The sequence below is a fragment of the Acanthaster planci genome, unplaced genomic scaffold (genome assembly GCF_054643075.1).
Source record: "Acanthaster planci isolate LZ-2023a unplaced genomic scaffold, COTS_SCS Contig74, whole genome shotgun sequence".
Lineage (NCBI taxonomy): Eukaryota > Metazoa > Echinodermata > Asteroidea > Valvatida > Acanthasteridae > Acanthaster > Acanthaster planci.
The window spans coordinates 1-66508 of NW_028257696.1; the positions used below are offsets into that span (position 1 = coordinate 1).

The window sequence follows — 66508 nt, forward strand, 5'->3', positions numbered from 1 at the left end:
GGTTTAAAAATGTCTTGGAATCCTTTCACTTTTCTGAGTGAATATTTGGATTTCTGTGCTGGTAGTAAGTAAATGAGGGCAGCTGAAGATAGCCTGTAGTAGTGTCATTAGAAAACTTTACTTTTAAACATCCAACATCCCCCAAATTGGTCAATCCTAAAAAGGCAGTGCTCTACAATTTGTAACTGGCCAAACAGAGATTTGTTTGTGGTGTACAATGAACGTCTGTCTGGCTGTCTGGACAGACATTCTTCAGCTAATGAGCAATCACTGGGTCTTTCCTGAAGTATATAATAAGTAGCCAGATGACGTAACAAGTCCAAAATATCTGAATTCAAAAATATGGCCCCCCTCCCCCAAATTTTGGCCATCATTTTAAAAAGCAATAAAACCAATGACAAGCAAAGACTATTGACCAATTGCCAATCAACAATTAGCGGAATTGATTTTCCTGTATGCAGAACTGGGCAAAGTTAGACCACTAGTAGTGGCCTCAGGCTCAAAGTGTCCTTATCCGCTCCGAGCAGGGATTAAAGAGGGCGTATTTTGAAATATAACTGACAGTTATTTGGTACGCACTTACTACATAGGCGCACAAGTTTATGTGCGTTTGACGCGTCGCATGCTGAGTACGCGCCACCAATTTAGTCTGAAATTTATTGTCTTCGCATGCAAGCCAAACGGGCGCAAGAACCCAGTTGGAAAATATAGTACCATCGGTCTTTCTTTCACCGGTGAGGGTGCACTTCAGCTCAGGGCAGATAGGACAAGTACCATGCATAATTGTACATACTCAGATGCAAGCCAGACACAATCAGCTACTGATGACATGACGCCTACCAGGGCTGCACAAGTCTGCTGACTACTTGCCATTTGAATGGCACAGTCTAGAATCTCCCGAATCTGTGAAGCATACAACAGCCAGATTAGAAAACTGTCCCTGACAGACCGTCTTTGATTTCAAATAGTTTTCGAAGACTTTCTACTAACATGGAGTATGCGACCACAGGTACAATTAAAGCAAATGAGGGCACATCCCCCCCACCATTTGTTGGTTGTTTCCCCCGCCCCCAATTTTGGAATGCCTACTGCAGAGACGCATCATCGGGTGACAACCTCATCTCTCCAGAAGTGCATACATGAGATTCTGGGGAAAAGTGTGATCATTTATATGTGCACAGAACTTCTTGCATACCTTTTCCGCAATGAGCCAAGTCGTTGTGTCAAAAGAGCAGTGTCATTTGAGAAAAAAGCACACAATGTCACGGCAGCTTGAACATGTTTGGTGAGTGTCAGTCGGCTTATAGTCCCCCCAACAGGGCCAACCACATGAGCATGCATTGATGTTTCTGAATGACCTACACAATTCTAAACTTGTTCATTAAAAGAATACAAACTACTGAGTTACAATAAGTTTAGAAAAAAACTTAGTAAGAGCCTTTTTTTAACTAGGCAGCCATTTCTTCCCTCTTGCTACATACAGTCAACTCCCGTTATTACGGGCTCGGTCATAATGATAACCCAGATGCAACAAGCATATTCTCCCAGTCCCGAACAATTTGTGTTCATTGCTGTGGAGAAATATTTGGTCATTACGTGCGTGAACATTGTGAGACTCCGCCTACGACGATTTGTGCCGACCCCATGTGAGCAAAAGTATTGTTCTCAACCCATTTACAGCGACTTTTTCCCAAAACCGTATTATCTGAAGCTGTTAACGACAAACCTTTTGTCCCGATTCGGGCATCATACATTTCCCAAGTCTGTCAATGCCTTATCAATGCACCTTTGTAAGAACTTCAACGTAATGTTGTTTCATCTCGCCGATCAATGACATTGCGCCCCCGGACATACTGGTAATAGTGGCGCCCTCTTCTGACTGGTTTTAGCCAATTCATGACGAAAGCAAAACGTACACTCAGGACGTGTGACGTACTTACCAGCACGGACTTGAATATTTCTTCTCACTTGGCTATTCTCGGTTTCTTCTGATCCAGGTTGTCAAATATTTGACTTTTCATTCATTTTATTCATCAACATTAGATAAAAATTCAGCATCAATAAGAGACACATAACACTGTCTTTTCATGTGTTTGGCGTGCGGTATCGGTGTACCTGTACATGATTCCAACAGACATGTACATGGCTATAAACTTGTGCAAAATGAGTGTGAAAAATTGCGCTCCGGTTTTAACGACGCTCTGGCTATAACAACAGAATTCTGAAAATCCGCCGGCCCTCGTAATAACGGGAGTCGACTGTACATCCCTGTGTACACTTCCTGCTGTGGCAAGTAAGGACTGTTTTTGCATGAACGTGACAAGTGGGGTCGCAAAATCTACCTGACTGACCTGTAAAAGCACTCCATGAATGTGGTTGTGGTGGGCCGGTTGGTCTGGCGTCCTGGGCAGTAATCCGAGGAGATCTTTCAGCATGTCCAGCTGGCGACTGGCCGGGACCAGAGGTACCAGGGCCCTGGCTGCGATGGCCCGTGTCTTGTAGACAGCACTGCTTGCACAACTGAGAAGTGAAGAGTTCAACACAGTAGGAGGGAAATCTGAACAATAACATTCATGTCTTGTCATTAAATAAATGCCCCTGATGGCCACTTTCAAGTAAGATGTTGTTCAAGGATGCAGTTATTACAGAAAAGAAATACTGCTTCTCAGTTGCTTCTTAGCAGGTTGAAAGTGGGAAGATTGTATTCCAGATTAAGAGACAGGTGGCAGGAATGACAATGGATCAACTAGTTGGAATTTTGAGTACACTGAGATTGAGCAGTTTTATGCCAGGCTTTTGAAAAACTTACAAAATGCATTCTTTTCTCTGATTCCACATCCCTTCTAAAGCAGTAGGCGTGAAAACGACCACCCATGGACATTTTTTGAAGTTTATCAAAGTGTTTATAGGCTATCAATACCTCCCCTCCAAGCCTACATTTTTGTGCACTTGTGAAAAGGACGAAAGAGCAAATGGAAGAACAGGTTTAGCCAAAATCACAGACAAATCTAACATTCTTTGGTTAAACAAAACAAAGCAGAGCTGGGACAAAACGTTCCTAGGGTAGAGACACAGGAGTTCAAAGCCTGTACCTAAACCTTCAAAATATACCTTCCAAACTATTCACAATGAATTGGAATAAAAGGACCAAATCATTAAATAACAAAATCTTGTTATTCAGACCGCAGCTACGATGTGTGGAGCTCAAATTGTACCTGAGCACATGGGGTACAAAGTGGTCCATGCTGAGCCTGGTGCGAGCCCCGTCCATGGGCGATGGGTACAGCCTGGACAGCAGCAGGAGAACCGGGAACAGGCTAGGGTGCAGGCGCGCTGTGCCAGACCTTGAGACCAGAAATATTACAAGAGATTATTGCAAAATTGAAATAGATACAAAAGTCTAAAATTACATCCCATCCCATCCAAAAGACTCCATTGCCTGGAGATTCGCCAAGGTTCTGGACCCAGGATTCAATTTGGTTCAAAGGTCAACAGATCTTCCACTTGGGTACCAGTCCATCTGGTCACATGACCAAAGGCCAACTTGTTTATGCAACAGCCTAGATCAGAAACACCACCCAGTTCAAAGACTCAGTTGTCGTATCAAAAGCGCTCTATAGTGAACTTTCTTTTTAGCCCTAACGATTAGTTTATTTCTCATTCCAACAACTAAATGTTAACTAGGTCAAAAGAAACTGGGTCAATTTTTTTTCACAGCAAAACAACGCTAGTGAACCATTCCAGAACAGTGCATGAGTGAATATCAATGAATATTTTGGCAAGTACTTACTGGCAAACTTTATGGTATACAGGAAACGTGCAAATAAAGTGACTCAACTAAAATTGGTCTTAAGCTCCGTCAAGGTAAGTTATGGATATTCACAATTCAGCCCATAGATCAGCCTCCATGCAATTCCATTCTAAAAAAATTGCCTCTACTGTCTACCTCATATGCACACTGGTTGCCTCCTTCAACTGCTGTAGTAGGAATGGGTGGAGGGATGGGAACCGGGCAAAGAACTCCTTCCCAGTCATGCTGAAAAAACAACATTTAAGTTTCTATAATCGAAACAGCTTTAATTCCTGTATTTGCACTAATTGAGAGCACACTAGGAACACAAAATGTCTCTAAAAAGAAACCACTTAGCAGTAAAATTTATATATCCACAGAAAAGCAGACATTGTAAATGAAAAGCCAATATTTCTACCTCGTGGTCCATATCCTTGAGGTTTAATGTAAATGACGTAGCATGTTGTTGGTTTTATAAATTGGAACGGCAAGTCTTGCCTCAAACTGTATGCTTTGCACACTGGAATACTGAGGTACCATCGGACTTTAATGGACTAGATGACAACTGATATGATTGGAAATGATTCCATAGATTCACAGATATACGTGAAATAATTGGCGTGTTATGTAACTTATTCCTGTACAAAGCCTCACCAATTCCTCCTGTCATGAGCCTGTTTCGCCCTCTGCACACCAAAGATTCTTGTCACTAGAGCACTGAATAGGAGAGTGGATGAATTCCTCACCTGCCATTACAAAAAAGCAGCAGTGAATAACATGGTTTGATCCTTCCAAAATAAGGTCAAAACAGGTCACACTGAATTGGGCCCAAAATCAGCCACTCCTTTTGGAAAACAGTTCACCAACATCAGTGAGGAAACTGTGGTGTTCTGCTACTTGGCTCAACCATCAAACTTGAGAAGCGGAGATTTGGGCTGCAGTACAATGGCCAATGAGCCTTTGCCAAACACTCTGCCTGAGGAGTGTCAAAATAACTGGATTAGTGTGCTGAATACCAGAATGACTTACTGCCCAGAGCTGAGCAGCAAAGCCTAGAATGGCTGCCCTGACGCCATCAGCTATGTACGGAATCACATCCTCGCCAAGACGGGCATCTTTGAACAGGACTCGCAAAATGTTCAAGGCATGTATCTGCAAAGGAGAGAAAGGCAAAGAATGTATGTCACAGAACTACACTTCTGAACTAACCAATTTTTTTTCAGTACTCCACAGCATCATATCCAGCTTTGTGCTCAACATAAAGTGAATTCAATACTTAATTTAAACATCCTTGGAATGAAAAACTAACAAAACTCTTGAAAAGGTTACAAGATACATCAACTTGATTATACTAAATTTAATTTGCAAGAAGTGTGTCTATTTTCAAAGATTCCTTTGTGTAACTACTATCAGAACTAAGGAAACAAAACAATAAAACCTATCTGACACAATGAAGAAGAGACACGATAAACTGTTGTATAACTGAATTCAAAATGCAACATCGTTAATTAACAACAGGCACATACTTAAATATAATACTTAAAAATAAATAATTCTAAACCACTATTGATACGTTCTTCCCCCAAACTAAAGGTGGGAATATAAGTTTAATTTGAAAAACGTTTGGAAAACTTGTCCATACCATTTAAATGTCCCACCCTACCTACGGTGTCATTGAAAACTTTAAACACTAAAAATTGTATACAATGTAAATATTTGACACAAAGCTCCGCAGATGAATTCATGGTATTCCTTTGACATGACCGAGCAATAAAGTGTTCTGAAAATCAGATTACATTTTACAGGCATTTACGATGAAAACGAATGCCAATTTGCGTTCAAACATTTGGGAAAATTTGTAAATGGATTTCAAAATTTTTTCGTTTGAAAAAATCGTGCAAACGTCCCACCCTTATCCCAAACCTAGTTATTTCCCGGTACCTGTGAGGTGATGGAATCGCTTCCCGCAGACTTGGGGAAAGCCAGACTGAGCAGGGTATCCATGGCTTGCTTGAAGCAACTCTTACCCTGGGAGCTAGGCTCCGAACCGACCAGGGCCTGGCAGGAATCAAATGCAGAGTAAAACACAGGTTTAATAAGCCCTGCATCTGTAACACCCAAGTTAACAAAAGACAACCGATAACTCACACCCTAAACATGGCTTTCAACTGGATACAACTGGACGAACTGCCCAAGTACCTGAATGGCAAAAGGTATCCCGGCACTGCGTCGTGTAGCGCACAGCATTGACTGGCTAGCTGTAATGTCTGACAAAAGGCCCTCTAACCACTGTTTGGGTAGCTGGTGCAAGGTTACTGACTCGTTCCTGTAGAATCAAATGAAAATACGCAATAAACAAGTGGCATGCCTATGCATGATCAATATGTACATGTATTTGTGGTCATGGCAACCCATAATCAAAATTTTCAAAGATTTAAAACTTACAGATTACAAAGTCTATATCTGCAACAACATGATGGCCGATTTCTGTGTACTCAATTAAAAACTTATAATTATTTGGTTTAAATGCTATCAAACTATCACAAATCAATACAGCAGAAAGAAAACCCATAAAATGCCATATAGATTCCAGCAAGTACAGACAAATTTTTTGTTTCAAAAATCTACAGAACAACACACATTAATAAGCCCAGTTGCAAAACGTACAGAGGTTTACATTCAAATTTCAGCAACCCATAATAGATAACACAAAGACATGGTCACATCTGAACTCTAGCTTGGCCAATGGTTAACGCATGGTGATGCTTTGAATTCACATTACGTAGTGCTGTATCCAAAGAAAACCTCATAAAAGAAAGAAAATTCAGTAGTCACTTCACATTTTGATGTGAGGTAAATTGCAATAACATACCAAAGTAAATTTGGAAAAACCTCCTTCTTTGAAGCAGTTAGCTACGAGATGAATCAGATGTTAGACTAGAAGAATGCTTACTTCCACAGCCTTGTTGTCAGCATGATGAAGCCTGCATAAGCCAGCTCAAAGGCTCCTCTATGCTTGGATTCCTTCAGCAGCCGCAAGAAGAAATGGCCGATGTCTTCCAGCTGACGAGAGGCATAAAGAAAGCAAAACCTGATCAGTCACTTTCAGGATGGCTGTGCACACTGACCGACTGGAACAGTTTACAGAGTGACATTTCAAAAGACTGACAGGTAACGGAAAGGATTTGACTTATCAGACATAGATGTCCAATATATTTTGCCCAATATTGCCTGGTTTTACACTCTAAAGAACAACGGGCAATAAATAAGTTCTTTTCACTTCCTAGCCAAAAATTGTGTATTCCGGTAATCTTCCATTCTTGGAAAAAATTGTTGCCTGCTAAAACACATTTGTTCAACAAAATTTCTTTGAAACAATGACCTCTTTACTGTGTAAGAATGAATCTCCAACATCTTACCAACTCTTTCGTACGAAACACCAAAAAATCCCTCATGTACCCAACTTTAAAAAAATCCATGAAAATTTCAACTGAAATATCTTGCAGCCTCCCTCTGGGACCCCAACTGTGGAGAACCTTGGCCTGTCCTCACCTGACAATGTGAGATCAGACCAGGGCAGGTGTCGTCCCCAGCCAGCGGTGCTGAGAGAGCCAGGTGTCCCATCAGCAGGGAGACCTCCTTCATGCTACGCCAGCAGCATACTAGCACCATCTGTGGGGTGACTCTCTTCAGGGCCTTGCTGGCCAAGACTGCTGGGGGTGAGTTGGAGGGGGGACACCCCTCTTCTGATGCTGGTTCAGGCTGGTCAAAAGCTGGAAGCAACCCGGTGGGGGAGGGGAGTTAACTGTGCTTGAAAAACATCTTCACAACACTGTTTTCTGCCACTGTAAATACGCTATAGCTTTTATATATACTCCGTACACCGCTAACTATGATGTACTACAATATACTTTGGGTTCAGTGTTGCCTTATATGTGTCGAAATTCTTCTTTCCATGTGATTTTATGGTTAACCACTTCCTGCCGGGGATTCCGGATCCGGACACGTATGCTTTATATGCATGGCTGGGGTCTCCAAACTCGGACAAAGGGAACAGGGCCTTGTAACAAAAGACCGTACTCGGAACAAAAAACCAGGCTGCTGGGAATTATCGACATTTTTCACTCTCAAAATAATCCAGCCTGGTGATAATCCAGCCTTGTTTAGAAACCATATACCGGGGTTTGGGGCATTGAGAGCGAGCGAATTACCACTGGGGACAAAAGCGCTCCACCACCGCAGCGATGAGCCACACAGCACTGCTGCATGCTAATCTGACCCCTATTGAAAAGAGGTCAGCAGCGCCCTGAGCCAGGTTCGTGAACAAATGAAAGTTATATATCACCGCACAATCTGGGCTCTTTTTACAAGGCTGCAGGCCTGGCTGAAATACTCAGGCGTCAATAAATTTAGTCTGTCAGGCTAGAGGGGCCACCAGACAGTCCTTCACGTGTTTGTAAGTGTCTAGTAAACGAAGATGGGAATTTTTAAAGAATTTTGAAAATAGAATATTGATGATGCTGGGGCTGGATAATTATCATTTTTTTTCTGTTTCCAAAATTATTTAAAAATTCCTATCTTCATTTACTGGACACCTACACCCACACAAAGGACTATCTGGTCCCTACTTTAATCTGACAGACAACATCTATTGACCCTGGAGTATTTCAGCCAGGCCTGCCACCTTGTAAAAAGAGCCCAGATATTGCGGTGTTAGTAATTTTCTTTTGTTCACAAAACTGGCACAGTGTGCTGCTGATCTCTTTTCAATAGGGGCCAGATTAGCATGCAGCGGGGCTGTGTGGCTCATCGCTGCGGTGGTGGAGAGCTTTTGTCCCCGGTGGTAATCCGCTTGCTCTAAATGCCCCAAACCCTGGTATACGGTTTCAAAATAACGCTGGATTATCACCACTTTTGAGAGTGAAAAATGCCGGTAATGCCCAGCAGCCTGGTCTTTTGTTCGGAGTACGGTCTTTTGTTACAGGGCCCTGTTTCCTTTGTCCGAGGTCGGAGACCCCGGCCACACATATAAACCATACGCTCCGATTTCGGAGTCCCCGGCTGGTAGTGGTTAAAGAGGGCGCTCTTGGTGTGATGCTTTGGTTTCAGCTTATTTGCTTATGGCGATATGAGAGATATGCCCCAGTTTACACAAGCACTCAAACTTGAGTTTGTACCACTCTTTGGCAAAAATGAACTCGTCAGCATGTTTCAGTGTATAGCACTGCCAGCATCTCCAAAGAAATGCTGACAGCCCCACAGTTGGACAGGTCAATCGCCCATTTTGATATTGTAATTAGGTCTAGTGGTCAAACACATTGTGCATCCCATAGAGCATACACACAGGCTCACAATATGAGTGAAACAAACAGTATGGAAAAGACTGGTAAAAGTATGGCACATGTACGTGACAGGACAAAACAAGGTTTACCACTGTCAGATTCCTCAGGTACGTAGCCCTCAGGGGAGGAGTTACACACGACCACGCAGGCAACCTCAGCCACTTCCAAGCATAGCTGGATCAGCTGAGACACCATGACATTCCAGCCATCCGAATGGGACATAGTCCTACAATGACAAGAGAGATGCAAATTAATTTTCCATTTTTGCACTGCCCGACGCATATTTAACACTGTATGCTCGGTGTATGCCCCCGATAGTTGAAAAACCCACAAGCGTACTCGGGTGGGACTAGAACCCATGACCTCCTGGTTACTAGTGCAGACGTCTTAATCACTTGACCACCGAGCTTGCCGGTGTCGGCTGGCAGGTTCGAATCGGATGTAGCAGCGGGTACCGCAAACAACTATTTCAAAGATGGGTTTGAAGAGAGATGCAACTAGACGAAACATGTAGTTCCTTCATGACACCATTGAACAGCCAATACACAATGTAATCGTTTAGTGGAGTGGGGTTGAATCAGTAGTACTGTCCTTACCCTCCAACTCTTTGACCTGGGCTTAACAACTTCAACAAGTGGACTGGGGTTCTCTGACAGAATATCTACCTGGATATTCCTCCTATCTCTACAGCTGAACATTTCTTTTTTGTCTTTCTTAACAGCTTACTTCACAAGTGGAAACTTGGTTTAACTGCAAGTAATTAATGGCGCTGTCTTCAAGTACGGCCGACTATCAATACAACAAGATCCCCTACAGCATTCAGTGATGTATATCAAGAAGAAATTGACAACCCAAGGACATGTCAGTTACAATTAAACATTTGAAATAATACCACTCGTAATCATAGCACTCTACAGTATTAACATAACCATATATAAGAATCCAACAAAAAGTACACCTCACTCAAATTTGTTTTTTCTCTTTTAAAATTCATCTTAGTACCTGTCACCATGGAAAATGCTTTGATCAGTAAAAAGACAAGTGAATTGAAACTTCATTGTACCTCAGGTTTACATCTCCAAGCAGTTCTCTGATGCAATGCAGAATTCCATACATGGGCCCCTGCACAGCCGCCTCCAATAAGCTGTCCTTAGCCACGCCCACCTCCTCGGTCAAATTCTTGCACAGATCAGTGAGAATCCCCAGGATGCTCTTAGGTATGTCGGTAACACCTCTTTCCAATAGAGGGGTTGGCTGTAGAGCTACGAAACGAAGCACGAACGAAGCCGTTTCACAGTTGTGGGGTTTGTTGCTGGAGGCAAGTTGCAAGGCCTCCAGGTAGATTTGATGGAGACAACTGCCATCCTACAAGAACAAACGCATAAATTTCAAACCTTCCCAAATTCTTACAATGTACCATCCAGAAACCAATGAAATAATGAATCACTGTGTCAGATCTTTCTTCTGGAAAAAGTATAAAGCAGGATGCTGACCAGTAGCACACACGTACATTTTTAAAAGTGCAAACCTTTCCTTGGTTATAAATCTCTTAAAATGCAGCTTAATCTACCACACAATGTGATGCAATACATTTCAGTACTGAAAACGTTGCTTCAGCGGAAAGTAATTCTATGTACTCACTGTATCAGAGAGAACGGGCAGTGTTATCAACTCTACCTAACCCCAGTTTGAGTACCACAACACAATTGGAAGATCTCAGTGGAACCGACAAGCAATGTAAAATTAGAGACTGTACAGAAAAGTAATAAACATTGATCCAAACCATTTGAAGCATCTCAACCTGCAGTCATTAGTATATGGGAACACAGTGTGATGTAAGACTATTAATGTATATTGAAATACAAATAACAATATCAGGAACACATTAACATGGCAACTCAATTTTAAATAATTTTCAACATGATTATTTCATAATTTGTATCACATTTTGGGATTCAAGAAACTAACTCGAACAAAAGCACTCAAAAATTTAACACAAGAACCTACTCTTAATCCCAGTGTCTCTTGTGAAAGACCTCGTAGAAGGTCAAAGGCCATGACCTTGTTACTCTCATAAGGGTCAGTCAGCCTGTGCAACAAAAGCTGGATGTTGCCTGGAGTCCAGATTTCATTCAGGTCAAAGAGTGTTGATATGCTACCTGCAAGAGTAACGATAGTAAGGCCAAATCTGTAGTCTACAGATAGGTCTAGGTCCTTGCCTATGGGTAATATACGGGACATGATGACAATAGCCTTGGAAATAGCTTTGGCATTAAAATGGCTTTTAATCTAAAGATATCACAATGCTCTTTTAATACATATGAAGCTTATGGTATTCTAAGTCTCTGTTGTGAGCTCCATAAAGTCCTAAAACACTCTTCTTTGGTGTGGGCTTCCTCCTCAAAATGTGAACCTCCAAGGGCTAAAAGTTCCCTTCATCTCTCCACGCAAACGCTCACTCCGATGATATCATGAAGTACCATCCAATTCCATACAAGACCTACTCCTCCTTACAGTAAGATATCTGTGTGTATCACTACTATCACTGAAACTATCCAGCGCAAAGCATCAACTTCAACTCACCCTGGGGTTTGTAGCCGTAAATTGGAGCCATCGTCTTGAGAGTGTGCAGCGCTACTGCCCTCCTTGGGTAAGAGCTGCCTGGTTTCAGGGCTTCAAACAGAAAGCAGGTCAGCCAAGACAGGAAATCCTGTAAACAGAAAGGGAGATGTGGACAAATGCTGCAACAAAGTCGTTTCCTTCAGCATGAGGGGAAAAAGTTCACATGGAAGGGAAAAGAGGGAGGTTGAAAAGATTTCCATTTTATCTAGTGTTATCATAATGCTCCAATGTACAATGTGGTACATTTTCTCTAATGTACCAGCTCTTTTAGCCACTTGTTGAATCCAGTTTCCAATTTTAAGAAAAGTGGGTGTATTAAGCTTAAACCTCACAGGGGAGTTACCAAACAAGTTTGTTGTTCATCACCTGACAATGTTCTTACATCGCTGATAGGAAACCTGACGTAGATGTGCAACATTTTAAAGTGCTCAGATTGGAATGGTACCTGCTTTTCCAATGGCTATGGGTGAATGATTTGAAATTGAATCACAGAACAGCCCATGAAGTATTTCCAGATAACAATTTGAAAACACACTGATAACCAGCTTCTTATCGATTTGTTAAATAATGCATGAAATGAATATAAGGGAAGGCTGCGATATAAATCCTACCTTGTAAGTCTGGATCTGGTCTTCTGAGGAGGAACATGGTAGGCTGTCTGGTTGTCCGTGCTTCTGCTGCCTGGCCATCTGTTTCAAACATACCCCTGCCACTTTCCTCGAATTCTTACGAAGAGCTGATGGGCAGAAAGAAAGAAAATCTTTGTTTAAAAGAGTCATCCATATTGCACCATGCAAAGTATCACTTCAGTCAGGTCAAGTATAGATTACTGCTCACCAAATGGGTTTTATCCCTAAATCCAGAAAAAGCCCTTTTGTGTTTAAAAACGCAAACAAGTCTAAGTTGCACATAAATGAGTGTTAACTGCCAGGCTGATTGGTCCGAGTTAGATCAGCTGATCTTGAATATTCATTATAAATCGAATCACCAACCTCCTGCATGCAAGTAGAAATGTTATTGATTCAACTGCCCAAGTGTCCAGTACAGCCTTTCGTATGTTTGCCTCAGGATATTCATGGGCATTCAGCGAGAGCCAAACAATGGTTACAGGGCATTATCCTTGCCCACAGCTGAAAAAAGGTGGCATCTTATGCCAACTGAAATACCAATTAAATGACAGACAATATTGTTCTAAACATTCCACCCTGTTTAAAAACCCTGTTTTTCATTAATAAAAACTAGCAACTGTGAGGATTTGGGAGCATTGAAATGGATAAAACTTTTCTTTGGGGAAGACTGTTTTTTATTCCCCCCTTTCTAACCTTGGTTAAGACCGGCTACATACCTTGCATAAAAGCAAACACAGGTGTCCATAAATGCCACTTTTTGACATCATAATGCATTTGTTGTGAAGTAGGCTAAAGTTGAAATCCTGAGTTTGTACCCCTTGTGTAATTTACAGTGGAAAATTTGTGGCAACATCACAGACTGGGTGATTGTTTTCTAATTTGACCCGGCCAAACAATGTTTGTAAAATCATTAGCAGTCTGTAAACCTGCCAAAGAAACGCTTGCACCTTCTTGAGGTGAGCTCCCATCATCTGTCTGAAAGATGGTGATGGGCTGTTGATGTTCAGCACCAGGAAAAACCGTAGCAAAGCCAGCTCCTCGGGCAAGACAGCCTCAGTCGTCTTGTTGCAGTCGCACAGAAGACCCAGGCCATCAATTCTGACCTACCCAGAAACCATTACACTGTTCGTCAACATTCACAAGGAGATTTCAAATGGAATTTATTGCACTTTAAAGGACATCCACTGTTGTCGAGTCGATCACAAGTCCCTGCAAGTTCATTGCAAGTCAGTCACAAGCCTTCAAGTCTTAAGTCAAGTCACAAGCTATTCAAATGAACAGTCACAAAAGCAATCCATCAACACTGTTCACCCTATTACTAATGACTGTTCTTATGAGTGGACTAGTTACAGGACTCATGATGGATTTGACTACAGCACTGTTTTGTCTGTATTCAAGCAATACAACAGATACAGCGCTACGGAACTAGCCAGGTACCTGGCTCTCTCTGTGACACAGGGCCTCCCTCAGTTTTCTATAAGGTACCAGACCCCTCCATAGGCAAGCCTGTGATGAGTGGATGCCATAGTTGTCATCAGTCTTCCCAGCATGCTCAATCAGACCCATGGACCGGGCTGTCTTGAGGCAGGTGACAAGGGCCCCCAATAGGCCAGACTTGTCCATAGATGAAGACGAGCTGCCATTGGCCTGGTGGAGGTGTGTCACAATGAATCCTAGGGCTTCAGGACTGCATTTCAGGAGCCTTGGAACACAATACTGCAGGGGGAAAAGTGAAAATTCAATCACACAATCACACCAATCACACGCAAAAGTGTGGAGTTCATTTTTTTCCCCGCATTTTTTACGACTTTTTTTTCACAAAAATGATCTGCATCAAAATATTAACCATGTAACTGCTGCGTGTGTGCTCTGTTAAATTTTAAGATTTAGGACACAGCATGGGAAATCAAAATGAAATGTAGAAAAAAATTGAACTGGTTCTGTATAGCATGTTTAAAAGCGAATAAACTCTGTAAAGTGTGGTCTGCAGTAAAAAAGATATTAAGAGCATTTTGTAGATTTATCGTGCATTTTTGTCCTTTTGAGTGATTCTCATCTCCTGAAAATGCTTTAAAAACTTTCCCACAGCAACTGAAGGCCATTTGCTGGTATATTTTGACAAACGTAATGAACACACTGAAAAGTTTAGTAAAATACAGATCAAAACAATTACAATTGTGCTCGGCAATCGTTGCTCTCTGTGTGACTGCACGTCGGAAAGTACTGAATAATGATCTCAATTTCATGAATACAAGGAGATATATTTCAACAAAATTCAGCCAGATGATTTGGTCCGTTCGTTAATTCATATTACTCTGTTTTAATACAATATGCTCTTATTAAATACACAGACTTGTGTGTGAGCAAGGCACACAGATCCTGGTAAAAAGGTTCCAAATTTTAGCACCAAGCCACCAAATGTTCCAAATTTTAGCACCAAGCCACCAAATGTTCCAAATTTTAGCACCAAGCCACCAACCTCAATCAGGTAGGTCTTCTGGTCTTTTGTTGTTGCTGGATTGCACAGACATTCTAACACTGGCACTATCCACATCTTCTGCCAGCGTCCAATGCCATCCGCTCCGGGCCTGCACTGTGCCAGCCAAGCCTTGTGATGGGTGAATAATCTTTCAAGAAGGTCACAAGCCTGCAAGCAAATGGCAATTTCCCAGAGTTCACAGCACAAACAGATGAAAGCAGTCCCCTGATTTGAGCATTCCGACGATTGCCCAAAGACCGCCTGTTACAAATGCATATGGACTCAACTGGCCAAGAATCTCATGAATGTTTTATAAGTAACAACACTGTAGAGATTTTGTCCATTTTGACTAGACTTACAAATCAAGTACAGTATGGATCTTCTCTACTTTTTTCACCCAATTTAGTAGTTGACAAAACTCACTAAGTGCGCTTCACTTCCTGCCAAGTTCACACAAAACACAACCTGATGAGAAAGCCACCTTGGCCTAGCCATTGGTTCTCTTGCAGGCCATTTACTCAAACGTAAATGCACACGTACTAAAGGTGTCGCAAATCAAGCTGCCGATGATGTCATGTAATTTTAAAGAGTGAGACTAGAGTGAGTGAGAGAGTGAGATAGATCCAAGTGCTGGTCCGAATTCAATTTTTGGTAAATCAGCCCAACCCATTCATAGCTGCTGTTAAAAACTGGTCCCAAAAAATGTCCACTGAAAGACGTTTCAACTCACATAGGGTGCCAGCGTCTGATCCCCAAAGACAAGGAGAAGCTCCTGAGGCATTGTGGGATACGATGCCAAGATCTTCTCAGCTCCCACATGGATTACCAGGCAACCCAACGGCATGTACTTGCCCCTGACGTGCCAGTTCACTGCCACCAGCGAGTCCAGCAGATCAAGTAAAAACTGATCCTCAGTGGGCTTGTAATCTGGCTCAACAATATATCAAAACAGATTTAACGCACATGCAAAAGTGTGAAGACGAATCTAATATCTGAATACTTTGGGAGAATCCTATCGTGAGTGGGTTCACCACTGCAACAGCAAATGCCAAAAATGTATATTATGTAAATATATTTATTAAGAGGGTAAAGCACCAATTTAATGAAACATTTTAGCTGTGCTTCAGGATAAAGAGGCACAGTGGCCAATCATAAATTCTTTCCAAATAACTTCGCTTGGCTCCCTCCTGAATCCAAAAGACACCATTCAAGTGAAACCTGAAGCCTGCGGAACAAATAGGATCTCTCGACTCGAGCAACAGATCTGTTGCTCCTGCCAGGATCTGTAGAATATTTTAATCAATAGAATGTTTCAATGCACACTGACTGCTGAACAAGCCTTGTGGCTGTTATAATTTTAAAATAACCCAGTCAGTGCATTCACCTGATTTCTGTTGAGCAATGACATGTAGCTGCAGGACGTTCTCAAAGATGCTTTTTGTCTGATATCGTATCCCCTGAAAAAGGAAATAAATTGTACACCTGGCTGATTGATCAAATATGCATGCATCAAAGATGTCACTGCTTATGAATTTGTAACATTACTTTTGATAAAATAATGTTACGAATAAAACCAATGGCAATGCCATATTGCTTTTATTTAAGAAAAAAAAATTCTAACGAACCATCTGGGACCTTTTTTTCTTACATCAATTGGATGGTCCCAGTTTGTCCACACATAGTGGATCAGTTTCTGTGGGATTGCAGCTGAACCAAAGAGGCAGGCCTCACTGTTGTCATGGGAACCTGACGTCATGGCAACTACAGCTGTGGAGGTCCAAAGTGTGAGTGTTCGGGCTGCTGCCAAGGCAGAGCTAGGCTCTGTCAACCTGTGGAGAAATCACAATTGGTCAATTGCTACGTTTAAAAGTAACATATCTCCATGAAGATTCTAAACCAACGATGCATGCTTAAAAACCTCACAAATATCCAAGTTATATGTTTTTTCATTCAAGTTAATCAGTGGCCTGAATGTTTGGAAATAAGTTCCAGGATTATGATAAAAAAAATTCCACATACCTAGAGAAATCAAGGTACCTGTTGTTTTTCTACTTGCAAACTAAAAGATCCGTTCAATCCGTTTTCAATCCAGTTTTTGCCCTGCAAACCCAACCCTACACATAAACCACTTCATCAGGACACAAAGTGCTATAACCAATATTGAAGGAGTCGAAAAATATTGAAACTGAAAACCTTTCTGTCAGTCCCAGTATCTCAGGAAACAGGACATCAAATAGAAGGCAGTGGCCATCCACTGGAAGCCCCTGGTCCATCAGGTCCTTGGAGTCCAGCATGGCCAACACTCCATGGCAGACAAAGAGGTAGGATTGGGCAGGGAGGCTGGCAGTATCAAACCTGGGGGGCTGGTATTGAACGGATGGCAGCGGTAGCAGGCACGTAGATGTAGAAAGGTGACCAAAGAGGGCTGTGTATATCTGAAAATGGAATGATGTTTGGTCCTGAAGTAAAACTTGTGCATCCTATTTCTTAGATTGGTAACTTCGGGCCATTAAAAAATGAATATCCATTTTTGTTGCAGAAAAATGATATCAATTTGTACCATATACATCTCATTTGATACATAACAATTACAAACTTTCCACAGTCGAAAACAAAAACAATTTTGCAAAACATCATCTGACAACCTACACAGTAAAAGGCTAAATTACATGTTAGCCCTTCCCCATTATAATGGCATAATGAATGGAGCGAGTGCAGAAAGGACTTTTACATGATGAATGGCAAAGGATGTAAACTTTTCCATTATCCGTGAATCAGTACCAGATTTTTCGTCAAAGCAATGCTCAATGAGCACAAGCTTCTGTATGCATTAACCCTAACTACCCCAAGTCCGTTAAATACCAACTTTACGTTTTGTCAAGTTTTGACTGATTCAGTATCACATATCATGAATTTGTTCGTCAGCTTGATTGGATTGGGGGACAAGCCCTAGGGTAACAGTGTTGGAGTTTAATTGAGTGGGGACACACAGCGGTTGCTCCGTGGAGTGACTGGCTAGTGGTACCCTGTGTTGGACTGTGTTCAATCTCGCCAGGCTTGGTACTACCACTCTGCGAGTCACCCACACACTGCAGATAGCTATCCATACCAAATGACTCAAACTTCAACACTGTCAACCTGCTGGAGTTTGACAGACTCTCTCCAGTCATGTGCCGATAATTACAGTGACCTCCCTGTAGATACAAATTACATCTGCTGAACTTTTTTAGGTTCAATGCTATTTCTAGAACAAAAGCTCAGTGGGTTAGAGTTGAGCAGCAAAGGAAGGTATCTTCCCCATCCACTTCAAGAGTCCCACCACCTACAATGCATTTTTGATAAATAGCTTTTGGTGAATGTGGCAGATAAAGTGACTTGGTTGGCACCATTTAAAATGGTACATAAAAACCATCGAGCATTTGCCTGTAAGCAATCATCAGAAAAAGTGTTTATATGCAACTGCATGGTTACATGACTCACCACATTACAAAGCTGGTGCTCATCACCAGAAACCAGTGAACGCTGAAGGAGAACCAAAGCCATGCCAGCAGCACTCCGACAGTCAGCAAGATAGGAGTCTGTCAAAAAACCCAATGGACATGTCTTCACATTGATTTTAAAAAAAAAAGTGTTGATATGGGACTGAAAAACGATCCATCAGAAATAATTCCAAACACATCCACTCCAAGGTGTGTCCTGAACAGATTGTAAGTATTTCACAACACTTATGTACACGGAGAACTGGAAAAAGATGCAAGCCACAAATACAAGGTTTTGGAGGACTTCCAAGGGTTAAGGAAAGCAGCATCCAGCCAATGCTACTTTCCATGGGCTTGAAGCCCCTTAAAAGCTGGGGTACAAACAACATGTGATGGATTTCCTGCACTGAAGGAGGATTCACAAAGGTTCCGAGCTAACTGATCCTGAGGGTTTGGCTTGATATACCACCCTTTAAATTTCTTGTCTGTTGACTCTTACCATCAGATAAAATATCCCACATCATCTGCAGCATTGTTTCCATTGTTCCAGATGTATTTCTTGCATCATCCAGTTGGCTTTCCTGTTGGTAACATCTCTGTATGACCGAAATAACGGCCTTGACAGCTGCCATGCAGTTGCACATTGCTTCATTTTGACCAATGGTGTCCTTCACACATCTGAAACATATGAAAAGTAATGTCAGATCTGACTACTGCACAATGAGCCCCCTTGGGGTTGCAGTAAATTTTGAATTTTCTAATTTACAGTCTACTTTTATTCTGAAATTCTAAAGAGAGGATCACTATTTCACCATTCATTCCATCTTTAACCATGGAATCGTCTAAACGCCAAGTTGTTCAATTTAGTTCTTGTCACTAAACATTTTGTCAGCTAGAGGCAGACACTGTTCACTGTGGTCTTCCGCATACAAAATTTGGTCATGCACACTACTGAGTTGGTCATGCAGGCAGGTGTGTATTTTAAGGCTTGAACTGCTCCATACATGTAGGTTCTCTTCGTGCCACGAAACTATTCTTACTCGGCCTTTGCAGGAGAACCGTTCAACCCTCAGTTTACCAACGTACACTGACAAGACTTAACTCCAAATAAAGCCAGGTTTAAACACTGCGGGCATCAGTCAACAGAAGCTTCACAGTAACTTTCACAGACATATTTCTTGAATTGTGTAAATTTCAAACCCTAAGCTCATGTTTTTCTACAAAATAATTTTGAAGCATAAAACTTACTTTGCAGATCTCATAAAAATTTGGAGGACCTCTCCAAGAAATGTGACAACTGCAATCAAACAATATTGACAGCAAGAACAAAAATTAAACTAAAGAAAATAAATTTAAAGTAACTGAATCACTTTCGCAGTCTCTCACCTGAATTGTCCGAGGTTCTGAGCTTAACCAAAACTGAGGGAGCAAGTGTTAAGATATTCCCTCACGACAAAAAGACAAAAAACTCCAAAACAGTCGAAGAACAGAAAGTAACGACCAAAAAATATAACTGAATGTATGCTCATGGAAATGTGGAATCAGTTTCATACTTCAGGTAAATGCAAAAGCAAAGCAAATATTGACACCACGGCATGCTTGCAATGAAGTTCCCTTTTCTTAAAATGTGTTCAATTGAATGAATATTGAATATTTGATGTGACATCACCAAATCGCATTCACGCTTACTTATCGGCAAACTATGAACGGGCCTTGGCACAGACTCAAATAGCCAGCAGGATATATAGCACAGAGAGAAAAGTCTAATGAAACCCTTGCATGAACGACAGAGGGCTCTTTTTCACCTCACGACAGCCTCCCACTGGGCAGACACACTGCACATGTCACGTTTTGCTTAACCACACAGGAAACAACATAAAAGGAACAAATAATGTTTCCCCGTCCTCAATTGTCAGTCTTTTGTCCTAAGTGGTAAGTACCTGGACTTACAGAGTAGTAATAGTGTCAAGAACAAAAGGAACACAGTGCCCTCTCTCCAGTGACAACAGTTTGCACTTGTTTGCTTGTATTTAGTGGAAGGTATTTGAATGAATAAAACTCATAGGGTCTTCAAGTGTACGCCAGAAGCTCACTAACAAACGTGTTCAAATGTCCCCCCCCCCATTCTGTCTCTTCATCAATGTTCAGGGAGTGCTCTCTATTCTTTTTTACAGGGGAGATCAGCTTGATCAGTTTCAATTTTCTCCTGTTTTTACCTTGATGAAACATCAATGATAAACTCTTCTCTCCCAGAAGGAAGTTTTCTAGGAGTCCACACACCACATCCACACACTTCCGACACTCTCTAGCATCCATCTTGGAACATAAAAGTAGTTGATTACTGACGACAGTGCTGAGTTTTCTACACACAAGCTCGTGATCTTTGTCAGGGAAACCTTGGAGAATGCTGAAGCATTTTATGGAAGGGAAAAAAACAGACAATAAATTCCAACTCCTCAGGTTAATTTGCTACGAAGTTCCTTCTCCCAAATCTTCCAAAAGCACTGTGCAGGAACCTAATGGCAGATTCTCAATTTTTTTTACTGTCAACATGCATCGTGCCACATTTTAAGAAATAACCACTGGGCTCTACATCCCAATCACCCTCCAAAGTTCTCAAAAGAACTCCAGGTGAATTTTGAAGGATCTGTTTGACAGCGAGGGTCCCAAAATATTTGAGAAGGCCAATGATGCAAATTCATCCAAATAAAACTCTTGAGTGAAAAATCGAGAGAAATCTAATCCACAGACACACACAAAAGTCTGCAATGAGACTACTGTATAATGATATCCCTTATACTGCATGAATGGACTCTATTTGTGAATGAACGATGCCCCCCTTTTTTAACCTTCAAGTTATTCAAAAGAGCTCGTTACTGCAATTTAACACTCTGCAAAACTAAAGTACCATACCTTGCAATGCCCCGATGCAATGCTGCCTTAGGATCGACAGCTACAAAAAGCTGTGTCAGTACATCACTGCACAGATCCATCTCTGTGGCTGAGATGGACTCATGGGCCTGCTTCTTCAATACTGCTCCAAACTTTTCAAAAGACAGAAAATTCAACTATTATTTAAGAAATTTACTTTATGGAATGAACAAACAACATACAAAATGATTTATCTAGGGTTGATACATAAAGACAAAGTTCTAGCTCTAATCTGCCAATGACATCCATATTTGGATTGTTTCAACAGTCAAGTCACAATTTAATATGACCCAAATGGTACAACATTTCTCTGTTATGAGCGATGTCAACATTTTCCACATTATTAAAATGATCACAGATCAGATATTCCGTACTAATCTCCACCAATGTCTCAAAACAACACATCACATTATCAAACAATCATGTGAACAATGCAAACTCCACAGCTTGGATTCCCATAACCACCAAACCCTTTAAACCCATATCTCACTGGACTGTGACAGCTGGAAGCAAATTGCAAACAGTATTCCCGAAAGAGTTTCAAAAATGTTTTTGAAATGTTGGCGGGGGTTCTCATTTTTCCTTCTTGAGTCGCAGGGTCTCGCTATTGTGTCGTGGGAATTTTGAACATGTTAAAAAAATTTGTGCGACAAATTTTCTCTCAAAGTAGTTACAGAGTTGTCGCAGGTGTCTCAAAGCCATCTTGAACCCTTCTCAAATTAGTTTCTGTGAGGAGGAAAGTGCAAGAAATATAACACAATTTTGTGAGGGGTTGGTGACCTACGAAATAAAACTGTGACTGGTTGAAGAAAAAAATGAGAATCTGACATTCCAGGCATGAGACAGGCATGAATGTCATGCAACAGTCGCAAGAAATGTATGTGAGCTCCAGGCAAATTCTGGCTGAAATTTTGCTGGAGTTCGTGCGACATTTCATGCAATATTCGTGCGACGTATGCAAATGTGTCGAAAGTACCAAATCAGTGTGAGTCCAAGAAAAACTTGTTGCTAAATTCACAGATTTTCTCATAATTTGTCTCTCCAACTAGTTGCGAGCTGTCGCAACCCAGTGAGATACGGACTTTCGCACACAAATGTTTTACTCTGGATCGCTGTTGAGTGTGAAATTCACAAAGGGAGAAAGGAATTGTCAAACATCAAAATGACCCACTTCAGCCTGGATTGGGAATGGTGAGTCACACTCAATGAGTTATCGAGGAACCGCATGATATAATACTGGGAAGGCAATTGTTTCTCGCACAAACCTTTTTCAAGGATGTTACTTGTTGTGGATCATGGCATCCATGAAGACATTCGTTCAGATAATCCCAAGGTAGGCATGATGTTTCACCACTGCTCAAAAAGCCTATTGATATAAATTAGGTGTTTATATTTCACTAAGTAGAAATTTAACCTCGTCGACTCCCCCTCAAAAAATTTAAGCCGAAAATAAAAGCTACTCTATATATTATTGACCTGGGCTTTCCCAACTATGGTACATGTAATCCCTATCAAGGCTGTAGACCAGTAAATTCTCTACCGAGAGAGTATCTACAAACTGCAGCATTGGTAAAAAGGATTGAATGCTTTAATCAGATCCTGATCTTGTACTTCAGTGAAATTAGACAAGATGTTAGCAGCCCTCGCAGTGGCTCTGTTTTTCCGTGGAGTGAAGGCATTTTATTTCACAATAACAAGTTTTAGGGGTTGATGATGATCATGTTTGGAAGGATATTTCTGGAAAAAGTTATGAGTTCATCCACCAAAAATGAACAAAAACTACAGGATGAGTTACTAAGCATTTTAAATTGACGTGTTTCTCAAACACTTTGCAGTTCATGTTTTGCTCAGCTCAGAGCTGATGTTCTTAAAATCATTTCCTACTCCACTGTTGGTACATGCATATCCCATATCCCAGGACCATTGGTGTTGCCACAGTTGGGATGTAACTAACTGGACAATGTCAGGTTAGGGTCATGTTATTTAGCGTCAATAAGCGTTAAAGGGCGTTAACAAAGCGTAAACAAGTTATTCAAGTATATTTTTGCAAAACGTTTGTATTTATAATATTAATTAGGCTCCTTAATATCATATTCAATGTATCACATCTATCTAAAATTATATTTTGTGTGGAAATTTAAGCGACAAAGTCGGGCCTGGGCCCATCATCCTGGGTGCAGACATTTGAATCCATATGCGTGCTTATAGAACATTCAACATCAGATAAAAATGGATATCGAATGATGAATTCTCAATGCAATGCGTAAGTACAACATACACAAACATCAGTACGTCTTTTTTGAATAAGATTCACACGTACAGAGCAATAACACATGTTTGTTTACATCAATATTCCATAGCTGATTAGTTTAAAATGAATGTTTCCCTAACATTTGAGCAAGCTTAGGTCGTCCGATTTCATATGTCTATCTTTCGATGGCTGTCTTTCGATAAGCAAGTTCAGCTAAATTAAAAAGTCTTTTCCTTAATTCAGTCATTGTTAAGCGACTTGACGGCTCTGGAGCAGCAGCTGCCATGCTCATCGGGTACCGATAAAACCCAATTAAACAAAAGTCAAGGCAAAATTCATGTGCAATTCATGTGGGTTTTTTGGCGCAGAGTTAAATGAAATGCTCATTTACTGATTGTGCATTCAGGTTGTTTATGTATCGCCTTTGCTAATGTATCATTTCAGAATACAGACGCAGATATACAAGTGGCCATACAAAAGATGTACAAAATGTCCAGTTTTCCATAGGTTTGTGCAAAACATGGATGTGCCCAGCAGGGCTGTACACGAGTCAGCGCTCTAGTTTTTATATATAGCTCTATGGAACCAACATGGTGCAGCAATATCATACCCATGGAAATGAGGCTGATGAAACACATTGTAGCCTACCTGCAAATCATTTCAAGGATGTTGGATGCGCTGTCTTTAGAGCTAGAGATAGGCATAGGCCTAAATTTGGAATGATTCTAGCCATTATTCTACATGAACTAGACTACCGGTTGGAGGCTGCCATGGTGCCCAAATGGTAGGGCCTACAAGGGAAAAACTTTTTTGATTTTTGTATTTCATGTGAAATGGGAAGGGGCCCCTTCTTTGCTTTTTATGCTAGCTCCTAGCTCTACTGAGTGGAGTGTTAGTATTCCTCTTTTTCGATTTTGGACAGGATCGTCATACTAACATGACTAATGATCCCGTCCAAATTCAAAAAAGAGCAATATTAACACTCCATTCAGTAGAGGCCTATTCATAAATAATGCCCATGGGTTACATGACTGGTGACCCCCCCCGCCCCGCCGGCTGCCCAAACCTTAACCATGGAGGTTTTCCTACCTCCATTAACTATTACCACTCAACGGTATTGTCCGAAAATTGGGCAGGTGTAATGTACATACATGTACTGATGTAGGTGGGCCCAACGTTATCCCTTAGTTTTTGGCAGCATGAGATGTGCTGCAAAAATCATAAGTACACTGAATGCAAATGAACACTTTACATTTTATCTTCCTTTCAAACACTTCTTCCATAGCCCCTATTCGTCTTCGGATGACTTCTTCGACTGCAGCTCTGTCTCATCAATCATATTCATCGTGCACTGCACGTTCACGTGTGGATATGCATGTTGACAAAATCGGTAGCTATTTACTGTTTTGTCTAGTAAACAAATCTTACCATGATTCCACAAAACAGCCGTCGGGCTTGACGTTTCGCTGAGCAGCAATATTCCCGCCTCCTCCATGGTTTCATAAAAATGTATTTTGAGGGGAAGGTATTCACTGATATTTATAATACAAAAAGGTTCATACGAAAACAATAAGACTGCCCATGGGCAGTGATTACAAGAAGGAAGAAATCAGAACTGATTTTGTGTGTTTGTGTGTTTTTTTTGGGGGGGGACAATTGAAAGAATAAAAACCATGCAGACTTTTATGGCCTAGGGCTGAGGCTACATCTGGGGCCTTTTTACACAATTTTGAGGGGAAGGGAAATAAAAACAGACCACACAAAATAATTTACCTTTCTTTCATTGTTTCTCAAAAAATAGGGGGATCCTTATTTTGGGGAAATTAATAGCCCCCGCTGCCCCCTCCCCCCATCTGCCTTTGGCCCGCTGAGCAATAACCAGTGTGTCTTGTCTTTCAATGGCTGGACAGGTGGTACATGGTGAGCTAGATGGGATTGAACCAGAGTTAATGTGTAGATGCTTAACTTGATGCACCCCTGTGTGGTGACCTCTTGTCCAATCTGCAATATTCATGGTCACGGTGACCAGAGCAGAGGGTGGCCAATGGTAGTCTTCGCGTACCCTGTATATAATTCTTTCATACAGCACAGTCTACCTACCAGTTTATCATTTTTCTACTGGGGGGAGCGGGGAGGGGCCCCCTGGATCCATCAATTGGGGAGGGGAAGGTAACAACACACCGAACAAAATGTTTGATGTAACCCTTATTTCCATTTTAACATAGTGCAAACTCAAAAGAACAGTTGACCAGTCCACGTACCAGCACTGTCCAACTGCCTAAAAACTCAAGTCGCAAATCATTCAGTCACAAGTCATGAGCTACTCAACTGAACTACGTCTTTGTTCATTCCAACACTTGCAACTTGGCCCAACCTCAACATGTTGAGAGTGATAAGTTATTTAGTTCTAAATTTATTTCCGAGGGGAGGGGAGAGGTAGACTGTATTCATGTAAAAGCAGAAACCAAAGTTTATTCCAAAACTGTTATATTTCTTTTTGAAAGATCTCCAATTCTCCATATGAAAAAACTAAAACGATAACAGATTTGATCCACACTGAACTCCCTAAATACCCAATTTTGATGTTACCCATGTACTCATACAAATTACTCTCGGACCCTGAAGACTTTTTTCATATACAGCTCTGTGTATTTTCAAACTGTGATATCAGCTGTAATGACATGTATGTCTGCAATTAAGTAAGTCTCTTTTGTGAGTGGGCAAGGTTCTGAAGAGACAATTTTTTCTGCACTGCACCAGCCCAGGAAAGAGATTACCACATGCTGCAAGTGTGAACTTTAACCATTTCCCTTCCTCCAATGTGGACAGCTTCAAATCTCATTAGCTGCAACTTTCTGATAAAAAAAGTAGACAGGTAATATTGGGTCTGCTCTTTTGATGTCACAGTTGTTTTCCCTACAAGTGGCTGCAAAAACTACAGTTGGCTATCAGTTCAAAAGTAATGAGAAATTCACAAAGTGTTGAAAGCCCATGTAGCTATCAGTTATATAATTTAAAGAGTAATGGGACAAATGTCCATGAAATCGAAAACCAACCAGAATCTGATATTTCTACAACTTCTGACTGACCATACAAGTTGCAGCCAAAATGAGAGTGGTCTATATTGTGTCTGGAACTGTACAGAAATGTGACAATTTGCAAATAATGAATGTTTTTAAATGCAGAGACACATCTGATTTTTCTGAAGTGACAAATGGAATGCACCATTCTACAAAGCAAAATGGAATGCACCATTCCATGAAGCAAAAATCTGTCACTAAATAAATGACAATGTGTCCAGTTTAGCTAGCATTTTACAAAAGCATTATCATAGTGAATAAACCCCTGGACGAAAAATCCCTAGTACAGGGATTTTGCATCTCAGTGGCATCTCTGTACCTGAACAAAATCCTAAGTTGAATAAATCCCAATATGAATCACCTACAATCTCAGAAGTTTCATTTGACCAGAGAATAGGGAGTTCAATTTGCCTTAAGATAGAACCTTCTGTTTTGGGGGCAACTAGGACAAACAATTCAGTGATCTACCAATCAGATGACAAAGGGTTTATTCAACCAAGACTTATGTTAATTCATTTGAATCCAAACTTCAAAAGGAAGGAAATGGTTGAATTCTTTGGGTGTGGTATGAAAACATGTTAAAAATGTATATTTGTTGGCAACCAGCATATGCATTATAAAAAGCACTGTTAGATCTATTTTTGAAGATCACTTAAGACACCCTGAAAGGAAAAGGTATTTTTGTGGTTGAAAATGTCAACAATCATGGAGGAATTTTTCCACGATGGATCACATTTTCCCACAACTACCAAACTAATAAATAAAACTTACATTTCTCTATTTTAGCCTGGTCCACAATATCTAAATAAAGCAAACAGCAAAATATAGCAAGAATCCAGTACTTCAGTATTCAAACAATCTGATATTAACGAACTGTTGTTTCAGCATTTCATGATTCTACTAAAAGTGCTCAGAGCAATCAAACAAATCAAGGAATATAATTATTTTTTTGCACGTAATAAAAGCAGCATCAAAAAGCAGATTTAAATTCCCAAAATTCAGAAAGAAAGATATTGTTTACAACAAATCTTATTTCAGAAAAAATGAAATGACAGAGTCATTTGGCTTAATATCAGATACTGCTGCATAATGTGTGGGAATAAGCATCATGAAGGTAGGCAGCAAAATTAGCAATGCTAAAATGCCCTTTCCCTCCTTATATCAGCTGAATTATTTGTTACTTATTTACAAGAAAATGGCAAACAAACATAGTAAAAAAATCAACCAACTCTAGTTGAAAAATTAAAAAGCAACTTGGAAACTTCTTGCTTTGATTATACAGTATATTTTTAAACTTTCTACATCTTGAGGTCATCATGCGATCTCTGAATTCCACTACACGGCTGTGTCTGTATTATGGCTACAACTTGCACGAGCCTACTTATTCGAAAATTTTGAAAACAGAATGCCGGCCATCTTCATAATACAACTAATAAACCCCTCCGTATGTTTCCTCAAAAAGACAGGATCTTTGTATGTATATAATAATTTTTTGCTTGGACTAATATTATAATCCTCCATATTCTGTACAAAATCCATTGCAAGGTAAGTAGGTATGTAGTAGTACTAAGCTTACTGCTTTCAATGGTGCCTGATGCCCCTTGACCAGTCTAAGTATAAAGGAGGCTCAATTTTGATATTACAGTGGAGGATTTTAGAAAATTTAGGAAGGTTCATGGTATGAATATCTTGTTAAAAGGGTCCCTGATGAAGTTTTTCTGGGATACACTCTTAAGCAACTCTTACGCTCACCTTCAATGTGTGAGAACTAAATGATATTCCTTTAGGTTATGTGTATTAGAAAGTGCATTTTTTTGAAACATTGAAAATTGTCCAGCTTTTTCCAGATAACTGAGGATGCTGTTGCTGCCGTCATTCATGGAAGACATGATTCAGGTTCTGTGGTTTGGTTCAAATTTTCAAATTGTGAACCCAATATTTGCTCATTGACATAAACTTTGAGAAAGGTCTGCCCATTGGTTTGTGGCCATGTTCTTACAGAATAACTAAAAAAACCCAAAATTTAGGACAGCCCTTTTTGAAACAAATCGATAAACACTGACGTTTCACGGCCAGGATAAAATAGTAGTTTTCCTCAGGAATACAGAATTTCTCGTTGCATTACAAACCAACAAAAGACACCAAATACCTGTTTCAAAAACAAAACAAAATTGATATGAAGCTAGATAGAGACACAAAACCCCCTTCTCAAGGGATGTTACCATTTTGTGGACCCTTTATAAGAGTATTAAGCTAGTTCCCTCTTGATTTCTTCTTACATATGTATCAAAATGTATAAAAATCATCTACTTATTTTTCAATGAAAATATCTTTCATTCCCCACATCACTTGAGCTTTTATTGAGTTGATCCCTTTACATGTATATAGACCAACCAATGAAGTGATGACTTTCCCCTTCAGTCTTTTTTGACCAATATCTTCTTCCGTGGGTCTTGGAAGCACGCCAAACGCACAGAGTCCTTCCCCTGCTTAACAGTATACCTTAAGAAGTAGAGGAGAAAATACAGAAATTTGTAATTACTGTATTCAGTCGTTGGTCTTTATGGGATCCAGGCCTCAGTGAAACAGGGCACTTTAACAATAAAGTCCAAGATGGCAACAGTGGGCACTAAGTCTGGAAGGGGACTACAGTTGACCACCGGCCAATAGGCCCATGTACTGCTGATGTCAATCTTTATTTACAAGTGCACTTTCCAATGGAGCCAGTGGGGGACCACGGTCCTCAAGGGCACCATAGGAAAACAACTCACACATGTGTGTATTTGCCTGCAACTGGGGACCCCCTATTGTTCCTCTTTTGTTTGTACTTTAACTTTTTTAGAAGACCACCCATATGTTTTGTACACAGTTGTCAATCGGGGACCTTCTGTCAATCGGGGACCTTATTGTCCTCTATTGTTCAGGGTCCCCAATTGAATGCAGAAACAAACTCATAAACACAGTGTGATGTCATCGGTACAGGGGTTTATTGCTTTTTGCCAGTGTGCCTGCGCAATGCAGTCCCACACGATTGAGCCCAATCAAACTAAAAACTCACATAATCACTCATATTTGCATCTCTTGTACCACGTACAGTCTGCCATCTTGTACAACAGTTTTCATGTCAATGGTTCCCTCTCTATTGAGTAAGAAGGCTATTGACAACCAACAATGTAACCATTTCCCCCCGAGGCATGGTTCCAAATGCTTGAATAGACATTTCAACACGTTCAACCATCCATCGCTCCAGTGATGTTGGCCAAACATGCCCAGTATTCAACCCAGCTCCCACTTCAATTCTCTACACCAGCAAGGAAATACTTGTGCAGCAATCACACTGGGTGACTTCAGTCTAATCACTGACTTACTTTGCAACAGCAAGGCGGAAAGGGACCTAAACCCTTGAGTTTGTCATTAAAACACTGAACTGGGACTCAGGTATGCCATCTTCCACTCTGATCCATTTATCCAAAAAACATAATTCAGACTGGTGAAAGTGATGTGATTCTCAAGTGAGATAATTCCATAGCCATGCTTGGTTTGAAAGGCAGTCCCCTCGATGAACAAAAGAATCCTTGGTATTGTCTACTGTTTCCAGATTTATGAAAAACATACCTGCAACCAGAATTCTTTTACAATAGTCATTCCATAGTGGTAAATAGAGCGTCACTCAAGCTGGATGTGTGGGTACCCCAAGACTTGATCTCAAAGTAAGTAGATTGACATGAAATTTGACTGCAAAAAAAGGCAGGTAACCACTCCAAGCCTTCTATATTACAGAACTTTCAGTCTAATTTTCTTACTTGGTGTCCTTGGGAATCAACATGCACTGCGTTCAGTCAATTCAATCTTTTTTACTTCTCCTGTCCAACAACAATTTCGGATGAACCTTTCTGCAAATTAAGTGATTCCACATGAAACGTGAGCATTGAATTAAAAAAATAAATCGAGAAAAGAATTTTAATTCAGAATTCTGATGCAACTTTGATCACTAGTGGAGAAAAAGACAGCCACTGTTCTCCAATCTATTCATATAAGTGTCATATCCATATTTGCAGTAGTTAGGGAAAGAGCTGGCAAAGGAAGTGCAATTTTTTGACCAACTGCCTGATATTTTTGCTGAATTCTGGCTTCGTGTGCGCTGTACTGGTCCTTATACGGGCATAGAATGCTTCATATAATCGAGCATAAAAGGTCTGAGAATTATTTCAATCTTGCAAACTTGGTGTCATCGGAAAGGACACATGTTCCTCTATCCATTCATATAAGTTTCATATCCATATTTGCAGTAGTTAGGGAAATAGCTGGCAAAGGAAGTGCAAGTTTGTGTCCAACTGCTTAATATTTTTGCGGAATTCTGGCTTCGTCTGCGCTATACTGGTCCTTATCCCCTGCAGAGAATGCTTCATATAATCGAGTATAAAAGGTCTGAGAAGTGTCTAAACCTTGCAATCCTGGTGTCATCTGAAAGGCCACATGTTTCTCTATCCATTCATATAAGTTTCATATCCATATTTGCAGTAGTTAGGGAAATATCTGCCAAAGGAAGTTCCAGGTCTTGTCTGACTGTTTGATATTTTTGTGGAATTCTGTCTTCGTCTGCGCTATACTGGTCCTTATCCCGCGCATAGAATGTTTCATATAATCGAGCATAAAAGGTCTGAAAATTATCTAAATCTTGCAATCTTGGTGTCATCTGATAGGCCACATGTTCTCCTATCCATTCGTATAAGTTTCATATCCATATTTGCAGTAGTTAGGAAAATAGCTGCCAAAGGAAGTGCCAGTTCTTTTCCAACTGCCTGCTTCTATTGCGGAATTCTGGCTTCGTCTTCGCTATGCTGGTCCTGATCCCGCGCAGAGAATGCTTTATATTGTCGAGCATAAAAGGTCTGAGAAACATCTAAATCTTCCAATCTTGCTGTCATGTAAAAGGCCACATGTTCCTGTATCCATTCACATACGTTTCATATCCATATTTGCAGGAGTTAGGGAAATAGCTACCAAAGAAAGTGCCAGTTCTTTTCTGACTATTTGATATTTTTGCAGAATTCTGGCTTCGTCTACGCTATCCTGGTCCTTATCCCGCGCATAGAATGCTTCATATAATCGAGCATAAAAGGTCTGAAAATTATCTAAATCTTGCAATCTTGGTGTCATCTGATAGGCCACATGTTCTCCTATCCCATTCGTATAAGTTTCATATCCATATTTGCAGTAGTTAGGAAAATAGCTGGCAAAGGAAGTGCCAGTTCTTTTCCAAGTGCCTGCTTCTATTGCGGAATTCTGGCTTCGTCTGCGCTATCCTGGTCATTATCCGATGCAGAGAGTGCTTCATTAAATCGAGCATAAAAAGTCTGAGAATTATATAAACCTTGCAATCCTGTTATCATCTGATAGGCCACATGTTCTCCTATCCATTCATATAAGTTTCATATCCATATTTGCAGTAGTTAGGAAAATAGCTGGCAAAGGAAGTGCCAGTTCTTTTCCAAGTGCCTGCTTCTATTGCGGAATTCTGGCTTCGTCTGCGCTATGCTGGTCCTGATCCCGCGCAGAGAATGCTTCATATAATCGAGTATAAAAGGTCTGAGAAGTGTCTAAACCTTGCAATCCTGGTGTCATCTGAAAGGCCACATGTTTCTCTATCCATTCATATAAGTTTCATATCCATATTTGCAGTAGTTAGGGAAATATCTGCCAAAGGAAGTTCCAGTTCTTGTCTGACTGTTTGATATTTTTGCGGAATTCTGTCTTCGTCTGCGCTATACTGGTCCTTATCCCGCGCATAGAATGCTTCATATAATCGAGCATAAAAGGTCTGAGAATTATCTAAATCTTGCAATCTTGGTGTCATCTGATAGGCCACATGTTCTCCTATCCATTCATATAAGTTTCATATCCATATTTGCAGTAGTTAGGAAAATAGCTGCCAAAGGAAGTGCCAGTTCTTTTCCAACTGCCTGCTTCTATTGCGGAATTCTGGCTTCGTCTTCGCTATGCTGGTCCTGATCCAGGGCAGAGAATGCTTTATATTGTCGAGCATAAAAGGTCTGAGAAACATCTAAATCTTCCAATCTTGCTGTCATGTAAAAGGCCACATGTTCCTGTATCCATTCACATACGTTTCATATCCATATTTGCAGGAGTTAGGGAAATAGCTACCAAAGAAAGTGCCAGTTCTTTTCTGACTATTTTATATTTTTGCGGAATTCTGGCTTCGTCTACGCTATCCTGGTCATTATCCGATGCAGAGAGTGCTTCATTAAATCGAGCATAAAAAGTCTGAGAATTATATAAACCTTGCAATCCTGTTGTCATCTGATAGGCCACATGTTCTCCTATCCATTCATATAAGTTTCATATCCATATTTGCAGTAGTTAGGAAAATAGCTGCCAAAGGAAGTGCCAGTTCTTTTCCAACTGCCTGCTTCTATTGCGGAATTCTGGCTTCGTCTGCGCTATGCTGGTCCTGATCCCGCGCAGAGAATGCTTTATATAGTCGAGCATAAAAGGTCTGAGAAACATCTAAATCTTCCAATCTTGCTGTCATGTAAAAGGGCACATGTTCCTGTATCCATTCACATACGTTTCATATCCATATTTGCAGGAGTTAGGGAAATAGGTGCCAAAGGAAGTGCGAGTTTTTCGTCGAACTGCCTGATATTTTTGCGGAATTCTTGCTTCGTCTGCGCTATACCGGTCCTTATCCCGCGCAGGGAACGCTCCCTGTAATCGAGCATAAAAGGTCTGAGACTTATCTAGATCTGGCAAACGTGGTGTCATCTGAAAGGGCACTTTTGCCTGTATCCATTCATATAAGTTTCACATCCATCTTTGCTGCCGTTAGGGAAATATCTGCCAAAAGAAAGGCAAGTTTGTGTCCAACTGCCTGATATTTTTGCGGAATTTGGCTTCGTCTTCGCTATACCGGTCCTTATCCCGCGCAGAGAATGCTTCATATAATCCAGCATAAAAGGTCTGAGAATTATCTAAATCTTGCAAACTTGGTGTAATCTGAAAGGCCACATGTTCCCCTATCTATTCGTATAAGTTTCATATCCATATTTGCAGTAGATAGGGAAATAACTGCCAAAGGAACTGCGAGTTTGTGTCGAACTGCCTGATATTTTTGCAGAATTCTTGCTTCGTCTGCGCTATACCGGTCCTTATCCTGCGCAGGGAACACTCCCTGTAATCGAGCATAAAAGGTCTGAGACTTATCTAGATCTGGCAAACGTGGTGTCATCTGAAAGGGCACTTTTGCCTGTATCCATTCATATAAGTTTCACATCCATCTTTGCTGCCGTTAGGGAAATATCTGCCAAAAGAAAGGCACGTTTGTGTCCAACTGCCTGATATTTTTGCGGAATTTGGCTTCGTCTTCGCTATACCGGTCCTTATCCCGCGCAGAGAGTGCTTCAAATAATCCAGCATAAAAGGTCTGAGAATTATTTAAATCTTGCAAACTTGGTGTAATCTGAAAGGCCACATGTTCCCCTATCTATTCGTATAAGTTTCATATCCATATTTGCAGTAGATAGGGAAATAACTGCCAAAGGAACTGCGAGTTTGTGTCGAACTGCCTGATATTTTTGCAAAATTCTTGCTTCGTCTGCGCTATACCGGTCCTTATCCCGCGCAGGGAACGCTCCTGTAATCGAGCATAAAAGGTCTGAGAATTATCTAGATCTGGCAAACGTGGTGTCATCTGAAAGGGCACTTTTGCCTGTATCCATTCATATATGTTTCATATCCATATTTGCAGTAGTTAGGAAAATAGCTGCCAAAGGAAGTGCCAGTTCTTTTCCAACTGCCTGCTTCTATTGCGGAATTCAGGCTTTGTCTGCGCTATACTGTTCCTGATCCTGGGCAGAGAATGCTTTATATAGTCGAGCATAAAAGGTCTGAAAAATATCTAAATCTTCCAATCTTCCTGTCATGTAAAAGGCCACATGTTCCTGTATCCATTCATATCAGTTTCATATCCATATTTGCAGGAGTTTGGGAAATAGGTGCCAAAGGAAGTGCGAGTTTCTGTCCAACTGCCTGATATTTTTGATGAATTCTGGCTTCGTCTACGCTATACCGGTCCTTATCCTGCGCAGAGAATGCTTGATATATTCGAGCATAAAAGGTCTAAGAATAATCTAAATTTTCTAATCTTGCTGTTACCTGTAAGGCCACATGTTCCCCTATCTGTTTGGATAAGTTACATATCCATTTTTGCAGTAGTTAGGGAAATATCTGCCAAAGGAAGTGCCTGTTCTTCTCTAACTGTTTGATACTTTTGCGGAATTCTGTTTTCGTCTGCGCTATACTGGTCCTTATCCCGCGCATAGAATGCTTCATATAATCAAGCATAAAAGGTCTGAGAATTATCCAAATCTTGCAATCTTGGTGTCATCTGAAAGGCCACATGTTCTCCTATCCATTCATATAAGTTTCATATCCATATTTGTAGTAGTTAGGAAAATAACTGCAAAGGAAATGCAAGTTTGTGTCGAACTGCCTGATATTTTTGCGAAATTCTGGCTTCGTCTGCGCAATAATTGTCCTCATCCTACGCGTAGAATGCTTCATATAATCGAGCATAAAAGGTCTGAGAATTATCTAAATCTTGCAAACTTTGGTGTCATCTGAAAGGGAACATGTTCCCCTATCCATTCATAAACGTTTCATATCCATATTTGCAGTAGTTATGGAAATAGCTACCAAAGGAACTGCCAGTTTTTTCTGACTATTTGATATTTTTGCAGAATTCTGGCTTCCTTTACACTATACCGGTCCTTATCCCGCGCAGAGAACGCTTCCTCCAATCAAGCATAGAACATCTGAAAATCATCTAAATCTTGCAATCCTGTTGTCATCTGAAAGGCCACTTGTTTATCTATCCATTGATATAAGTTTCACATCCATCTTTGCAGTAGTTAGGGAAATATCTATCAAAAGAAAGGCAAGTTTGTGTCCAACTGCCTGATATTTTTGCGGAATTTTGGCTTCGTCTTCGCTATACCGGTCCTTATCCCGCGCAGAGAATGCTTTATATAATCCAGCATAAAAGGTCTGAGAATTATTTAAATTTTGCAAACTTGGTGTAATCTGAGAGGCCACATGTTCCCCTGTCTATTCGTATAAGTTTCATATCCATATTTGCAGTAGATAGGGAAATAGCTGCCAAAGGAAGTGCAAGTTTGTGTCGAACTGTCTGATATTTTTGCGGAATTTTGGCTTCGTCTTCGCTATACCGATCCTTATCCCGCGCAGAGAACGGTTCCTCCAATAGAGCATAGAACATCTGAGAATTAACTAAATCTTACAATCTTGCTGTCATCTGAAAGGCCACATGTTCCCCTATCTGTTTGTATAAGTTTCATATCCATATTTGCAGTAGTTAGGGAATTATCTGCCAAAGGAAATGCGAGTTTTTGTCGAACTGCCTGATATTTTTGCGAAATTCTGACTTCGTCTGCGCAATACTGGTCCTCATCCCACGCGTAGAATGAGAATTATCTAAGTCTTCCAGTCGTGCTGTCATCTGAAAGGCCACATGTTTCCCTATCTGTTTGTATACGTTTCACATCCATATTTGTAGTAGTTAGGGAAATATCTGCCGAAGGAAGTGCCAGTTCTTGTCTGACTGTTTGATATTTTTGAGGAATTCTGGCTTCGTCTGCGCTATCCTGGTCCTTATCAGCTGCAGAGAATGCTTCCTATAATTGAGCATAAAAGGTCTGAAAATAATCTTATTTCTTGCAAACTTGGTGTCTTCTGAAAGGCCACATGTTCCCCTATCTATTCGTATAAGTTTCATATTCATATTTGCAGTAGTTAGGGAAATAGCTGCCAAAGGAACTGCAAGTTTGTGTCGAACTGCCTGATATTTTTGCAAAATTCTGGCTTCGTCTGCGCAATACTGGTCCTCATCCCACGCAAAGAATGCTTCGTATATTCGAGCATAAAAGGCCTAAGAATTATCTAAATCTGGCGATCTCGCTGTCATCTAAGAGGCCACATGTTCCCCTCTCTATGTGTATAGGTTTCATATCCATATTTGCAGTAGTTAGGGAAATATCTGCAAAAGGAAGTGCCAGCTCCTGTCTGACTGCATGATATTTTTGCGTAATTCTTACTTTTCGCTCGACCGGGTCCTGTACTCGCACAGTGAATGCTTCGTGTATTGAAGCATAAAATGTCTACGAATCATCTAAATCTTGCACTCTTGGTGTCATCTGAAAGGCCATGTGTTCCTTTTTCCATTCATATGAGTTCCATATCCATATTTGCAGTAGTTAGGGCAATAGCTGCCAAAGAGTGTGCGATTTTTTTTTCCAATTGCCTCCTTTTATGCGGATTTCTGGCTTCGTCAGCGCTATACCGGTCCTTATCCCGCGCAGAGAATGCTTCATATATTCAAACCTAAAAAGTGTAAGAATTATCACAATCTTCCAATCTTGCTGTCATCTGAAAGGCCACATCTTCTGCAATCTATTCATATAAGTTTTATATCCATATTTGCAGTAGTTAGGGAAATATCTGCCAGAGGAAATGCACCTTGTTGTACAACTGCCTCCTTTTTTTTTCGGAATTCTGGCTTCGTTGGCACTTTACCGGTCCTTATCCCGCGCAGAGAATGCTTCATATAATCAAGCATAAAAGGTCTACGAATTATGTAAATCTGGCAATTTTGGTACCATCTGAAAGGCAACATGTTCGTCTATCGATTGACATAAATTGATTTCCATATTCGCAGTAGTCAGGGAAATATCTGCAAAAGGAAGTGCCAGTTCTTGTCTGATAGCTTGATATTTTTTCGTTATTCTGATTCTGCGTTATAGAGGGTCCTGTACTCGCAAAGCGAATGCTTCATGTATTCGAGCATAAAAGGTCTAAGAATTATCACAATCTTGCACCCGTGGTGTCATCTGAAAGGCCACATGTTGCTCTATTAATTCATGAAAGTTTCGTTTCCATATTTGCAGTAGTTAGGGAAATATCTACAAAAGGAAGTGCAAGTTCTTGTACAACTGCCTCCTATTTTGGCGGAATTCTGGCTTCGTCTGCGCTATACCTGTCCTCATCCTGCGCAGTGAATGCTTCATATTGTGGCGGGACAACTGACACCTTTTTGTGGCGGACCAGCAGACTGGCCGGAGCGGAGATAGAATTGACCTGGCCTACCGCACAAATATATTTATTTGACCTTACGCAAGAATGAGCGGCTATCCAAACGCAAGGGGGGATATCAGTTAACGAACGGTGGACTATGCCTTAGGGGCTGTTCGTTTGGTGGAAGTTTACCACCGCTCTGTGATTAGGTAATTGATCCCAATGTCAATAAAGATTACAGTTAATGTCAATACAAGTGATACAGGACTGACTAAATCTCACGGTGACCAGTGATCTCTAAGGCAATTATATGATTGGTTTATTCAATGTCAGTGCTCAGTTATCCGTTATATACAACAGCAATTAACTATATACAAAATTATCCTCACGGGGAGATAGTCCTATGTGGTCAACTGCACCACGGTCGTGATTAATCAGCCTTATCCTTAACCTACACCAGAATAACCCTCGCAGTGATCAGGGTAACCCTCACAATAACCAGGTAACCCTCACAGTGATCAGGGTAGCCCTCAAGTCTAAATAAATAATCTACTGATGGCTTATAACTGATAAGTCTTGACCACACAAGCAATTACAATCTTCGTAACTGTACAACACAACAGGGTACACTTATACAAGAATAATCTGTTTTGCCTTACAAAGCAACACAGTTCCCAAACTGCAACAAGGTTTCAGGTGACTTAAATAACCCTCACCCACTTCAAGTTATTATGAAATAACACAGGTAAGTTGATTAAGAAAGCGATTATAATAGTCCTCACCAGACTCTAACGGAAACCTGCACCCGGTAAACCTCAACGAGGAAAGCAAGCTCCCAGACCAGGACCGCAACCAACCGTCGCTATGCCAACAAGCATGGAACAACGGCACACAATCCTTCTAGTCTAAGCTTCGCTAATTCCCCAATTAACTGGTTCGCTCGGGTTCCCTAACCCTACAATCTACCACTTCTTAAATAAACGAGACTGTCTTACGATTCCCAATCTTCAAAGAGATCTGATATAATCGGCAGCTCCGGCAACTGAGAACAAGTACCACACTAACCGATCGCACCAGGTACACTTGAGGTAGATCCCCAACCACCGGCGGTCGTACGTCAGATTTACTCTCGAAATACAACACAACTCCACAGAGCTCTGGTTAGCACGCTGCCATCTTGAGAAGTCCCGGCAACCCACGCAGCCAGCGCCCAGACCTAAGGTAATGCGCGCCTCTGATTGGTTGCCGCGCGCATGTTTAATGCATGATTAAGACGCTCCTGAATTATTAATGACCCAGACTAAACACAAGTCTGCGCAGCTACCCTGTTTCGCCACACAGGCCCCAGCTAAGCTTAGCCCGTCCCGGGTTAAAACGCTTAACCGAAATATTAAAAGAAACAGGGGTAATAGAAATTTATACAGCATAACATGTGAGGTTTACCTGAAACCACACAATACATGTTATACAATTAAAAACCATTCCATGAGATCTAGTTGATCAACCTCACATACGTGTTATACAAACACATCCATTACTGTACCTGCACGTGCAACCACGCTCAAGCAACTTACCTGAGGCTTACCTAGTAATCCTCATACACCATAATTAACATAAATTATGCACTGTTGAATTAGAAAATATACGAACTTTTGCAACTTTATAAAATGCTTTAGAAAACCTTACAGAGATAACTAATATGAAAATTTAAGAACACTTCAACACACTTTATACTTTTACGCGGAGAAAAACGCTAGTTTGTGTCCGCAACTTTAAGATAAATTATGGTGAATCGTCTATTTACAAATAATCGTAGGCAATCAAAAATCATGGATATAAAACAAATTTTAAATTGGAATTATCATGATTAGGAAGATAAACGCTATAATTAAGCTTGGGTTGAGTAGCAGCTGGCGTCCACCACCTTCTTGTACTTGGCAGTTGTGGTCTCCTCGTGGACCAGCTCACCGTCTAGGAAGGTTCGCCTAGGTGGATCCGCTCCTCTAAGCAGGGCTGCTGTCCTCCTACACCTCTCCGGTGGCTCATCTAATGTCGTTCTCGAACTCCATGATCCAAGTGTTGCCACTGTCACTTTGGGGCAGTGGCCCCAGCAAGTCCACAGCCACTCACTCCATGGGCTCGCTCATCAAATACTGTTTTGGGGGGGGGGGGAATTCTCCTCTTGGCAGGAGCTTTCCTCCTCGCACACAGATCACAGCTCCTAACGAATGACCTCACATCTGCGGTCATCCCAGGCCAGTAGTACCGCAACTTGGCCTTAGCCAAGATTTTCGTGACCCCAAGGTGACCGCTAGTCTGACCTCCGTGTAGCTCCTGCAGTACAACCTTTCTCAATTTCTCAGGCAGTACCAGTCGCCACCTAATCGACTTCCCGTCATCGGACTCCCAACTTCGGTACAGGACACCATCGCGCACCCCCAACTGATCCCATGAGGACCATAGGGTCTTGTGCGCCGAGGATGCGGCTGATACAGTCTCCCAAACCGGGCGGCTGTCCGACTCCTCTTTAGCCCTCACAATCCAACCAATACTTTGATCGTCAAGTTGTGCCCCCCTTACTTCATCCCTAGACCAGTGTGGTTCGGCAAAGATGCCCCTCACGTCTGCCTCAGGAACTGCTAAGTCAGAGTCAACCTCACGGCGACTCTCCTTCTCAGACACAACCGTTGGATTTCCGGCAACTTCCGTTGCCCCTTTCATATCAGACCGACCACACTGTTTACAGACCTTCCTAGACAACCCGTCAGCATTTCCATGCTTACGTCCAGGTCTGTGCTGAATGGACACGTCATACTCGGAGATTACCTCAAGCCACCGAGCAAGCTGACCCTCGGGGTTCTTAAAATCAAGTAACCACCTAAGAGCAGCATGATCGTTGCGAAGTTAAAACTTTCCGACCATTACAGATACTGTTTGAACTTCTTCAGATAGACAACTACCGCTAAAAGTTCTCTCCGGGTAACACAATAGTTCCTCTCGGCCTTGCTGAGCTTGCGGCTTGCAAAGGCCAGGACCTTCTCATGACCCTCATGGACCTGGGACAAAACTGCCCCCAGTCCATCCCCACTCGCGTCCGTGTCCAAAACGTAATCAGACTCAGGTATGGGATATGCCAACACAGGTGCAGTCTGCAGCCTCAGTTTCAACTCTTCAAATGCCTCTTGGCAGGCATCCGTCCATCGAAACTCTCTTGACTTTTCAGTCAGCGCATGCAGAGGCGACGCTACCTCGGCAAATCCCCTGATAAACTTCCTATAATAAGAAGCGAGGCCTAAAAAGCTTCGAACTTCTCGGACACACTTAGGTGTGGGCCACTCAGCCACTGCCCGAACCTTTTCAGGGTCGGTAGCCACACCTTCAGACGACACTACATGACCCAAATAGGTCACAGAGCGCTGGAACAAAAAGCACTTACTCGGCTTCAACTTCAATCCAGCTTTTCGGAGTCTGGAGAGAACGACTCGAAGCCGTTCAATCTCCTCTCTCTCAGTCCTGCCATAAACAATGACATCATCCAGGTAGATGAGCAGTGTCTCCCACTGGAGACCCGCCATCACCTTCTCCATCAACCTCTCGAACGTCGCAGGGGCGTTACAAATACCAAAGGGCATGCAACGCCACCTATACAACCCGTTCCGCACCACAAAGGTTGATTTCTGGCTCGCGTCCTCGTCGAGGGCGACCTGCCAATATCCCGACGCCAAATCAAGCGTCGAGAACCACTTTGCCCCTGCTAACGCATCTAGCGTCTCATCAATACGAGGGACAGGGTAAGCATCTTTGATTGTTACCCTATTCAACCCTCTGTAATCGACACAAAATCGTCGGGTCCCGTCCTTCTTCCGGACCAACACCACGTTTGCAGCCAGGGACTGTCAGATGGTTCTATAATGCCCCTCTTCTGCAAATCTTCCACCTGCCTCATTATTTCCTGTTGGTTACACAGGGGACGAACGCCATGGCCGCTCCTTAATAGGCCTCGCGGCGCCAGTATTGATCTGGGTGTTTTACCACATCAGTCTGCCCTATGTCCTCATTACCACGGGAAAATACGTCCTGATATTCAATCAAACAAGCCTTCACCTCCTCATGATACTCCTCACCAATGTTGATCTTACACTGGTCATACAGATCATGCAGGTGACTTGGCAGGTCTCCATAGACCTCACACTCATGGTTCTCACCAGGCAGGACTATGGAGTCAGCCTCAACCGCAGCAATTGTACCAACAGCTGTCCCCTTTCGGACAACGCGTCTCTCCTCATTCGGATTAAATATCCGCAGCGGTAGAGACTCGGCGTTTGGCTCCACCAGCGACCGGGCTAAAACTAACCCTCGCTGAGCCAATTCGCCACCACCTTCCACAGGTTCAACCAAGGCCGGCTGTCGCATTGCCTCACAGGTACTGGCTACAGGACCAGGCACAATAGCTCATGGCCGGCTGGGATCTCGGTGGTTTCCGCCACCAATACTCGACCGACAAACGGCTCACCAGCACCATTAGTACACCTTGATCTTTCTCCATTCAGCCTCAACTCCAACCTTCCAAAATCTAAGTTACCTCTGGTAGGTAACAGGAAGTCCATCCCTAATATACCCTCACACTTCATGTCGGCAAAAATTACCCTAACCGGGTAAACTGTTTTGCCTATTTGTATATCGACCCAAGCAGTACCCATTGTTGCTAATGGACTGCCATCAACTTGCCGAATGCTGGCCTCTTCCGCTTCCAGCACAGGCCTTTGCTCCTTGGGAATTTTATGATAAACAACACTACTGATTAAAGTGTCTGTTGACCCTGAATCAACTAAGAACCGACACTTCGCCCCTCTAACGACTCCATCGACAAACAGCCCACACCTTGGCCGGGAAACAGACTTGGGCTGAGCACCTAGTGGTTCTCTGCCTTTTTCTGTCCTGTGCCTCTGGTTGGCTTCGTTTGTCCCTCGTTTGGGCACTCGGGGAGGTCCAGCCTGCCCCTTTCTCTCTTTCCGAGGCTTGGTACATTCCTTGGCAAAATGACCAACCTCTTTACACCTGAAGCACTTCAACACACAAGGCTTCTTTTTCTCTAGTTTCGGCGACAGCCTCGCTGGAGGCTTATCGTCACCCTGGCTCAGCCCCTTACTCGTGAACTCAGTCAACATCTTGACCACCTGATCTATCTTCTTGGCTTGCTGCCCAGCACTCTCCTCCAACTTCTGCAAACGCTCTTCGGTGCCCGAGTCCATGGCCCTTGTGAATTTCGTTGGCTTCTTCTCTACTCGCCTTTCACTCTCAACTTTCTCAAAATTCTCAGTCTCTATAGCTGCACGTATCGCCTCGTCCAGGGTCTTCGGACGGGCCGCGATAAATGCCTTCCCGGACCACCTGACTCGACACAGCATCCATGAAGTGATTTTTCCCCAGGCGCTCACGTGCCTCTTCGGGAATCTCTGGATAGGATTTCACCACCAACTCACGGACTGCCTGCCCCAGTTCTTGAAGACTCTCCTTCAACCCCTGACGTCGGCTCCTTAAGTCCACGAGGTAGTTCTCAGCCTGTTGGCTGGGACCAAACCTCCTGTTTAGAACCTGAACAAGTTCTTCAAACGTGAACTTCTTGGACCCGTCGCCAAGAATACGGAGCGCATCACCCTGGAGGCTAGCAGCCAGGAACTCGGTTGCCTGCTCCTCACTCCACTGATTCACCTTCCTACACGCCTCAAAGTGGCGGTAGTACTCGTTCCAAAGAACCTTACCGTTATACCGATCGGGGGTAATCGTAGGCCTTCGAGGTCTACCGCTTGGTGTACCATAACCCTCACTACCCACCAACCTAGACTCCCTTTTTAGTGGCCAAGGGCCAACTCCAGGTGAGTCCACCTTATCGACAACTTTGTCAGATTTCTCCACAGTAGGGCAAGTAAGAAAACTCAACAACTCACTGTGTAACCCTCGCTCCTTCTCGGCGCAATCAACCTCATGGTTCAGAAACGGATTGGTGCTAGGACTACGCATGGGAATAGGCCTCACAGGCGTACTCTCAGCTTGCCTCGGCACTTCCTTTGGAACCAATTCCGGCGATGTGCCAACACAGGAACGCTCTCTTGCCTTCAGGTCGTACCCGAGGGTACCCTTAGGCAATTTCCAGCTGATTTCAGAATCAACTTCAACCAGAGGTGTATCCCTACTCTTAGGGGTATCCTCATTCAGCGTTTTAGGCTGTGTACCTTTCTTCACAGCCTCCAACTCTGCGGACAAACAGTCCCTCTCCCACTTTAACCACTGAACCTCCATTCTTGACCGGTTCAGCTCGTCCAGGACAGAACCCTTGTCAGCCCCCATCGAGCTAACACCACTGTCCTTAACCACACTCATACTGGAGTTTCCTCCTGAGCAGGGATCTCAGTCTCAACTAGACTCTCTAGACTCGGCCACTGGCCACTTGGCGATACTGGTAACTCACAGGCAAACTCAGGCTGCGGGACTCCCAGTCCCAAGCCTCCAGAATTTACCAAGCTTTGTATACCTACTACCACCCGGTGAGTTCTCAACAGGATTGGCAGTTGCTGTCCTGCAGTACGTCGCAAGGATCGCAACTCCGCTCGAATCCTAAACGGAATCCCCACCAATGTCACCAACCCAACAACGAATACAATGTACAAGGCAGTAACTACCCAGGTAAGCATAACCCGCCTACCTCGTTACAAATACCCTCGCTGTGCACCTCTGTGAGGCACATCCACTTCACAACAAATGACAAAAATTTTTCTCTTTATTGGTAAATACAACTATAACAAAAACACAGATCATCCCACTTCTGACACCATTTGTGGCGGGACAACTGACACCTTTTTGTGGCGGACCAGCAGACTGGCCGGATCGGAGATAGAATTGACCTGGCCTACCGCACAAATATATTTATTTGACCTTACGCAAGAATGAGCGGCTATCCAAACGCAAGGGGGGATATCAGTTAACGAACGGTGGACTATGCCTTAGGGGCTGTTCGTTTGGTGGAAGTTTACCACCGCTCTGTGATTAGGTAATTGATCCCAATGTCAATAAAGATTACAGTTAATGTCAATACAAGTGATACAGGACTGACTAAATCTCACGGTGACCAGTGATCTCTAAGGCAATTATATGATTGGTTTATTCAATGTCAGTGCTCAGTTATCCGTTATATACAACAGCAATTAACTATATACAAAATTATCCTCACGGGGAGATAGTCCTATGTGGTCAACTGCACCACGGTCGTGATTAATCAGCCTTATCCTTAACCTACACCAGAATAACCCTCGCAGTGATCAGGGTAACCCTCACAATAACCAGGTAACCCTCACAGTGATCAGGGTAGCCCTCAAGTCTAAATAAATAATCTACTGATGGCTTATAACTGATAAGTCTTGACCACACAAGCAATTACAATCTTCGTAACTGTACAACACAACAGGGTACACTTATACAAGAATAATCTGTACTGCCTTACAAAGCAACACAGTTCCCAAACTGCAACAAGGTTTCAGGTGACTTAAATAACCCTCACCCACTTCAAGTTATTATGAAATAACACAGGTAAGTTGATTAAGAAGGCGATTATAATAGTCCTCACCAGACTCTAACGGAAACCTGCACCCGGTAAACCTCAACGAGGAAAGCAAGCTCCCAGACCAGGACCGCAACCAACCGTCGCTATGCCAACAAGCATGGAACAACGGCACACAATCCTTCTAGTCTAAGCTTCGCTAATTCCCCAATTAACTGGTTCGCTCGGGTTCCCTAACCCTATAATCTACCACTTCTTAAATAAACGAGACTGTCTTACGATTCCCAATCTTCAAAGAGATCTGATATAATCGGCAGCTCCGGCAACTGAGAACAAGTACCACACTAACCGATCGCACCAGGTACACTTGAGGTAGATCCCCAACCACCGGCGGTCGTACGTCAGATTTACTCTCGAAATACAACACAACTCCACAGAGCTCTGGTTAGCACGCTGCCATCTTGAGAAGTCCCGGCAACCCACGCAGCCAGCGCCCAGACCTAAGGTAATGCGCGCCTCTGATTGGTTGCCGCGCGCATGTTTAATGCATGATTAACACGCTCCTGAATTATTAATGACCCAGACTAAACACAAGTCTGCGCAGCTACCCTGTTTCGCCACAATATATTGGAGCATACAAAGTTTCAGAATTATCTAAATCTTGCAATCTTGGCGTCATCTAAAAAGGCTGCATGTTCGTCTATCCATTAGTATAAGTTTCATATCCATATTTGCAGTAGTTAGGGAAATATCTGCAAAAGGAAGTGCAAGTTCTTGTCTGACTGCTTGATATTGTTTTGTAATTCTGACTTTGCGCTACACCGGGTCCTGTACTCGCACAGTGAATGCTTCGTGTATTCGAGCATAAAAGGTCGGAGAATTATCTAAATCTTTCAATCTTGCTGTCATCTGAAAGGCCACATGTTCCCCTATCTATTCATATAATAATAATAATAATAATGCATTTATAAGGCGCACTATATCTGCAAAGCATTCAGAGGCTCTGATCTAGGTGGAAAAATGAAAAACTCAATTGTACATTCATAGTGAAAAAGCTTGTGAGAAGAAGAATGTTTTGAGATGATGCTGAAATTGCTTGATGTCATGTTCTTGTCTTAGATGATCCGGGAGTGAGTTCCATAAGCGTGGTGCAATTGTAGAAAAAGCCCTGTCTCCGGCACTGGCCAGCCGAGTCCGGGGAACAACTAGGGTATTACTTGTTGACCTCAGACCCGGCCTGACAGAGCGGAGTTGCAGCATGTTTGCAAGATAAAGGGGACTAGAGCCGTGGAGTGTCTTGAATGTGAGAAGGAGGATCTTGAACTAAATTCTGTTTTTGATGGGTAACCAATGTAGTTTGTTGAGAATGGGAGTTATGTGAGCTGTTCTTTTGGTGCTCGTTAGAAGACGTGCGGCAGCGTTCTGTACAAGTTGCAAACGATGAATTGTACCGTGTGGAAGACCGGTGAGCAGGCTATTGCAAAAATCAAGTTTAGCAGTGATAAAGGCATGAATGAGTTGCTCTGCTGCGTTCTGAGAAAGTAAGTGTCTGATACTTGCTATTCTTCTTAGATGCATGTATGATGTCTGACAAATCTTGGACACATGTTTTTCAAAGTTTAAGAACCGGTCAAACACCACACCAAGATTGCGGGCATCCGTACTGGGTACCAGAACAGCATCGCCTATTTGTAGGTTTTGGATTTTTGATTTTGTGTTGAAGTTGTGGCGAAGAAATAATCATGAACTTTGTCTTATGTGGGTTGAACCTCAGGAAATTGTCCAGCATCCACTTCTGGATGTCGTGCAAGCATGTGATGAGAGAATCGAGCATCTTTGTATCATCATCCTCAAGGTTGGGACTGAATGAAGTATACAGCTGGGTATCGTCTGCGTAAAAATGTGATTGGATATTGTGTTGCCGGGCGAGTTCCCCAAGAGGCGTTGTATAGAGAGTAAAAAGGATCGGACCAAGAACAGATCCCTGGGGGACCCCATATTTAACCTTAATCGCACCTGAGGATTCCCCTTGTATCTGAACTATCTGGTGACGGTCTATGAATAAGTACTGAGTGATCGATGGTGTCAAAGGCCGCTGAGAGGTCCAGAAGTACCCGCAGCACGGCTTTTTTGTTGTCCACGGCACACATGATGTCACTATGAACTTTGAGAAGGGCCGTTTCGACACTGTGACAACTTCTGTACGCAGACTGCTGATATAAGTTTCATATCCAAATTTGTAATAGTTAGGGAAATATCTGCCAAAGGAAATGCAACTTCGTTTCCAACTGCCTCCTTTTTTCCCGGAATTCTGGCTTCATCTACGCTATACCGGTCCTTATCCCGCGCAGAAAATGCTTCCTGTAATCGAGCATAAAAGGTCTAAGAATTATCTACATTTTTCAATCTTGCTGTCAAAAGGTCTGCAAATTGTCTAAATGTGGCAAACTTGGTGTCATCCGAAAGGCCACATGTTCTTCTTTCCATTCATATAAGTTACATGTCCATATTTGCAGTAGGTAGGGAAATACCTGCAAAAGGAAATTCAAGTTCTTGTCCAACTGCCTGATATTTTTGAGTAATTCTGACATTGCGCTATACCATATCCTGTACTTGCACAGTAAATGCTTTATATATTCGAGCATAAAATGTCTACAAATTATCCAAACATTGCAACCTTGGTTTCATCGGAAAGGCCACGTGTTCCTCTATCCATTCATACAAGTTTCATTTCCATAATTGCAGTAATTAGGGAAATAACTGCCAAAGGAAGTGCAAGTTCTTTTCCAACTGCTTCCCATCTTTGGGGAATTCTGGCTTCGTCTGCGCTATACCGGTCCTTATCCCGCGCAGAGAATGCTTCATATAATCGAGCATGGGTCTTAAAATTATATAAATCTGGCAATATTGGTGTTATCTGAAAAGGCATGTTCTTCTTTCTATTCATATAAGTTTCAAATCCATATTTGCAATAGTTAGGGAAGTGTGAGTTCTTGTCCAACTGCCTCTTATTTTTGCAGAATTCTGGCTTCGTCTAAAACCCTTCCCTTTCAAGCCACAAACAAAGTTTCAACCGCATCAGACACGTACCTTTCGAGGTATAGTGGTTTGAAGATTTCCCCTTTAATGTCACGTGACTTGTCTCCTGGTGACGACATCATCACATAAGGTCAATATTCCTCTGACGCACCCCATTCTCAAGACACCTGAAAGATTTGAACCCGATTAGTCTGGTGCATCAGGAGATAAGGGCCTTCAAGAGTTCAATTTAATGTCACGTGACTTGTCTGCTCATGTCATCACATAAGGTCAAATTTCCTCTTCAGCACTCTCTATTTAAATTATCTGCAAAATTTGAACCCAATCGGACGTGTATTTTAGAAGATGTAAGGACTTAAAGAGTGTATTCTCCACTGACATTGGTTTGCAAACCCCGTGTTATTTGCATAATCATAAATATGCATTGCACACTAAAAACCAGAAAATCTTTGATAATACCTAACATAAGAGTAATCGATTGTACATTTCACATTTTCTGTGTACAAAATATAAGAACAAAGATTGCAGGACCACTAGAGATGACATCTGTTGCACTATCCTGAACATTTTGGCGCAAAAATGAATTTCACTTTTGATAACTGTGACTAAAAGTTGAACTGTATGATATACACTTTAAAACTACTCTTCCTTTCTTTGGCAAATGTCGCCACGCTGAATCTGCAAGTTAAGGGTCTGATGTTGTCATTGACTTCATCACCCGTCCTGTTTGGGGTTCAGGACTTAATACGTCCCCACGCAGATCATCGGGTGTCACGCGCCTTTTTAATCAACGCAAAAGTAGAATCCAGGCAGAATTAACAACATCTGACATATTTAAGTATTCACAATTTAATACCAAATCACGTGATGACGTCATCATGACATAAATATTTTAGAATTATCTTCTTGTGTAGTTAGTGCTTGCTGTAAGTTTAACGGTGATCAATGATTACTGAGGTACGAAATTAGTGCCTCGAATATGTGTACTAAGTCAATGGGCTGAAATAAATATTTAAAAATCAATAATAAATCACATGATGACGTCATCACGACATCATAAATTTCCACGTATTTTTGCATCAAGGTCTTTCTTGGCTGTAACTTTGAAGTTGATCAAAGCTCTCAAACTAACCCAAATGCTTGCTTGAAAACGTGTACAAAGTCAATGGGCTAAAATAAATATTGAAAAATCACGAATAAATGACATGATAACGTCATCATGACGTCCTTTACTTACAATAATTCTTGTATCACGGTCTTTGTTGGCTGTCGCTTTGATAACCATGAAACATCGGAAAGGTTTTAAAATTATTCCTTGAAAACGTGTACAAAGTCCAGGGCAAAAAACTCATTTGCGGAAACACTGCTCCTTTCAGTTCATGTCACGTGATTTGCACTTAAACTGAACATTTCTAATAAAATATTACTTCATATTCGGACTCTTAGGCATATTTCAAATCAAATAGCAGAGCGTAAAGTACCCGATTTCTCCTTCGTTCTTATAGTAATCTTGCGCCTAAGTTAAAGACTACTTGTTCACTTGTGTTAAGTAGAAATACGTGTACAAAAACCTATGGGGAAAAATCTAATGTTCAAAAATGAATATAAAATAAGGTGATGAAGTCATCATGACGTCATCCCTTTGCAATAAATCGTGCATAAGGGTCTTCGTTGGCTATCACTTTGGAACGTTACCAAAATTGTGGCTCAAAATCGTGTACAAAGTCAATGGGCTAGAAACACGTGTGCAGGAAAACTGCTCCTTTAATTTCATGTCACGTGATTTGTGTCTAAACTGGACAAAACTTATGAAATATTATTTAATATTTGCACACTTGGGTATATTTGCGATCGAACGGAAGTAAAAATTTAGTCTGATTTCTTCTTCGTTCTGGTAGTAATTCTCGGTCGAAGTTAAGGACTGCTCACACATTATGCTGGACAATGTGTGTACAAACCCTTTGCTCTGAAGAAACGCCATCCATGGTTCAATATAGGACAGTTTGTTGAAAATTGAAAGCCCAGGAGTGTCACCGTTATTCTGCAATAGCGCCCCCATAGCCTGATAAAGGACAGTCAGAAAACTGTGTGCAATCTGTGTACAAAGTCCATGGGGAAAAATAATTCTTAAAAAATCAATAATAAATAAACGACTTAAGTTATCACTGTGAATTTCTTCTGGGACCGTTCTTGGATGATGGCTCAAAAGTCTGCCAAGTTTGAAGTTGATCAGATTTAGTAAACTGCCAAAGTCGACTGGTGGAAGGAATTGAGTTGAAAAAGAAAAAAAAATATCAGAAAAACAATACTGTTCCGGCTGTTGCCGAAACAGCTAACCCCCCCCCAAAAAAAGAACAAAAAGAATGCATTTTTTGCAACTTGCCAAAACCCCAAAAAGGAAATGAAAAAAAATAATCAGAAAAGAAAGAGCTGTTCCAGCTGTTGCCAAAACAGCTAAAAAAATCAGAAAAGCAATACCTGTTTCGTGAGTTGCCAACTTGTCAACTTTTAGGCTCTGTTATAGGTAGACTTGTCTCTTTTTGCCCAACGGTTTTAGAAAGTGGTTTTGTTTTAGCACTTATTTACCCATACAGTGTTATGCTCTTTAAGCTGCCCAGCAGTCCAGCGATTCATGTGTTATTCCGCATAGGGCAAAAGTATGCTTAATAATCTTGGGAAAAGACTGATTAAAAATGTAGCATATCAAACCCTTATTCAAAAGAAAACCGCTTCTGGTCATTGTCTTGAATGTCGACCTGATCCGCCACCCCCCCACACACACACACAAAACCGTCGAAAGGCTAACCCGTTCCTTCGGAGCGCCGGGTGGCATTATTTCCGCCCTGCATTGTATGTACATGTATTTTGAATTTTTTTTTGGGGGGGGGGCATTTACTGTCGGACAGTGAGTGAGACTCAACTTGCAAAAACGCACAGTTGCATTCGATGTCCCTCTCTACGAGTACCTAAGGAGCCCCTAACGGAAGAGGCACAATGAAGATTTTTTTAATTCCGTTCCCTCGAATTATCATTTCGTTCCCTCAAAATCATCTCGTTCCCACGAAATAATAAACTAATAAGTACCACTCTATGCTGCCCATCATTTCCCAGGAGAAAATTCCCATTGGGTCCCATTGAATGGGACCCAATGGGAACCCATTGGGTCCCATCTAATGGGACTCATGCAATGGGACCCAATGGGATTATCGTGGAATTTGGGACATATCCCATTGGGTCCCATTGACATATCCCATTGGGGTCCCATTGATATAACCCGTTGGGTCCCATTGACATATCCCATTGATATAACCCATTGGGTCCCATTGACATATCCCATTGGGTCCCATTGACATATCCCATTGATATAACCCATTGGGTCCCATTGACATATCCCATTGATATAACCCATTGGGTCCCATTGACATATCCCATTGATATAACCCATTGGGTCCCATTGACATATCCCATCGATATAACCCATAGGGTCCCATTGACATATTCCATATGTCCCACTGAATAAAATCCCATTGGTTCCTATCGAACATTAAAAACCCCATTGAGTGATATCCCATTGGTCCCACTGGCTCACTGATAGAATCCCATTGGTAATGTATAGAACACTTGTAAAGCAGCGACACAAGACATACATGTATGTGATTAAATATTGTAATGAATATCTTGAAAACTAAGAGTTAATTGGTAATAAGTAGACTGACTTACAAATCTAAAGAATGTAAAAATTAAAACTTCATTGATGGTCAGTCCTTGATGCGGCAAGTAGCAGTGAAGTCCTCCTTACAAAGGTGGCATGTTTACAAAAATAAAATAGGAATTGGCTAAACCATGGCAAGATTTTAGTCAAGCAATTCTTTTCAACCTTGTTTCCCGTTGATGACTGAAAGAAATCTGGTCACTTTGAAAACTACAATTGGTTTACAGAAATGCAAAATGAATGTAGAAATGGCAAATTATCAAGACAGTTATGGTGTTTCTGATAGTTACAAGGAATTTAAACATTTAATAAATACATGCAATTAAACAATGGACTAAAATGGCAAGTTTTCCAGTCATTACTCAAGAATGATGTTTTCAATATCTAATTTTCACCTGTTTGCAGTGATACTTTCAAAATCTAATTTTCACCCGTTTGCAATAATGTTTTCAATGTCTAATTTTCACCCGCAAAGATACATTGGCTTAAATAAATGCAATTAAATAAATGGCAAGTTCTAAAGAAGGTGATTCCTGTAAAATTACTTTCACAAACAATAGCAATAACCACAGTGAATGCAAAAATATTGTCTTCTTAAATTATAAAATATGGGTTACAATGACACACATTGAGTCTGGCAAAGAATGGGAATCAAGCAATATAAAACAAAGTAAAAATACTGTGCTTTTGTCGTTACAAAGGAAATAATACGTGGCCCGTTCTGTGTATGGAAACACATTAACATCTTACTTTAATACAATTCATCCATAAATCCTCCCAAGATTTCATAATATTGCAAACAAACTGACAGGGTAATTAGTCCATGCATGAGCCACAATTACATGTACACGTTTATTGAACACTGTGTGACAATGTGCCCTGACTTCCTATTAGGCAAAGTAAAAAAACATACATGTTTATCGTCCTTGCCCACTTCCTTTAAGGGGGCTGCCTCTTTCAAAAAAGTTTAAAAACCAAAAAAAAATGTTTTTCCAAAAATTTGGAGGAAAGATGTAAGCCCTTGAAAAGCTGAGTCCAACTGGGCACATTTAATAAAGCTGGTGGTCATCTTGCAAAATAGGGGGCTGGAGGACTAATAAAAACCACACAAAAAAAGGGGGCCTCCTCCTTCCTTTTCTCCACAGAGGGAGGAAGCTAAATATGTTTTTTAAAACTTTGCCTTACTGTTTGTATGTAAATCATCAGACCCCTTTCCTTAATTTTCTGAAAGGGACTAATCTGACCTGCAACCAACTTTTCTGCTTAGTTGACTTAGGATCAAATTGTTTGAGACCGAGTAGACCTGAAACCATAATTTACACGGATCTTTGCTGTTTCCTTTTGAATGACTTCACATTCATCCTCAGAGGAAGAACTTTCCACACTTGTGTCCAACACCTTTGGGATTCTAACTCGGGAGGCTTCTTTCTTCTGTTCAAGTTCCTGTCGGGTAGCTGTTTTCACAAAATGTAGTACCACATCAAATTCAATGACACAGGCTAACTACATATAGCAATCATGACAGGTATTCAACATGTTTCTCCAGCAGTTAAGACAACAACTAAACTCAAGTTAGGGCCACCTCATAAGTTGGGGCCACTCCAATTAAATTTCATTGTCACAGTATTATGTGTTCAGACTTGGTTGGGATTTGAATTCGGAGTTGATCTGTTATGTGCAAAATGGGATAAATGTTTCAACCTGACGCCACTTTTGAAACCAGAAAAAAATACATTTCTGACTGTTGTCTTTCATACATTTATGTGTAGAGTCCACTTGCATGTGAGCACTATAGTATGAGAAGTTTGTGGGGAAAGTCTTTCATGGAGTCTGGTCAACTGAGTGCATTTTTAATGGGCAGCTGCTATCGTGGCATGTGTAACACATTGGCCTTTTTCTACATGTACATGTACATCGTTACATAGCACTGCAACTGCGTAAGCATACTAACTTTAGTGCGGATTTCATTTCCCTAAAAAAAAATCTTCCAATAAGCCTCAGATGAGGAAAGAAAGAGATTCCTGCTTTCAGTGCTTACACAATTAGTATCCAACAAAAAGAAATTCTGGTAGTGGTAGGGCCTCTAGGCCTTAAACTTGAAATTTAAAAAAAAGGTCCAAACGCCGATTAGAACTCTCACACCATGTGGGTTCGAAACGCCTTAGTCACTCGCCCACAACTTTTGCTCGGCAGTAGTTTGAATTTTAGAAATATATAAACTGTCATAATGAACAGTAACGTCATCGTGCTTGCGCAGTTCAGTGTCGTAATGATAGAATTTAGACATGTAAGAAATGGGAAGCATGTTCATGGTGTTAAGACTGTCAGAACGACAGCCACGCACTAAGAGTTTAATGTGTGCACCCCGTATTGGATGTACATAGGCCTAAAAATGCGAAATTGTGTTCCAACAAAATGAAAGACTTTCCCATAAACTCTACTCATACTCATGTTCACATGCAAGTGGACAAAGTTAATGAAGGACAAGTTATGAGCCAAAAACGTGGGGATTTTCCAGTTTACAAAGTGGCATCATGTTGCTACACTTATCCTCCGACCCCCATAAAAATATTGAACTCCCCATGCGGGCGAGACGGAGGTAGGTTTAGCGCCCGGAGGTACATGTATATGCCACACAAAAGTTTCTTATTCTTAAAGTCAAATATTTTTACAACTGGTGTATCTATCTATTTATTGTAAAAATGACTGCAATTGCGCTATTTTTGCTGCAAGAGTCTTTTTAAATAAACCATTCATAAAACAGTGGGGCTTACCTCCAAGCATCAGTATCTGAGCCTTGTAGTACATGTACATGTACACGTCCTCGTCACTGCTGCTACACAGGGCTTGCCACGTCACCACGCCACTGTACTAAATACGCTTTCGCTGAGTCAAAGTCCTTCGCTGCAGTTAGTCTGAAGTTCTTGATGTAATGTATAGGAACAATGTCCTTCTCGTTGTCCTTTAAGTACCTCACAAAGGCAAATTTTATGGTCGAAGCCATATCTCTGACTGACCGATGTTACTGTTAGGGTTTTATATACTAGTTCTAGACAATTCAAAAGCTGCGCGTGTGTGCCACGTATGCATGACATGCGCTGGGAACGTGGTATGGTTCCGTGCCCTATGAGCTGCCAGTGTCCAGCATGAGTCCGTTCTGGGAACCAGACTTAATGACGACCGCATCGTGACGATTCCTATATGGGAAAATTCTCCGCCAGGCCGAGCCGCACAAAACTACACCCCAGAGATTGTTTCAAAAAGAGGGGTCTGTTTGGGCCAAGAAATGGTGGGATTGTGTCAATGTGGCCCAGGATCATCTCTGTAGATTCAAGGGCACCCATCTGGGGGCAAAGCAGACAAAAATGGGACTGAAAATTAGTCAGAAGAGCCCGAGGAAGGTGAGGGATGTCATTTGAAAAATGGCCGCTGGGAGGGCTTGGCAACCTTCTGAGTTTGTTTTGGGCGGATAATTAAAAAATTCATTGGTTAACCTACTAAAAATTGAAAATCAAATGAAATCTGAAGGACCACACAACACATTGTTTTTTGTTTGAGAGGCCCCAGGGACTTCAGTTGCCTGCCATGGGGCTCCAAACTTGGTTGATTTTACACTATTTTCAATGGAGCTTGAATTGGTTCAGTGCACCCACTATGTACATGTTGGTACGATCGACCGCGCGTGCGACTGTTGACCCTGACGAAAAAAAGTCATTTGTAAACGACGCTTACAAAGGCGTGCTAATTAATTTTCCCGTACGCTTATCGGCCAGTGAGGTTTCATTTTATTTTTTTATTAACTGAAGTAAATTTTACGATTTTAAATATCAGTAAAATGAGTAAATGTAAGAAATTCCTGTTAAGTCGGGTTAATTAAAAAAAAATAGAATCTTATTACGTGTGATTCCACTATGCGGCGTCCATTTGAAATGTCTCAATAATCAAGAGAATCCATTAAGTCCCTTTAAATCAAGTACAGACCTAATAAAAACCATCTTTGGTGCAGTTGCGTCTCATTAAATGCAGTCAAGTCCGATTATCTTACATCAGAACATTTGAGTCAGTTAGTTCCCATATTACATGACTCAATGGATTGCAAGTCTAAAATTTCCCACTCTAACCAATTAAAACCTATTGGGTCCACGACTGTCTCCCATTGAAACCAATGGGATCCCACTCGGCCCCATTGTATCGATTTAAAACCTATTTGGGTGCCACTAACACATCAATGGGACTAAAAGGGACCCAACTGGAATGTAAACTCCACGAATGTCTCCCAATGAAACCAACTGGATCCCACTCAGCCCCATTGTATCCAATTAGAACCTACTGGGTGCCATTTAAATGACCAAAAAATGGACTCAACTGGAATGTAAAGTCCACATGAACATCTTTCATTGAAACAAATAAGATCCCATCTGGTCCCATTGTATCCAGTTGGAACAATTGGGTGACATTAAAATGACCAATGGGACTCAATGGGATTCAACTGGGGTGTAAAGTCTGTGTGAATATGTCCCATTGAAACTAATGGGGTCACATCCGGTCCCATTGTATCCAGTTGGAATCCAGTTGGAAACCAATGGGTGACATTAAAATGACCAATGGGACTCAATGGGATTCAACTGGGGTGTAAAGTCTGTGTGAATATGTCCCATTGAAACTAATGGGGTCACATCCGGTCCCATTGTATCCAGTTGGAATCCAGTTGGAAACCAATGGGTGACATTAAAATGACCAATGGGACTCAATGGGATTCAACTGGAATGATAAGTCTGTGTGAATATGTCCCATTGAAACCAATGGGATCCCATTCGGTCCTATTGTATCCACTTGAGTCCTATTGGGTCCCATTGAAAAATCCAATGGGATTCAATGGGAGTCAACTGGAATTTTCTCCTGGGTTGCTCATATGCATGCAGACCGTGTCAAGAAAGCCGACCATAAACAAAATGCATCAAATTCCAGTATCGGTTTCGCTTCAAGGGCCACTATATTGCAACCTGAAAAAGGTATAATTAGCTAGAATCCCCAGAATTTTGGACGTAACTTTGATGATTTTTTGGTAGATAACGTCTCGTATAGCATCTTTTCTACGACTGACTGTAGTTTGACGTCATGGTGTGTGTTGCACTCAAGGTGTAAACTACGGCTGCATCCGAATCTCTTGTCTAGAGCTCGGTAAAGGTCTTCGCTCCATTGGAAATGCGTGGAGACGCGTAGACAATAGACCCAGCCGTAGCTCTGGAAGCCCAAGCCTCAGACGGTCGCGTTTGTCCAGGCTTTGAGGGTAAGAAATACATGTTTTTTTAGATTGATGCAAATTGACTCGCATACAGTTTGGGGAGATGCTTTTTTTCTCTCTTTGCAATAGTGGTCATTCTTTAGATTTACATTACGAAAAAAAATAATAATTGCATTATGTTCAGATCTTCGTCGTGCTTGTGCACACTGAGAGGGCCTATTTCAAGCGCGCCAATCACCAGCGCTGTTTTATCCCCTGCTTGGTACCCCGCTCAATATGTGCGCAAGTTGATCGACGACCAGTTTTCCACGGTGGCGCGAGCATTAGCATTACAATGCCTACGCACAAGATTAAGAACGCATGTGTGGCCAAGTTGGCGGGTTTGTTCAAATGTGACTTCACAGGAGGTGAGTTTAAAGGTGAGAAATACCACTGGCTTACCATCCAACAATTGAAAATAAATGGAGAAATGACGGCAAAGACGATAACGAGATTTCCGTATCACAAACTCCACAAGTTTGGGCTTGGCTTTGTTGATTTTACACTGCTTTTGCTGTGGTAACTAGTGCACCCTGTATTTAAACATGGCGGCCCCACAGTGACTGTCAGGCATGCAGCCTGGGATTTTAACGGGGTTCCTTTGGTTTCTTAACTTGAAGCAGTAATGGAGAGACGACGAACACTCCTGTGAGATTGTTGCACATCTGGGATGTATTTTGACACAATATTGTACTCAGCAGGTCTGGAAACAGCTCAAGCTATACAAGCACTGTAGGCCTAGCCTACTTCTGATAACAGCCCAACAGTAAATGTTAATAAAATAAAAAAATAGGCCTAGGGAGTAATAGGGGCCTATGTACAGTTGTGTTGTAAATCTGAAACATGACTTTTGTACAACAAATTTTTCAACCAATGAAAATCTCCAGCCTGTATGTGGGGCCAAAGTTACTAATTTTATATCCAATGAGTAGTCTAAACAAAATGGAGGATATTATGATTTGATGTGGTAAATGAAGAGAAAACATTACTTTACACCCCACGAGAATTTGTCAGGCAGCCAAAGTCTTTAAAACTAACTTGACCTATCCACTGAGGTTCAGAATTATAGAAATACATTATACAATCTGTAATTTCTACATATTTCACTGAACCTGGTAAAAATTGGGTAGAAAGTAGGCCTCATACTTTAAGTCTGTGTTGCATGGAGCCATGCATGGAGATCTCTACTGATTGCATGATGAAAATCTTAAAATAGGAGGTTGTGCTAATCATTTCTGAATACAACTTGATTATTTTCAAAGATTCTTCTATACCAAAATGATTTTGGTTATTACCGTAAAATCTTTCTGTACTGAAAATACAATGGGTAGAGGTCTAGTTTCCAAAATAACTGTCCTCTTTGTTTTGTTCATCTGTCTATGTGCTGTCGGTATGTTTGTCAGTCTATCTGTTATTCATCTGTCTGTTATTCCGTTGTCTCTCCCCCTCTCTCTCAGTCATTCTCATTCTGATACAAAGGTGATTGTGGCAGCACTTACCATGTACATGTATGTTTCCTTCCTCAACTTAGTTTTACTTATTGTTCAGGGTTGTAGACTGGAATGCCAGTTAGCTTTTGTGATGGAAATGAGACATTTGCTGGATTGGTTTGTGAGTGAATGATCTTATGTAGTCAACTATGCAGTAGTCTTTTTCAAGCAGTGAAAATTTGTTTATTCTCGTCTTTGTGCAAAACAAATCATGATATTCTTGCAATGTGAGAATACGGCATGCACAAGTATTGAACATTGGCTACGGCTCTCCACCGCTGCCTCTTTTGATCAAAATTTGAAGTCGTATCGCAGGAGGTGGGACTGGATTATGGCTACCCTTGTAATGCACCACCCCATAAATGCCATGTATAACTAGATTGATACACCGGCAGTGCTGGGTGCACATACGTGAATTACAAATTCTCAATCAGCTCTCTCCATCTTTCCGATCCTTCAAAGCCGTATGAGAATTGGCAAACAGGCTCCTCCACTCATATTTTCTTGCCATTTTTTCATTTTGCATGTTTTAATGACTGTTATGTGCATTCATTTCAGCTAGAGCGCAAGCCGCTGATGAGTCGTTGCTTACAGGATGACCAGCTTCTTGTCATTTCTCGATGATGGCCACTGTTGTTAAGGTGATTGTACTGTGATCTCTTACTGTAGCATTATGTCTATCTAAGGATCATGCTTGGTGAATACATTTATTTTGCCCAAATACCGGGTGACATGTATATGGGGAGCTATTAAAGTTAAAATGGTCCCCAAAATCCTCTGATTTTATTATGATTTCACATGCACCCTTGGAGGTTACGGTTATTACTGTTTATAATTTGGGAATGTTTTCTGCACAGACTGTGGTCTCCTGTATTAGCCTTTAGTTGGACCGAGAGAGAACACTATTTCCTTGGCATCAGAGGCTCCTTTGTTACTAACTGTGCATCACTGGTTCATGAACGACTAGGACATGGTAGTAGCCCCATCGCTACCAACAAAATGAATACTCCCAACCAACAGGGCTCTTTTCAACAAATTAAGTTGTGCTTCTACTCAAGGCAGATTGAAGAGATTGCTTGGCTGAAAAAACAGGTGAGATTGTTTAAATATAGCCCCAGATCAACACTCCTTGTTTTGCAGTCTTGGTTGAAAACAAATCTTAAGAACTGAAAAAAGGTAGAGGGATGTACATGTAATATGTTAAATCATTACTTACAGGCTTGAGGAAAAGGACTTTTGGGGAAGTGTACATGTATTTAAGGTGTTTTGAATCATAAAATATACTAGCTAATCAAGCAACAATTGAAAAGAAATGGAAAAATGACAACTAAGAAGATAATAAGATTTATATGAGAAACTCCAGTGATGTGGGCTTGTATATTATTTGGCCCTGATCTTTGTTGATTTGACACTGCTTTCAATGATGTTTCAACTACTGTTGTAAAGTGCACCTATATATTTTGAAATTGTGGCCTCCACATGTGTGCAGTAATACAGATTGGAATTCAAACATGGTTTAGTTTCCCTAGTTTCAGTAGTTTGACAGAGAGACAAGAGCAAGCTAGTCCCTGGAGGCCGTTCTCTGGAGTGTAACAAATCAGAGATATCTTATCACTGGTGACACTACTCAACAGGTATGGAAACAGTCTACATCATATTCTGGTATTAGTCCATGATTATGGTGATAATGAAATGCCTGGTTGTCCTGTACATCTTGATCTTGGGTTTTGTCTTTAAGTTTTCAACTAATGAGAATCTCTGGCCTTTAAGGTTGGGTTGAATTAAACTACAAAAAATGGATGGAATTATTTGGTATGGTTGGACAATTTGTGCCAAAGTGAACACAAAACAAGACAGAAGCTGCATCTACAGGCTGCTTGTAGTGAAGGGGGAGTGTACTGAAATGAAATGTCCTCATTCCTGGATCCAAATCACATACAAAGATGAGTGTACACATTCCACAAGGGTTGTTTAAAAAAATCTGGACTTGTTTTATTTTATCAGCCAACTTTTTACTCACTGAAGCCATCTTTCAGTGTCAAACACATGAAAGGTGCAATGCATCAGGTTGTTACAATATGGCATGCTAGCCCACAGTTGGTACAATTCGCTCTTTGTACGCTGGCGCCCCAGGCATGCAGAATCTCGACCTTGATCTTTACAAAATCGGTTCAGTGATTTCCATGTATGTTGCTTGGTCATTCTCTGCATGCTGTGTCGGATCTTATACCATACGATTGGACAATGTTTCAGAAGCTGATAGTGACATGATTGTACAACCTGCCAGATTAAGGCTCTCCATGCCTATGGCGGCAGCATGCAGAATAAGTAACGTGTGCGGCCAGAGTTTCTTTCATGATATCCTTAACACAGGCTGGCTTCTATCATACACACCAAGGATTCAACATTGGCTGGGAATTATGATGTAAGCCATCTTGACAATAATTCTTTGGTGTTCCACATGCCTGGAAGAAGGTCATTTAGGGAAGCACTTATAACTTACTTTTCTCCATCTTTCTCATTCTCCACTGCCCTCTGAGAATCAGTTAATCCAAGCTAATGCACTCATGTTGTATTGTCATATCTTCCTTTTGCATGTTTTTAATTGACTGTTGTGTGTGTCCATCTCAGCCAGAGCACAAGCCGCTGTTCATGGTACATCCAAATTCTTGATGATGGGGCTCCTGTGCTCGTTGTTGAGGTGATCGGACTGTGATCTTTTGCTGCTGCCTGCTGAGTAAAAGGTACGTGGGTCCAATGTTGTTGGTTATTCCAAAGGTATAATTCACTGATTCAGTCCCCTGTGGACTCATATATATTTCATATATGGACCCAAAACATAATGATGTCAAGCTATTATTTTTTACTTGGACAGTTATTGCTTCCCACCTCACTGCTTTTGGAAACTAAGCATGACGTCATTTTGTTACAGGTCTCTTCACTTTTCCAAAAGTTGACAGGGACGGAGGTCCTTCTCTATGGATTAATTTAATTTTTGCGTAAAGCTGGGTGACATACCTGTGTATGGGGAGCCATAATTTAATACCATTGATAAATTTTGGATGGCTGATAAAACTGGAAATATCAGAGAGTGTTTGGCCCAACCGCCTTCGGTGTATGCAAAATTCTATTGAATCAGACAATTTTGGACTGTCTAAATTTTCTTCTTTCTGGGGCTGTTGAAAGAGCCCAAGAAAGTAGAAGGGGTGTCAGTTTAAAATGGCTGCTTCGAAGTTTTAGAATTATGACTTTTCAGGAGTTGTGTTTGCTGATCAACCAACAATTGAAGAGAGTTGAAACAAAAGTCAATACGAAAATGAGAGTTAAAGACTATAAAGACATCGCAGTGATGTCCACTTGTATGCTATTTGTCCCTGATCTTTGTTGACTTGACTCTGTGGTTTTATTAGCTGTAGCATTGATGAAGAGACAAGACCAAGTCCCTCGGAGACAGTTTTCTGGAGTTTAACACATCACTGGCAACTGGCATTACTGACGACACAACTCACTCGGTAAGCACTTTATATCATGTTCTGATTTGAGCCTAACAATGAAAGGCATGTTCCAGATTTTGAAACAATATTTGTACATAATTTTGTATACATGTACAATTGTTCTGTAAAATCTGGAGCATGGCTTATTAGGCTCCACTCTGGAGGATGACGAGAGCATGCTGGATGAAACGTCAAGCACACACTCTACAGTTCTTATCAGAACCATACCTCTTCCAGGGGAGATCTATCCACATGATGTAACCACAAGCCCTGTTTTTAGTCTCCACCATGTAAAGCGTCAAGTCTTATTTAATGAAGGTGAATACTTAGGGCAGTTATGCTTCCTGGTTTCCCATTAGTAAGTTGGTCTTGTTAGTGGATGGTTTTGCAGCAAGTTTGGCTCTATATAAGGCCTAATCCAAACTAAGCTTTTGTCTGTGACTGTAGGGTTGGTGAAAATCAACTGATCTTGTTGTCATTTTGTTGAACGTATCCACTGAAGAATGTTTCATTCTGATATTCTTACATTTAAGAGAACTATACACAAATGAAGGAAAAAGCTTGGGTCAGTCATTATGTCTGCTAGTAATCTTCTCCCTGTTGTACATGTTAGTCAATCTGTTTTAGTAGTTAGTTTGGCCTGTGTATATGACGATAGTCTTCAAATGGTCGAAAGGTTTACCTTGGTTAATCGTGATGGGTACCATCTCTTCAATTATTCTTATTTATTTGACCATCACAAGAACAAACAAAGCAAAATTAAACAAAAATGATGTAAAAACAACAAAAGCACAAATACAAGTAAATATAAGCAGTATCAGGGACCAGGGATAAAAATCCGAATAGTTAACGAGACAAATATCAGTTATGTGGGTCAGCAGGGACTGCGAAGGTAAAATAAACTACTATTCCCCCCTGTTTATGCTCATATCGTTAACAAGACAAATTATACAGAACAAAGGAAACAGTAGTCTCCACACAGGTGATCGAAATGACAGCCCAAAAAAGAGAAAAAAAATCTTGGAGAATGTTTCATTTCCATATTTCCAAACGTAAGAAAATTATCCCGCAAAGTGAAGGCCATTCTATAAAAAGAATTTTTTTTACTCGTTCTTTGTAACCATGTGAATTTACTCATTTAAAAAGTATCCAGTTTTAATCAAGTCCTCTGTGTCCTCCTTTTTAGGTGATTTTAATGGCTTGTTGGTAATTTTGGTTTTTTTCATTTATTATTCATGTGATGCCCTTAATCGTAAATCATGTCATCCTAATTAAACATTTATCTGTGATTTGTTTACGCCTGTACTCAGTACCACAATTACGGCCAAGATTTGGACTCTAGCACTGTGCCTATCTGTTCTACGCGTTAGTCTTCTGCTGCTGGTTGAACAGTGATACGCTCCATGCTGTGACATGCTCAACCTCTCTCATCACTTTCTTATCTTGTCTGTTCTGGAATAGCATGAGCAAATTCTGGGTGCAACATCTGTTGTATAAGAGCACTGAGCCTTTTAGGGGCAATAAAAGTAACAACAGCATGATTTTGATTTCCTTAACATAACAGAACTGGTAATTTGCAACTGTTGCAGTGACCATTTGTCTTGTGGCGGCAGCAAAAGGTTTTGCTGAAAGGTTCCTACTTTGCATGGTTTTTCTGTACCATCTGGTGTACCTCAAGGAAGTGTCTGGAGCCCAATCCAGTTCTTATGTATATCAACGACTTTCCTTAACACATCGTGTCAGCTAGCACTTTATTTGGTAACAATGCTCTTGTGTATAGGCCAGTATAATATCAGTCTGATGACCTTCAAGATATTCATGGCTTCCAAAGATGTTTTCATGCTAATAAAATGCATCTCAATACATTACTAAGGAAACCAAAGTTTTGCTTATACTAGGATGGTCAAAGAAAATAGTGGACCTGAATTGTACCTTAGTTAACATGCAGTTTGAAGCTGATAATGAGTACAAAATTTCTCGGGAAAATCTTGTTATGTCACTACCAAATCAAACAGACTTAGTATGTCTTGCTTTCATCTTGCAAGTTTCTAGTGTTGACTATTCTGGAATACAAGTAGCCTATCTGGTACCTTCACAACAGAAACCTTATACATTGACAAATTAGAACAAAATTCAACGTTGAGCAACCAGGATAATTCTGTAGTGAAGAAGATTTAAAATGGATTACACAGATTGATTGCATATGTACATTGAATTTGTCTTTATGTGAATCTAGAAGCATCCATCTTTTGCTTACTATAGTTGTTAGAGGTCTTCATAGAGCTTTTGACCGTGTAATAGTCGTAGTGAAAACGTGGTATATTGAAACGATCAGGCTGGACAAACCTTCACGAATTCAAAAACTTCATCATTTATCCAATTACATGCTCTTGAGATGACCTACATGTACCTGAACGTTTGAGAACTGAAGTGGTTTAAGTAACCCTTCAACACGGGATCAATTTACCAAATGCCCACTTGAATTTGAAAGTATATGAAACTTGACAGAGTACTGATTGAATTTGCAGTGGAGTACCCTTGTAATAAGGTCGTTGGGACTGGCAAGTTGTGGGAGGGTCACTGTGTTGTTTGGTGCGAGGAAGCACAAAATGGGGGGATATGAATACCTAGGATTTGCCATGTGGGCCAGATGTGTCAATGGTTTTGCTTTTGTCGGTATTCCACTGTATTTTGTTATTTCATGGTGTCTTTCTTTTTGTCGGTGTCTACACAATAAATTTCTTTTCTTGGTTTGGGGGTACTTATTGTTTAATTGATTGATTTGTTTCTGTAATTAATTTTATTTTTGTTATTTTAATGTATTTGTATGTGGTATTTATCTTGTTTTGCCAACTGTATATATTTTTTCTGTTCGATTTATTTATTTGCCATTTCTTGAATCTTGTGCTGTTACTTTATTGTGTATGTGTGTGCACGTTTATGTGAAACCTGGAGCTTCAGAAATGAAGTCTTACGGATGACAGTTATTGGATTAACTGTGCCTCTCCGGGCATTTGTAAGTTTGTGTTTGTGATTTCAGTGTATTTTGTGTAATATGTGTTTTTGTTTAATGTTGCTGTGTTCTTTATCCTGGAAAATACCGAATAAATGAAATGGTTTCCCTCATTGTACACACGTTACTTGGTCTCTTTACGACGAAGAGTTTTTATCTCCGAGGTTAAGTAGGTTGACAAATGGTCCGAATGGGCGAGCTTGGGGTGACTCGACAAGGATGCAAATTTCACTATTCCCTGGAGAAAATTTTATTTCGATATTTGGAAACATTAAACAAAAAGGCTTCATATTGTTTTGGTTTTGCTTGCTACACACGTCAAATAGACGCCACGTTGTCTCTATATCCTATATTAAATTGTCAAGAGATGGGCTGATCTTGGAGTTTTTGGAAAGGTTATATGTTTATTATCCAAAAAGAAAATTTCATGCCATTTTGCAACAGAACAGACATGGGGGTCATACTTTTCCTTAGACATGCTCCCTATTTTGTTCGTTTTCGCTTTGTACACACGGTTGTCGGTCTGCGTCTGCCGCTACATGTCTCCATAGTCGAGTTACAGTAAATATTCTGAAACGGTCAAAATGGGCTGACCTTGATATCTTCGGAGACGGTAAATATTTCTCTGTCCATTGAGATAATTTTCCTGTCCATATTTAAGCTGAAGCTTTGGAAATACGTGCGAAAGAAGGCTAGAGTTGTCCCACTGCTCTTTGTTCTTACTTTACCGAGACACTTCAGCGCACAGTGTGATTGCAATATTTTAGCCTAAAAAGTGTCAGAATGCTTGAAATGTGGTAAACATGATGACAAACAAAGGGCACATTTTCCTCTATCCATTGACATACGTTTCATATTCATAATATGCTGTACAAGGCAAGAGTTCTTGTCTGAGCTAGTGCTTCCTGTGTTTTTGCGATTTTGTCCTTTGTTCACACATTACTGGTCTTCCCAGCAGCAAATCGAGCTTTGGCGTGGGGGGGGGCAAACTGAATATATTTTCCGGCTTATTCAGAAGCGTGACGGTCGTGACATCCTTGTTTTTATGTCGTGGTGTTGTTTTCTTAGGGTATTGGTGCGGATATACCCATTACTCTCTTTCTCACACACCTAAAAAGTATTTTTAGTGAACAAAATTGTGGCAAGGGCATGCCCCCCCCCCACCCTTGCGTCCACTGGCTGGACCATTGCCTCTTCCTGAGCAGAGAA

At 41.3% G+C, this 66508-nt stretch overlaps 1 protein-coding gene and 3 long non-coding RNA genes across 10 annotated transcripts; 1 reads left to right on the forward strand and 3 right to left on the reverse strand.

Annotated features, from left to right (window-relative positions):
- Nucleotides 1-35: 35 nt before the first annotated feature.
- On the reverse strand, nt 36-24898 carry LOC147795319 (tRNA (32-2'-O)-methyltransferase regulator THADA-like). The gene is made up of 29 exons (XM_087132064.1): nt 24776-24898; nt 22538-22638; nt 21255-21385; nt 20558-20748; nt 19590-19638; nt 18841-19019; nt 18343-18440; nt 17056-17297; nt 16511-16691; nt 16247-16319; nt 15593-15789; nt 14863-15030; nt 13821-14099; nt 13213-13486; nt 12366-12490; nt 11716-11842; nt 11140-11291; nt 10196-10497; nt 9222-9358; nt 7343-7563; nt 6744-6853; nt 5990-6116; nt 5732-5848; nt 4820-4942; nt 4445-4536; nt 3947-4036; nt 3216-3344; nt 2352-2520; nt 36-903 (listed from the first exon to the last, which is right to left on the reverse strand). Exons 1-29 carry the CDS (start codon nt 24804-24806, stop codon nt 748-750), a joined length of 4371 nt encoding a protein of 1456 aa, XP_086988190.1. The 5' UTR covers nt 24807-24898; the 3' UTR covers nt 36-747.
- Nucleotides 24899-25993: 1095 nt separating this feature from the next.
- Nucleotides 25994-30559, reverse strand: LOC147795320 (uncharacterized). The gene is made up of 2 exons (XR_015424003.1): nt 30407-30559; nt 25994-29105 (listed from the first exon to the last, which is right to left on the reverse strand). It is a non-coding gene; the product is annotated as an uncharacterized LOC147795320 (long non-coding RNA).
- Nucleotides 30560-51956: 21397 nt separating this feature from the next.
- Nucleotides 51957-56919, reverse strand: LOC147795321 (uncharacterized). The gene is made up of 2 exons (XR_015424002.1): nt 54793-56919; nt 51957-53472 (listed from the first exon to the last, which is right to left on the reverse strand). It is a non-coding gene; the product is annotated as an uncharacterized LOC147795321 (long non-coding RNA).
- Nucleotides 56920-57548: 629 nt separating this feature from the next.
- On the forward strand, nt 57549-65426 carry LOC147795322 (uncharacterized). Of its 7 annotated transcripts, none has more exons than XR_015423998.1 (7): nt 57573-57682; nt 59351-59433; nt 59650-59884; nt 60313-60426; nt 61424-61536; nt 62203-62304; nt 63597-65426. It is a non-coding gene; the product is annotated as an uncharacterized LOC147795322 (long non-coding RNA). The 7 variants fall into 7 exon arrangements; XR_015423997.1 differs by having other exon boundaries at nt 60322-60426; XR_015423999.1 differs by having other exon boundaries at nt 60328-60426.
- Nucleotides 65427-66508: the final 1082 nt, after the last annotated feature.

Excerpts from the sequence above, each read along its gene's own strand:
- LOC147795319 (XM_087132064.1), bottom strand. The coding sequence starts at position 24,806 with ATGGAAGAAGTGTTTGAAAGGAAGATAAAAT. Across the intron at positions 21,386-22,537 it reads AAGTAACATCCTTGAAAAAG|TTTGGAGCAGTATTGAAGAA; the intron begins GTTTGTGCGAGA and ends TCTTTTGAAAAG. Across the intron at positions 6,117-6,743 it reads CTGACAACAAGGCTGTGGAA|GAACGAGTCAGTAACCTTGC; the intron begins GTAAGCATTCTT and ends TTGATTCTACAG.